Source organism: Capricornis sumatraensis, chromosome 16 (genome assembly GCF_032405125.1).
Source record: "Capricornis sumatraensis isolate serow.1 chromosome 16, serow.2, whole genome shotgun sequence".
Lineage (NCBI taxonomy): Eukaryota > Metazoa > Chordata > Mammalia > Artiodactyla > Bovidae > Capricornis > Capricornis sumatraensis.
The window spans coordinates 3052980-3125068 of NC_091084.1; the positions used below are offsets into that span (position 1 = coordinate 3052980).

General features: G+C 37.1%; 1 protein-coding gene across 1 annotated transcript; it reads left to right on the forward strand.

Moving 5' to 3' along the window:
- Nucleotides 1–27747: 27747 nt before the first annotated feature.
- On the forward strand, nucleotides 27748–28680 carry LOC138093074 (olfactory receptor 4C16-like). Its single transcript, XM_068989166.1, has one exon. The coding sequence runs from the start codon at nucleotides 27748–27750 to the stop codon at nucleotides 28678–28680; it is 933 nt and encodes a 310-aa protein (XP_068845267.1).
- The last annotated feature ends 43409 nt before the right edge of the window (nucleotides 28681–72089 follow it).

The following is a 72089-nucleotide window of genomic DNA, read 5'->3' on the forward strand; positions in this document are numbered from 1 at the left end:
CCAACTCCCGGAGTTTACCCAAACTCATGTCCATTGAGTCGGTGATGCCATCCAACCAACTCATCCTCTGTCGTCCCCTTCTCCTCCTGCCCTCAATCTTTCCCAGAATCAGGGTGTTTTCAAATGAGTCAGCTCTTCACATCTGGTGGCCAAAGTATTAGAGCTTCAGCTTCAGCATAAGTCCTTCCAGTGCACACCCAGGACTGATCTCCTTCAGGATGGATTTGTTGGATCTCCTTGCAGTCCAAGGGACTCTCAAGAGTCTTCTCCAACACCACAGTTCAAAAGCATCAATTCAGCACTCAGCTTACTTTATAGTCCAACTTTCACATCCAGTCTCTGCTTTTGAATATACCATCTAGGTTGGTCATAACTTTCCTTCCAAGGAGTAAGGGCCTTTTAATTTCATGGCCTCAATCACCATCTGCAGTGATTTTGGAGCCCCTCAAAATAAAGTCAGCCAATGTTTCCCCATCTATTTGCCATGAAGTGATGGGACCAGATGCCATGATCTTAGTTTTCTGAATGTTGAGTTTTAAGCCAACTTTTTCACTTTCCAGCAGGAAAAAAAAGATCACTTGAAATCCTTCTAGGTTTATGGTTAGGGAAAGCAGTAATAATTTCCCCATGCATGTTAGTCACTCAGTCGTGCCCCACTCTTTGAAGCACCATGACTATAGACAGCCAGTCTTCTCTGTCCATGGGATTCTACAGGCAAGAACAATAGAGAGTGTTGCCATTTTCTCATCTAGGGGATCCTCCTGACCCAGGGATTGAACCCAGGTCTTCTGTATTTTGGGCAGATCCTTTACCAGCTGAGCCACCAGGGAAGCCCTATTTGCCATGGTGAATGGCAATTTATCAAACATTTGCTCATCACCTAATAGGTTTCAGGCACTGAAGCCATAGTAGCAGATTCTATGGTAAGAACCCAAAGTGGTGCTAGTAATAAAGAACCCTCCTGCCAATTCAGGAGACATAAGAGATGCGAGTTTAGTCCCTGGATTGGGAAGATCTCCTGGAGAAGGTCATGTCAACCCACTCTAGTATTCTTGCCTTGAGAATTCCATGGACGGGGAGCCTGGTGAGCTATAGTCCATACAGTCACAAAGAGTTAGACACGACTGAAGTGACTTAGAAGAAGGCAATGGCACCCCACTCCAGTACTGTTGCCTGGAAAATCCCATGGACGGAGGAGCCTGGTAGGCTGCAGTCCATGGGATTGCTAAGAGTTGGGCACAATTGAGTGACTTCACTTTCGCTTTTTACTTTCATGCATTGGAGAAGGAAATGGCAACCCACTCCAGTGTTCTTTCCTGGAGAATCCCAGAGACAGTGGGCCCCCATCTATGGGGTCACACAGAGTCGGACACGACTGAAGAGACTTAGCAGAAGCAGCAGCAGAAGTGACTTAGCGTGCAGGTGCACATGGTAAGAGTAGAAACAGAGCTGAAAAGCTTCTGTGTTCTTAATGGTTCCAATCCATGGACAGAGGAGTCTGGCAAGCTATAGTCTATACAGTCACAAAGATTTAGACACGACTGAAGTGACTTAGCGTGCAGACGCACATGGTAAGAGTGGAAACAGAACTGAAAAGCTTCTGTGTTCTTAATGGTTCATCAGTGACATATGTATTTCCTTATATTCCCTTCTTGTGATAGATACTTGTTGATGGTATGTTTCTTTACACAGTTAGAGCTGACGGTTCAAATGTAAATTCACATGGAATAGAAAATAACTCTTATCTGTGTGTAACACTTCTTAACTTACAAGATACATCTGAGAATTATAATTTGTAAGCTGATGGACAGAGAAGAGGGCTCATGAAGCACTGAGATGACTTTGCAAAATCGCTTTGAGCTGAAATAATAGAAGAATCTAGATCTCACGTAGAAAGAACACTGATTCCTCAATAAATTACACACCAAACATTGCTATATGGGCGTTTAACAGGTGACAGGTGCTAGGTGTCTATAGTGATGGAAATCAACTTGGAAAAAAATTTAAAAGGCTTGAAACAAGAACTGAGAGAAAAGTGACAAGGACATGATCCACAGTAAAATAATAATTCTTTCTTTGTTGTAAGAAATTCAGATCAAATTTCTTTCATGGTTAATCGGTATTATGTTTTTTTACTTATTTGTAGATAATTCAGGACATAGGAAGGTGTCACTTGCTGAATAAATGTCCTCACACCTCCCAACAATGTGACTGAATTTGTTCTCTTGGGACTCACATAGAATCCACACTTGCAGAAAATGCTCTTCATTGTCTTTTTGCTCATTTTCCTGTTTTACTGTGTTGGTCAACCTGCTCATCGTCATCACCATCTCCTTCAGCCCCACACTTTCAGCTTTTTGTACTTCTTTCTCACCCACTTGTCCTTCACAGATGGCGTCTTCACCTCTGTCACCACCCCCAAACTGGTCACTGACCTGCTGCACCAGAGGCGAACCATCTCTGAGAGTGGCTACCTGATTCAGAATTTTCTGGAACACATAATGTGAAGTTCAGAGATCATCCTTCTCATTTCCATGTCCTATGACCACTACATGGCCACCTGCACTACACGACCATCGTGAGACAGGGGCTCTGCAAGCTCCTTGTGGTGGTGGCCTGGATTGGGGGCATCCTGCATGCCACTGTGCAGATTTTTTTTTAACTTGACCTCTGTGCTCCCGACATCACTGATCACTCCATGTGTGACTTCTTCTCACTGTTGGAACTCTCCTGCAGTGACATCTACAAGTTTGGCATCGTGGTGGCAGCTAACACTGCAAGAATGTGCTTAGTTGTTGTTGTTTGTTTGTTTGTTTGTTTGTTTGTTTGTTTTTATCATGCTCCTCATCTCCTACACAGGCATCCTGCGCTCTCTGAAATCCTGTGGCTCTGAATCACGACACAAAGCCCTCTCTACATTTGGCTCCCATTTCATGGTAGTGGTGCTTTTTTTTTTGGTCCCTGTATACTCACCTATATGCATCCTGTGGTCACCTACCCTGTGGACAAATTTGTGGCTATGTTCTTTGCAATCCTCACTCCCATGTTAAATCCTATCATTTACACAGTGAGAAACACAGAGGTGAAAAATGCCATGAGGAGTTTGTTGAAGAGGAGAGTGACTTAGGCTGCTCATGGAGCCAAAAAAGTGATTGTTTATTTACATTCAGAGGGCTATACCTGTTGTAAAGTGTGAAAGAAAATTGAGAATTTTTCTAGACTATTAAAAGAGAGAGAGAGAGAGAGATCTAGGAATTTACACTTATTAGTTTTTTAATATTGGCTAGGCATTATTTTAAGCATACTGATATTTTAATGTACACTGCCAAAGTTTCAGTGTTCATAGGTTCCGAATAGACAATGAAAAGAACATTAAATCCACAGTTTGATGATTGTAGAGTAAGAAATGTTTCTCCAGAGTCTTACTGCTGCTTTTTCAGATTTCTAATATATGTTACTTTGATGAAATTGGCTTGCCCATAGGACCTTAATCTCATTTTTTTTTTCAATTTTTACTTACCCTGTGGTAAAGCAAACATTGGATAGAAATATTGGATAAATCCATGGTGAAGAGGGAGTTGAATGAGGGAATAATAGCTAATTTTTCCTCTGCACTATGGATTTATCAAAAGCAAAATGAGTGTCGCTGACTAAAGAAGGAGATAATATTTTACAATCTATCTCTAATTATCTTTTTAATAGAGAAGATAAAGCAGAAATTTTGAAATTACTCTTAATTTGCTCTCTTTTTCTTAAATATTCCTAGGTCTTACATTTTTTATTGAATATAAATAAAACATTTTCATTTTTTATACCAAGACTTGAGGAACCTTTTAAAACAAGATTAATATCTCTTGCAAATCTCAATAGAAAAGTATATGGTCAATTTCCAAAGCTGTTGCTCTGTAGATCTAATTCATATAAGTGCATTATGTTAAACCCTTATTACCTACCAGGTACATTCACTTCAGTTTATTTATCCACAACCAAAACCAGTTGTTTCATTATCATAGTTCCCAATTTACAGAGAAGCAGGTTGAAGCCAAGACAGGTTTATTGACTTACTTGCTTCACATCACACATGCTTCTCCCGTAAAAGATATCCAGGACCTATAACTCTAGAATCAAGTTCCCTTTCAAACTTTCAGCCTAGAGCTTCTAACTCAGTTTCTTTCAAATGAGTTGTCTGTGGTATGTTTTTTCATGTAGATAAGAAAATTATCTGTGATCTTAATGATTTACCTCTTTTGTGAAGATGGTGTTAATGTGTTGTAGCTTTGTCTCATGTGTTATCATATACTTCAGCAGTACTTTAGTCATTTTTTGAAAGCTCAAGTTATACCACTTCACTTTTACATAGAAACATTAGCATGGTAATGGTAATCTAAAATGGAAAAGAAGCTCAAATAGACTATATATATATCACCTTGCTGTGAGCTTAAAACTAACCCAACATTGCAAATTAACTGTGCTTCAATAAAAGAAAAATATTTAAAACCTCACCAACATTTGTATGATTATGGAGTGTATTGGCTTTTGTAAAAACTAAAATTCCATTTTTTTTAATTAGTAAAATCAATCATTAATGTTGTTCTTCATAAAAATCAAGTGCTTAAAGTAAACTTCAGAAAACTGGGAATATCTGTAATGCTCCTCTATATATATAGCAAATACTAGGTCATCTTACATTATTAATAACTATAAATCTAAGCTTCTCTGACTACAGCACAGAACCTATGTTACTTATCACAGATGTCATTTTCTTAGACTCAGTGATGAACTGGAGCTATTTATTCCATAATTTGAACATACAGTAATGTTTGAACATGGTACTGGGGTAATGGTATTTAGTAAATTGTCCATAATTATCTCAAATTCATAGGAAACAGCACTTTTTCTCACAATGTCTAGGCCTGAAAGATGATAGAATCAGCATTTAACCTATTAAAATGATTGTTTGAAATTTCTGGTGAGAATTAAACCTTTCAACAAATCAAGACTAAGTGATATGTGGTTTATTATCATGAGGAGATAAGAGGAGATGAGATTAATCCAAGAGCAGTAAATAGAAAAGTCTTGAGTAAATGTTGTTTCTACTCTAAGACCGAAGGAAGATTTGAAAATGGAAAATAAGACCAATGATTGTGTTTTAAGGGGCTATATCAGAGGCTCAATGGGAGAATGAAAAAATTAATGCTTCATGAATTACAAATTTTCAACAGAAAACTTGGAAGGTGTCAGAACTGAAGAAGGATGTGTAGGTTGTATGGAATCTCAGTGGGTGAAGTTTTGTTGGTTGTAAATTTAAATCTCCTTTAGAAATTCCTTTTCATTCATTCCTGATAATTTCTCCTGAAAAGCAACTGCCATGTGACTACTTTTGATTCATATATATATATATATATGGCAGTTTTGTTTCTCCTAAAAAGTTAATGAGACAGAATATCTGGATCTAATGTATAAGGATACTTTGTTTTAATAAGGACTTTTTATTTGGTGAAAAATTTAGGAGGCATTAAGTGAATGAAGTGAGTTCACTATTGTTGAAAGCCAACTATGAGGCATACATTTTGACAGGTTCTTTACAAACTTTAACTCTCTTGTCATAGGGACAGGTATTAATTGATTGAGTTTCACTCCATTGTATGCAAGAGGGAAATGAAACTCAGTAAGTTAAGTAAGAATATGAAGTCTCTTAGAGTTGGATTCCTGTATTCACCCCACTTCACGTAACTCCTCCTGTCATGACGTGAAAATGTCAAAACACAGATCTGACCACTGGCCACATTGTGAAGACTGTCATTGAGGCATTATTCTTTTATTTATTTTTTGGGGGGGAGGTGTGGGTTCAGTTTCTCTTTCTTATTCTTTCTGCTGACCTCCATTTACCAGGCTACCTACACTCTCTTGACTCCTCTCTCTTGCTGGTGTTCATGCTCGGTCACTAAGGCATGGCCCCTCCAGTGTCAAGGAAAAGTCATCTGATAATCTCTTTTCTGCAGATATATTACCTTCATCAGCATCATGAAAAATGGACTCAAGAAATAGAATTCAAATATCTGAGTTTCAAAGGAAGTGCCACTTGGGTAAAAGAGATGCTTATTTGAAAACAAGCAACTCAGTCACTGAGGAGATTGATATTCTGTTTAAGCATGAGATTAGCACCTTGAATAGTTAAATAAGTACTATGTCCATAGGGCTTTTCACATTGCTATGCCATAGTGTTAACATGTATTACTGGGGAAAAAAAATGGCTTCATGAGAAATTCGCTTTTGGAAATTTTGAATTATTTAGTTTATCCCCACATAATTGTTCTGTTTATTCCATGAGACAGAGAGTTATGGGACCTGGGTATACATGTTGAAGATAAAGGATTATTTTTATGTGAAAATAAGATTCCAGGGGAATAGATGGATAATAATCATGTAAAAATAAATGAAAAATATAATATTGTTAGTAACGAGTAAGATGAAAAATATTTTTAAAGAGTGTGACAAGGTGAGACTAGCTGAATATAGATCTGTTTAGTTGTTTGCAGCACAGCAAGAGTTTCAGTTTGGTCTGAGTTTAAATAATCACATTATGCCCCTTTCTTTTCTTTTTTTCTAATGTGTATTTGAAATGTGGGCAATATCTCTTACCACAAGGTAAAAGTAACTTCCTTTGGGGTGAACATTTCTTACTTTTTTTATACATAATACACAGATACACATAAACACATACATAGGTAGTATATTTGTGGTATTGCTATTTTAAATGAGGAGGTGGTTAAGAAAATAGAATTTCTAAGAAAGGAAATTTAAGGGACAATAGCGAAAAAGAAAAATTGAGGAAAACAAACTCTTAACTTGTTTCTAAGCCTTTAGGTAAGACCGCGGATTAACTTTAGAATGGTAGCAAAGGTCATCCAAACACAGAGGTTGGGGCATCACCGGTGATGATCGTATTCAGTAAAACTGAACATCTGTCCTCAGACTTCCCAGTAGCATGTGTTCAGCTACATTAAGGAAACAGCTTTAATCCATGAAGTGTGTTGTAAATGCAAGATACTGATTTTTATTTATTTTATTTACTATTAAAGGTAGAAAAATAATGAAGACTATAACCCTGAACATTTCTAACCTGAAAACATGTCTTTGGTGGCTCAGAGGTTAAAGTGTCAGCCTGCAATGAGGGAGACCTGGGTTCAATCCCTGACTCAGAAAGATCCCCTGGAGAAGGAAATGGCAAACCCACTCCAGTATTCTGGCCTGGAGAATCCCATGGACGGAAGAGTCTGGTGGGCTACAGTCCACGGGGTCACAAAGAGTCGGACATGATTGAGCGAGGAATTTAACCTAACAATTGCTATGCAGTGAGAAAGAATTTAGTTCTTAGTTTTATTGTTGAGGAACATTTTAAAATCCTTTGCAACATCAACTCTCCTGAGGATAGATGTGACACAATGATATTAACTGTCTTGAGATATGTAAAGATCACCAGATTAGGAGACAGAAATATTTAACTCTGAAAAATTGGGAAGAAGGGATGCAGGCCTGGTGCTGGCCATCTGCTGGGTGGGTCCCAGATCTGCTATGGGCTCAAGATGTCCTAAGTTAGCCAGCCTGATGGCAGGTGGTTGGAGCTGTGTCCTTGCCCAGCTAGCTGCTTGGTCTGGAGTTTTTCAAGATTGATGCCACCTAGTTGATGAGTGGGACTGGGTTCCACCACTGAAATGCTAGGTGAGAGTTACAATATGGTGCTTGTCAGTACCATGTCCTTGTCATTGGATAGCAAGCTAAAATATTTGTTACTAGTATTTATGTTTCAAGGTGAATTGTAATTTTTTCCCACCTCTCTGGGAGGCTCTGCCCAATATCAGCAAGGTGTCTGATTCAGGTTCCTCTCAGAGTTCTACTTCTTCTTGAACTGTATATGATTTTGTGTGTGATATGTAAGAAATCTCTGTTTTCTACAGGCCTTTGGTTCTCTGTAAAAGAATCCTCATTGTCTTTCAAAGTCCTACAATTTAGGGGTTGTTTAGTCTTCCCCTGTGGCACAGATGGTAAATATGCCTTCAATGCAGGAGACCCAGGTTTGATCCCTGGGTCAGGAAGCTCCCCTGGAGAAGAAAATGGCCACCCACTCTCGTATTCTTGCCTGGAGAATCCCACGGACAGAGTAGCCTGATGGGATATGGTCTATATTGTCACAAAGAGTTGAACACAACTGAGCAACTAGCAGTTTCATTTTTTTCACTTTCCAAGTGTAGGAACCCTGGGCTGAGTAACACTATGTGGGGCTCAGACACATATGCTCCTTTGGGAGAAGCTCTACAACTGGATTTCCCCCCTTAGGTGTGTTGCCTGCCTGAAGTATGAGACTAGACTCTACCCTGTATACCTGAGTCCTATCAGTCTTTGTGTACTTCCTGCTTTATGCTTTTAGTAATAGAATGTCTGCTAGTCTTCAGGCTGTTCTCATCAACAGTGGCTTCAAAAATAGTTGCAATTTTCGTGTTTCTATGGTAGGACATGAACTGTGTGTCTTTCTATTCCACCGTCACAGCCACTTCAACTTCTCTGTCTGTCTTGATGCCAGTGTCACATGCTTCCAATTACCATAATTTTATAGTATGTTTTAGAATGAAGGCCTGTGATCATTTTTGTTATCTCGAGTTCCTTGACATTTCATATGAATTTTAAGATGATTTTTTCTTTTTTTTTTTTGCCAACAAAAATTGAGGGGGGGTGTTCATAGAGATTGCACTGAATCTGTAGATCTTTAGGTCATCTTGATATCTTAATAATATGAAATATTATATTTATTGAACATTTTTCCATTTGTGTGTACCTTCTCTAAGATCTTTTGGTGATGTTTTGGAATTAGTGTTCAAGGCTTTTGCTTCCCTAATTATGTTTACTCAATTATTTTGTTCTTATCAATTTTGTTATAAATGGAATTTTTTCTTAATTTTTTTTCTTTCCTTGTATTATTCCATGATAGTATAGAAATTCAACATTCTTTCATGGTAAAAATATGTTTTTTTCATCAAATTTGGAGGAGAAAGAAAGAACCTCAACATATCAATATAATAATTAAGATTGTGCAAGACAGACACACAGCTCACATCATACTTAACAATGAAAGTTTGACAAGCTTTCCATTAAAATCAGGAACAAGACAAGTACTCATACGCTGACTACAGCTTTGCAGCATAGTATTGGAATGAAAATTCTTTTTAAGTGTTTAGTATTTTTTTATATATAAACCAGTTCATCTCTGACATAAGATAATTTCACTTAATTAACTTTTACTTAATTTTACTGCCTGTAAGACTGTTTCTAATGCAAGCCACTTTCTGTCTTTTGGATCTCATCTGAAGCACAGCTTTTAGGTTTTGCCATGATTGATTACATTATTCATGGTAGAATGGATGCCTCTTATTTCTATCACAGTACTCCATGTCTAGCCTTAGAAACACTGAAAAAGACTTGCTGATTTAAAAAAAGCACAATGTGAGGGTTGCAAGTGTTATTTGGAGCATAATGAGGACTTCAGCCTGAGACAGCACCTCAGATAGCTCTGAGAAGCTGCTCCAAAGAGATGGGGAGGGGAGGTCATTTTACATGTGATTTAGATGAAGGGGTGTTCATGTAATCGAGCATGTATTTTTGCAGAAGGTTTCTGCAGCTGTTAGACTTCCCTGGTGGCTCAGATGGTAAAGCATCTGCCTGCAATGCTGGAGACCTGGGTTCAGTCCCTGGGTGGGGAAGATCTCCTAGAGAAGGCAATGGCAACCACCACCAGTATTCTTGCCTGGAAAATCCCACGGATGGAGGAGCCTGGTAGGCTACAGTCCATGGGGTCGCAGAGTCAGACACAACTGAGTGACTTCACTTTCACTTTATGCTAGTCAAAAGGACTAGATCTTACCATGAAGGAACTTAGTGCTTTTCTAGATATGAGGAAAATTTGACTCATAAAATCAGTTCCTGAAAGTACCCAACCATCTGAAAACCTATTCTCAGTTTTCTCCTGAGAACAGAGTGCCTCACTCTCCACCCTGAACTCCCTTTAAAGTGTGTTGAAGGCAGCAACATGTTATTTAATCCTTGTGGAGGTAAATGACAAGTGCCCACACAAGTACCAATTTGTAGTTGATAAGACTGCAACTACTTTATTAAGCTGTCTCCTTTTTTATCAAATCTATTGTAACAATATAAAATCCATGCAAGAGGAAACTTTTATATGATTTCACCCATTTTATTAATTGCCACGACCTCACACACAGCATGGTATATGTGAGATTTAGTCAGTAAGTCATGTCTGACAACTTGCGACCCCATGGAATGTAGCCTGCCAGGTTCCTCTGTCCATAGGATTTCTCAGGCTTCTTTTCCTGGGTATCGTCCCAACCCAGGGATGGAACCTGGGTCTCCTGCATGGCAGCCAAATTCTTTACCAACTGATATACCAGGGAAGCCCCACCCATAGTATAGATTATGTACTGAAATAGACCCAGTAAATTCATTTTAATAATTGGTTACATATTTATATATTAATCTGAACTGATGGCAAATATATATACTCAACCAAACACCAATGCAGAATGAATTGAGTACTAAAGAAAAAGAAAAAAAAAAAAAAGGCTTCTCTGGTGGTTCAGATGGTAAAGAATCTGCCTGCAACGAGGGAGACCTGAGTTTGATTCCTGGGTTGGGAAGATCCCCTGGAGGAGGGGATTGCAACCCACTCCAGTATTCTTGCCTGGAGAACCCCCATATACAGAGGAACCTGGCAAGCTGCAGTCCATGGGGTCACAAAGAGTCAGATACGACTGAGTGACTAAGCATGCAGGCAAAAAGAAACAAAACCTTGCTATGACAAGTGGGAAAATGCATGATAAATTATTCTCCAGTGGAATAAATTGTTTGCACTGCTATTTTGCTGTTCATGTCAGTAATCTGAAAATGTAACCTTTTTTTTTTACCCTTGTCACATTTTTTAACATCAATGTGTGATGTGGTTTATAGTATCTTTACATACAGATTTATTTTTAAATTTTAGTTAAAAATCTCAGTGATTTTAATTAAGAAAGAATCAGGCTTAAATATATTGCAGTTGGTTCTACAATTTAATGTTAAATATTGTAAGGGATGAATTTCCAGTGAACTTCAACTTTATTGGGAAAAAATGATATCCTTTTAAGAATTGATATAAAATTTTAAGTAGGTCTTTTGTGAGGCTTAAAGCAGACATGAAAGAAAGACAGCACAAGAATATCTCTCAAAATCTCAAGTCAACTTATGTGTCTACACCAACATGACAGGATGAGAGGGACTAAAAAATGAAGGGTATTTTCTATTTTAAAGTTAATAGGAGAAGAAATTACTTGAGATGAATTTCCCTTAGAAATGGCTGGTTTCTTAGTATGGAAACATAGGATTGGCTGGTCTTTCCAATAAATTATCTTAACATGGCAAGCATTCTTTTTTTCCCTGTGCACTGTGGAATTTCTTTTAAATTATCTATAGTGTAAATAAAAACAGTCTCTGAATAATCAGAAGACTCTTCGGAGAAAATGCACAAGTAGTTGAATGAAATAAAATACTTATTTAAGTAGTAATGCAGCTTTCAACTTCTAGATGAAAGAATTCCAACATTTATGAATAACTTGAAAAGTCTTTCTTCAGACTGTGAACAAGCGTCCACAAGGTAAGACTAACTAGTATGAATCAGGCTTCACAGTTGTATAACTTTCTTTATTAGTTAAGGAATTAAATTGTTCTGAAAGAAGACGGATTCAAATTCCAGTTTTATCACTTAAAAATTTGTGAACTTACTGAAATTAATGAGATGTTCTGAATCTTAGTTTCTTCAATTGGAAAATGGGGATTACCAGTCTTGTGAATGTTAAAAGTGATACATTAAACTGTGAGTATATGACTGGAATCCACTGTGGAAGTTTCGAGCAATGCAGGGATATAACGGACCAAGAATTAAAGACAACCATTAGACTGCTTTAGGATAACAAGTTGTCAGAAGCCAGAATTTTAATGGACATACTTGGAGTAGGCTGCCACAGTGACCAGGAAGAAAATGGGGTAGGGACGATCAAATCTATGATACATTTTGAAAGCAGAGACAACAAGATTTGATAAAGGTATGGATAAGTCATAGGAGACCAATAAATGAGTAAATAACATGGTGAGCTTTCTTGTCTGAGCAGTGACATTGAACAAATGCAGTACCATTTAATGAGATGGGGAACACGATTATACTGTGGAACATTTTAATCTATGTATCTAAATTGATGCCCAACTGCAGATGTCCAAAATTGGAGATGCTGCTGCTGCTGCTTCTAAATCACTTCAGTCGTGTCTGACTCTGTGCAATCCCATAGACAGCAGTCCACCAGGCTCCCCGGTCCCTGGGATTCTCCAGGTAAGAGTACTGGAGTGGGTTGCCATTTCCTTCTCTAATGCATGAAAATGAAAATTGAAAGTAAAGTCTCTCAGTTGTGTCTGACTTCTAGCAACCCCATGGACTGCAGCCTACCAGAGTCCTCCATGCATGGGATTTTCCAGGCAAAAGTACTGGAGTGGATTGTCATTGTCTTCTCTGAAAATTGGAGATATTGCATACAAAAATTTGAAAAATATTATAGAGGTGAGAACAATATTGGAGTGCATCAGTATTTATTGGTCAGGAAATGGGAACATCCAACTAAAGATTTTCAGAAAGAAGTCTCAGTGAGTTCTGAGATAACCCAGGGCAGTGATCTTCTAAATTCATAGTTTGATCTTTGCACATTGAATATATAATTTAGTTTAAGTGGGTCTCAGGTATTACTGGCTTTCCTCTTGGCTCAGATGATAAAGAATCCTGTTAGTGCAGGAATTCTGTTTTTTTTTTTTTTTTTCTTGGGTTGGGAAGATGCTCTGGAGCAGGAAATGACAACCCACTCCAGTATTCTTTCCTGGGAAATTCATTGAACAGAGAAGCTTTGAGGCCTATAGTTCATAAGGTTGCAAAGAGTTGGACTTGACTGAGCAGCTAACACACACACAAACACACACACACACACACACACACACACACACACCCCTATTACACCCTTTGTGACTTTATAGATGATGTACCTTTTCATGGAATTCCTTTGCCACCTTTTCTTGTTCTATCAATTTTACTTTAAAACTCAACTAAAGTGTTGCTTATTTTTGGAAGACTTCTCTGATTCTATCAACTTGCCTATCTGAAATTATGTGACAAATTATGGAACAAACTTTACCTGCATTTGAAATAAGCTTTAAATGACTTATTCTGAAAATTTTATTCATCATATTTTGATATCAGTTCAGATATCATCTTCAAAGACAAAGCTTAAACTTATAGATCTGCCATGCTTGAAGGTCATGATTTAAATAGGAAAATGTTTACATATTACATTTCTGCCCAGACTGGACTTTCCCCTTTTGTTGATATGACCCAAGTTGTTTCTTCAGATTTTCTCTCAGAGGACAGGGTTTGATAACGCCTGTTCTACACAGTGATTATTCTGGTGGTATCCCTGGAAATAAAGAGTCTACCACAAAATTATGACTAAGGTCCCAATTAATTTAATTAGACAAAAATCACCTTTGGAGATGCACCCATTGAACGACTCAATCATACATGATGTAGCTAAATGTAGACAAAGTGTTTATGGTCCTTTGTGCTTACTCATAGAGTGTTTGTAACAACAATCACATGACAGTTTCCTCCTGGATTGAAATAAAAATGTAATAAAGTTTGTATGTGAAATTATTCTTGCATCTTTGGGATAAAGGCCACTTGGTCATGGTGTATGATCTTTTTAATGTGTTGTTGGATTCTGATTGCTAGAATTTTGTTGAGGATTTTTGCATCTATGTTCATCAGTGATATTGGCCTGTAGTTTTCTTTTTTGTGTGGCATCTTTGTCAGGTTTTGGTATTAGGGTGATGATGGCCTCATAGAATGAGTTTGGAAGTTTACCTTCCTTTGCAATTTTCTGGAAAAAATTGAGTAGAATAGGTTTTAGCTCTTCCCTAAATTTTTGGTAGAATTCAGCTGTGAAGCTGTCTGGACCTGGGCTTTTGTTTGCTGGAAGATTTCTGATTACAGTTTCAATTTATGTGCTTGTGATGGGTTTGTTAAGATTTTCTATTGCTTCCTGGTTGAGTTTTGGAAAGTTGTACTTTTCTAAGAATTTGTCCATTTCTTCCAAATTGTAAAATTTATTGGCATATAATTGCTGACAGTAGTCTCATGATCCTTTTTTTTTTCTCTGTTGTCTGTTCTGATCTCTCCAATTTCATTTTAAATTTAATGATTTGATTTTTCTCCCTTTGTTTCTTGATGAGTCTGGCTAATGGTTTGTCAATTTTATTTATCCTTTCAAAGAACCCACTTTTGGCCAACTGGGCATTATCCCAGGGATGAAAGGACTCTTCAGTACCTGCAAATCAATCAATGTAATAAACCACATTAACAAATTGAAAAATAAAAGCCATATGATTATCTCAATAGATGTAGAGAAAGCCTTTGACAAAATTCAATTCCATTTATGATAAAAACTCTTCAAAAGCAAGAATAGAAGGAAGATACCTCAACATAATAAAAGCTATATATGACAAACCGACAGCAAACATTATCCTCAATGGTGAAAAATTGAAAGAATTTCCCCTAAAGTCAGGAACAAGAAAAGGGTGCCCACTTTCACACCTACTATTCAACATAGTTTTGAAAGTTTTGGTAAAAGCAATCAGAGCAGAAAAAGAAATAAAAGGAATCCAAACTGGGAAAGAAGAAGTAAAACTCTCACTGTTTGCAGATGATATGAACCTCTACATAGAAAATCCTAAAGACTCCATCAGAAAATTACTAGAGCTAATCAATGAATATAGCAAAGTTGCAGGATATAAAATCAACACACAAAAATACCTTGCATTCGTTTACATTAATAATGAGAAAATAGGAAGAGAAATTAAGGAAATAATCCCATTCACCATTGCAAGAAAAAGAATGAAATACTTAGGAATATATCTACCTAAAGAAACTAAAGACCTATATAAAGAAAACTATAAAACACTGGTTAAAGAAATCAAAGAAGACACTAATAGATGGAGAAATATACCATGTTCATGGATTGGAAGAATCAATATTGTAAAAGTGAGTATACTACCCAAAGTAATCTATAGATTCAATGAAGCCCCTATTAAGCTAACAGTGGTATTTTTCACAGAGCTAAAACAAATATTTTCACAATTTATATGGAAATACAAAAAACCTCGAATAGCCAAAGCAATTTTGAGAAAGAAGAATGGAACTAGAGGAATCAACCTGCCTGACTTCAGGCTCTACTATGAGGCCACAGTCATCAAGACCATATGGTACTGACACAAAGACAGAAATATAGATCAATGGAACAAAATAGAAAGCTCAGAGGTAAATCCACACACACCTATGGACACCTTATCTTTGACAAAGTAGGCAAGAATATACAATGCAGAAAAGACAATCTATTTAACAAGTGGTGCTGGGAAAATTGGTCAACCACTTGTAAAAGAATGAAACTAGAACACTTTCTAGCACCATACACAAAAATAAACTCAAAATGGATTAAAGATCTAAATGTAAGACCAGAAAATATAAAACTCCTAGAGGAGATCATAGGCAAAACACTCTCTGACATACATCACAGCAGGATCCTCTATTACCCACCTCCCAGAATATTGGAAATAAAAGAAAAATAAACAAATGGGACCTAATTAAAATTAAAAGCTTCTGCACAACAAAGGAAACTATAAACAAGGTGAAAAGACAGCCTTCAGAATGGGAGAAAATAATAGCAATGAAGCAACTGACAAAACAAAACTAATCCCCCAAAATAAAAGTAACACCTGCAGTTAAATTCCAAAAAAAAATAAATGACCCAATCAAAAAATGGGCCAAATACCAGCGGAGCTGAGACACTGCAAGCACAAGCCAGTGTTTCTCATTTGCAGCATCGCTCCCTCTCTGCAGCGTAACTGAACAAGTGAACCTAAAAAAAAAAAAAAAAAAAAAAAAAGGGTTCACCGCTGTCCCCCCGTGACAGGGCAGAAATCAGACACTGAAGAGATCAGCAAACAGAAGAAATTAAACAGAGGAAACCGCCCTGGAAGTGACCCCACACTGCCCACAACACCAGAGAAATGGCCAGATATATCTTTACTATTTTTACAATCATTCTTTTTGTTGTGGTTGTTGTTGATATTGTTGTGATTGTTTTTTTGTTTTATTTTTCCTCTTCTTTTTTTTAACCTTTTTAAATTTTTAAGTCCTCTATTTCTCCTTTAATTTTTATTTTTATAGCCTCCTATTACTTAAAAAAAGACCCTATTTTTAAAGCAAACGCCATATATACTCTTTTTGTGGTTGTTGTTGTTATTTTTTAATAATTCTTGTGGCTTAGTTTTTTTTTTTTCTTTCTTTCTTCTCCTTCTTCTTCTTTTCTTTAATACTGTATTTTTAAGATCCAACCTCTACTCTAGATATTTAATCTTTGCTTTTTGGTAGTTATTGTCAATTTTGTACATTTAAAAACCCAAACTTCAGTACCCAATTTTACCGGAGAGTGAGATTACTGGCTTGACCACTCTCTTCTCCTTTGGACTCTCCTTTTTCTCCACCAGGTGGCCTCTGTCTCTTCCCTCCCCTTTCTCTTCTCTATGCAACTCTATGAACCTCTGTGTGTTTCAGACAGTGGAGAACACTTAGGGAACTGGGTACTGGCTGCATCTGTCTCTCTCCTTTTCCTTTCCCTCTTTTATCCTCCTGGCCACCTCTATCTACTTCCTCCCTCTCTTTTTCCCTGTATAACTCCGTGACACCTCTGAGCGGTCTCGACTGAGGAGTACACATAAGGAAGTGACTACTGACTAGCTTGCTCTCTCCTCTTTTGATCCCACCTCATCTCATCCCACTCACTTCTAACTACTCCCTCCCTCTTATCTTCTCCATATAACTCAATGAACCTCTCTGGGTGTCCTTGAATGTGGAGAAACTTTTCATCTTTAACCTAGATGTTTTATCATCAGTGCTGTATGGAGAAGTCTTGAGGATATTGTAAAAATAAAACTGAAAACCAGAAGCAGGAGGCTTAAGTCCAAATCCTGAGAATATCAGAGAACTCCTGAATCCAGGGAACATTAATCGATAGGAGCTCATCAAACGCCTCCATACCTACACTGAAACCAAGCACCATCCAAGGGCCAACAAGTTCCAGAGCAAGACATACCACACAAATTACACCCCTGAGCATCAATATACAGGCAGCTCAAAGTTACTGCAAAAGCACTGACGTCTCATAACCCATTACTGGTCACTTCATTCCACTCCAGAGAGAAGAAATCCAGCTCTATCCAGCAGAATTCCTACACAAGCCTCCCTAACCAAGAAACCTTGACAAGCCACTGACACAACCCAACCCACAGTGAGGAAACGCCATAATAAAGAGAACTCCACAAATTCCCAGAATATAGAAAGGCCACACCAAACACAGCAATATAACCAAGATGAAGAGACAGAGGAATACCCAGCAGGTAACGGAATAGGAGAAATGCCTACCAAACCCAACAAAAGAAAAAGAGATAGGGAAACTTCCTGAGAAAGAATTCTGAACATTGATAGTGAAAATAATCCAAAATCTTGAAATCAAAATGGAATTACAGATAAATAGCCTGGAGACAAGGATTGAAAAGATGCAAGAAAGGATTAACAAGGACTTAGAAGAAATAAAAAAGAGTCAATATATAATGAATAATGCAACAAATGAGATCAGAAACACTCTCGAGGCAACAAATAGTAGAATAATGGAGGCAGAAGATGGGATTAGTGAAATAGAAGATAGAATGGTAGAATTAAATGAATCAGAGAGGAAAAAAGAAAAACGAATTAAAAGAAATGAGGACAATCTCAGAGACCTCCAGGACAATATGAAACACTCCAACATTCGAATTATACGAGTCCCAGAAGAAGAAGACAGAAAGAAAGACCATGAGAAAATCCTTGAGGAGGTAATAGTTGAAAACTTCCCTAAAATCAGGAAGGAAATAATCACCCAAGTCCAAGAAACCCAGAGAGTTCCAAACAGGATAAACCCAAGGTGAAACACCCCAAAACACATATTAATCAAATTCACAAAGATCAAACACAAAGGACAAATATTAAAAGCAGCAAGGGAAAAACAACAAATAACACAAGGGAATTCCCATAAGGATAACTGCAGATCTTTCAATAGAAACTCTTCAGACCAGGAGGAAATAGCAAGACATGCTTAAAGTGATGAAAGAAAATAACCTACAGCCCAGATTACTGTACCCAGCAAGGATCTCATTCAAATATGAAGGAGAAATCAAAAGCTTTACAGACAAGCAAAAGCTGAGAGAATTCAGCACCACCAAATTAGCTCTCCAACAAATGCTAAAGGGTATTCTCTAGAAAGGAAACACAAAAAGGGCACATAAACCCGAACCCAAAACAGTAAAGTAAATGGCAACAGGATCATACTTATTAATAATTACCTTAAATGTAAATGGGTAGAATGCCCTAACCAAAAGGCAAAGACTGGCTGAATGGATACAAAAACAAGATTCCTATATATGCTGCCTACAAGAGACCCACCTCAAAACAAGGGACACCTACAGACTGAAAGTGAAGGGCTGGAAAAAGATATTCCACGCAAATAGAGACCAAAAGAAAGCAGGAGTAGCAATACTCATATCCGATAAAATAGGCTTTAAAACAAAGGCTGTGAAAAGAGACAAAGAAGGCCACTATATAATGATCAAAGGATCAATCCAAGAAGAAGATATAACAACTATAAATATATATGCACTCAACATAGGAGCACTGCAATATGTAAGAAAAATGCTAACAAGTATGAAAGGGGAAATTAACAATAACACAATAATAGTGGGAGACTTTAGTACCCCACTCATACCTATGGACAGATCAACTAAACAGAAAATTAACAAAGAAACACAAACTTTAAATGATACAATAGACCAGTTAGACCTAATTGATATCTATAGGACATTTCACCCCAAAACAATGAATTTCACCTTTTTCTCAAGTGCTCATGGAATCTTCTCCAGGATAGATCACATCCTGGGCCATAAATCTAGCCTTGATAAATTCAGAAAAAATCGAAATCATTCCAAGCATCTTTTCTGACCATAATGTATTAAGATTAGATCTCAATTACAGGAGAAAAAATATTAACAATTCCAACATATGGAGGCTGAACAACACGCTTCTGAATAACCAACAAATCACAGAATAAATCAAAAAAGAAATCAAAATATGCATAGAAACAAATGAAAACACAGCAACCCAAAGCCTGTGGGACAATATAAAAGCAGTGCTAAGAGGAAAGTTCATAGCAATACAGGCATACCTCAAGAAACAAGAAAAAAGTCAAATAAAGAACCTAACTCTACACCTAAAGCAACTAGAAAAAGAAGAAATGGAGAACCCCAGAGTTAGTAGAAGGAAAGAAATCTTAAAAATTAGGGCAGATATAAATGCAAAAGAAACAAAAGAGACCATAGCAAAAATCAACAAAGCCAAAAGCTGTTTCTTTGAAAGGATAAATAAAATTGACAAACCATTAGCCGGACTCATCAAGAAACAAAGAGAGAAAACTCAAATCAATAAAATTAGAAATGAAAATGGAGAGATCACAACAGACAACACAGAAATACAAAGGATCATAAGAGACTACGACCAGCAATTATATGCCAAAAAAATGGACAACTTGGAAGAAATGGACAAAGTCTTAGAAAAGTACAACTTTCCAAAACTGAACCAGGAAGAAAAAGAAAATCTTAACAGACCCATCACAAGCATGGAAATTGAAACTGTAAGCAGAAATTTTCCAGTAAATGAAAGCCCAGGTCCAGATGGCTTCACAGCTGAATTCTACCAAAAATTTCGAGAAGAGCTAACATCTATCCTACTCAATCTCTTCCAGAAAATTGCAGAGGAAGGTAAACTTCCAAACTCATTCTATGAGGACACCATCACCCTAATACCAAAACCTGACAAAGATGCCACAAGGAAACAAAACAACACAGATGAACATAGATGCAAAAATCCTTAACAAAATTCTAGCAATCAGAATCCAACAGCACATTAAAAAGATCATAGACCATGACCAACTGGGCTTTATCCCAGGGATGCAAGGATTCTTCAATATCCACAAATCAATCAATGTAATTCACCACATTAGCAAATTGAAAAATAAAAGCCATATGATTATCTCAATAGATGCAGAGAAAGCTTTTGACAAAATTCAACATCCATTTACGATAAAAACTCTCCAGAAAGCAGGAATAGAAGGAGCATACCTCAACATAATAAAAGCTATATATGACAAACCCACAGAAAACATTATCTGCAATGGTGAAAAATTAAAAGCATTTCTCCTAAAATCAGGAACATGACAAGGATGCCCAGTTTCACCGTTACTGCTCAACATAGTTCTGGAAGTTTTTGCCACAGCAATCAGAGCAGAAAAAGAAATAAAAGGAATCCAAATTGGAAAAGAAGTAAAACTCTCACTATTTGCAGATGACATGATCCTCTACAAAGAAAGCCCTAAAGATTCCACCAGAAAATTACTAGAACTAATCAATGAACATAGTAAAGTTGCAGGACTTAAAATCAACACACAGAAATCCCTTGCATTCTTATGCACTAATAATGAGAAAGCAGAAAAAGATATTAAGGAAACAATTCCATTCACCATTGCAATGAAAAGAATAAAATACTTGGGAATATATCTACCTAAAGAAACTAAAGACCTACATATAGAAAACAATAAAACACTGGTGAAAGAAATCAAAGAGGACACTAATGGAGAAATATACCATGTTCATGGATTAGAAGAATCAATATTGTGAAAATGATTGTACTACCCAGAGCAATCTACAGATTCAATGCAATCCCTATCAAGTAACCAGCGGTATTTTTCACAGAACTAGAACAAATAATTTCACAATTTTATGGAAATTAAAAAAAAAAAATCTTGAATAGCCAAAGAAATCTTAAGAAAGAAGAGTGGAACTGGAGGAATCAACCTGCCTGACTTCAGGCTCTACTACAAAGCCACAGTCATCAAGACAGTATGGTACTAGCACAAAGACAGAAATATAGATCAATGGAACAAAATAGAAAGCCCAGAGATAAATGCACACACATATGGACACCTTATCTTCGAAAATGGAGACAAGAATATACAATGGATTAGAGACAATCTCTTTAACAAGTGGTGCTTGGAAAACTGGTCAACCACTTGTAAAAGAATGAAACTAGAACACTTTCTAAAACCATTCACAAAAATAAACTCAAAATGGATTAAAGATCTAAACGTAAGACCAGAAACTATAAAACTCCTAGAGGAGAACATAGGCAAAATACTCTCTGACATAAATCACAGCAGGATCCTCTATGATCCACCTCCCAGTATACTGGAAACAAAAGCAAAAATAAATAAATGGGATCTAATTAAAATTAAAAGCTTCAGCACAACAAAGGAAACTATAAGCAAGGTGAAAAGACAGCCTCTGAATGGGAGAAAATAATAGCAAATGAAGCAACTGACAAACAACTAATCTCAAAAATATGCAAGCAACTTATGCAGCTCAATTCCAGAAAAATAAACGACCCAATCAAAAAATGGGCCAAAGAACTAAATAGACATTTCTCCAAAGAAGACATACGGATGCCTAACAAACACATGAAAAGATGCTCAGTGTCACTCACTATCAGAGAAATGCAAATCAAGACCACGATGAGGTACCATTTCACACCAGTCAGAATGGCTGCGATCTAAAAATCCATAAGCAATAAATGCTGGAGAAGGTGTGGAGAAAAGGGAACGCTCTTACACTGTTGGTTGGAATACAAACTAGTACAGCCACTATGGAGAACTGTGTGGAGATTCCTTAAAAAACTACAAATAGAACTGCCTTATGACCCAGCAATGCCACTGCTGGGCATACACACCGAAGAAACCAGAATTGAAAGAGACACGTGTACCCCAGTGTTCATCGCCGCACTGTTTATAATTGCCAGGACATGGAAGCAACCTAGATGTCCATCAGCAGATGAATGGATAAGGAAACTGTGGTACATATACACTATGGAGTATTACTCAGCCATTAAAAAGAATACATTTGAATCAGTTCTAATGAAGTGGATGAAACTGGAGCCTATTACACAGAGTGAAATAAGCCAGAAAGAAAAACACCAATATAGTATACTAACACATATATATGGGATTTAGAAAGATGGTAATGATAACCCTATCTGTGAGACAGCAAAAGACACAGATGTATAGAACAGACTTTTGGGCTCTGAGGGAGAGGGAGCAGGTGGGATGATTTGGGAGAATGGCATTGAAACATGTATACTATCATGTAAGAAATGAATCGCTATTCTAGGTTTGATACAGGATACAGGATGCTTGGTGCTGGTGCACTGGGATGACCAAGAGAGATGATATGGGGAGCGTGGTGGGAGGGGGGTTCAGGGATGGGAACTCATGTATACCTGTGGTGGATTCATGTCAAATTATGGCAAAACCAATACAGTATTGTAAAGTAAAAAAATAAAATTTAAATTAAAAAAATAAATTAAAAGGGCTTCTTCTATTGGTTGGTTTTGCTTCCTTTCTGTTGACTTTATTTTTAATCAGACTGTCTCCATTATGATAAAATCATGCGGGAGTTCCCAGTCTACATATTTGGCAATTCTTTAAGGAAAAAAAGATACTGACTTTTCTCAATAGTGATAAAAATTATTTTAATAAGATATTTTCCTTAATAAGTGTCTCTATTAGTTAGCAAAACAAATGGAAATGAATTAGAAAAGAGAGAGAGAGAGAGAGAGAGGTTCCTACTCAATTCTCACATACATTTCCATCCTGAGACCACTTGCTACAAACCTGTGTTTTCCAGGTGAAGGAAGGCTCTAGGCACAAAATGCAACCTAGATTGTATTTAAACATAGTTTACAAGAGATAGAGAATAAGAACAAAGGGGCACCCTAGAGCACTGGGTGGAGCAGAGTAGCTTCTTGGTGATCCACTTTTTTTTCTTTTTTTTTTTTTTTACCAAATCAATGTATTTTTTCTTCTTCTTTTTCTTCCTCCTCCTCCTCTCCTCTGTCAACCTCTCTGCCATCTGTTTGAATTTTCCTCTTTTTCCCTGGTATCTTTGGTCAGCCTAAGGCACCTAATGCCTTCAAACTCTTTTCCATACTTGGTTCCTGACTACAAGGAGGGGCAATTTACTCTTCTACTGGCTAAGAGGACAAACCAAAACTTAAACTTATTACAACATTGGGGATGTTTCTGATGAGCAAAGAAAGGGAAACATTAGGGAATACTACTCTCTGTGACGCTAATATCTAACAGCATTATGTCTTAATATATTCCCTTTAGAAGGTACTGTTTTTTTCAGCATTCCATGAAAAGGTTGTTTTCAGAAAGGGATGGAAAGCCTTGATGCTAATTTAGAGGGTTCTAACAGGTAAGTGACAGACTACTCACATGATTGTAATGATAGAAGCATCATGCAGAATAATTTAGCAAATTTAAAAATGTATTTCCACATGTCTTTTTCCCCTTAAGAAGGAAGTAGAAACTAATACATATAGTGACTGTGGCATAAGCTTCTTGGAAAATGCCAACTTCTCCACATCCAAGAGACAGCTTTAAATAGAAAGCTGTATATCACAGATGAAAAGTATTACTCTTTGCATGTTTCTAAAATAATATTTTAAGAATGTAACTTGCAGTTGACATGCATCTGGAATTTATTTTGATACAGTGGATAACTACACCTAACGGAAGGTTCAGAAGAAACATAACAAAGTGGAGGTTAAGAACTGCATAATGAAGGTGACGGGTAATATGCCATATATGTGGGAGGGGAATTTCCATCTTTCTCTGTTTTAGGCTTTTGAGGGATAAAGAACCTTGGGTAGATCTGTTCACCTTCCCAAGAAAAGTACTTTTCATAGAAATTAAATGAATGTGGAGATTTTCCTAAAGATAAAAGTGAAACATAAACATATCAGGGAGGATGGTATAGTTTAAGAGAGTCCTTAAGGAAACCAAAGTTTTCACTGCGGCTTCCATCATAAAACATATTTGTCAAGTAGAAGGGCTTCCCTGGTGGCTCAGACCATAAAGAATTTGCCTGCAATGTGGGATACCTGGGTTCAATCCCTGGTTTGAGAAGATCCCCTGGAGGAGGGCATAGAAATTTATTCCAATATTCTTGTCTGGAGAATCATTGTGGATAAAGCAGGGTGACAGGCTACAGTCCATGGGGTCACAAAGAGTCAGACATGACTGAACGATTAAGCACACACACAGAACCCTGTCATTTTTTCATCACCTTTTCTGTGTGATTTTCTTTCAACTCATCTGTTTTAGATCCCAGATCAACATACCCTCTATTACTGTTTTGAGAAATTTAACCATTCTATAATTGGCTAAACTTGTTTGAAAATTTAAAGTAAGTGCAATAGTTCGTAGAAGGTAATGCTATTTTATCAGAGCAGTTTTGTCAATAGATTATTACAATTCATTTTTGTGTCAGATACCTTTGAGAATCCAGCTTCTGGGAAAAGTCAACATATGGTCATACAGAGAGACATATAGAAAAATACCCATCTATGTTAGAAGGATGGGAAGAATATCAAGGCTGTCCTTGTATTCTTGAAGGGCCAAGGATTCATGTAAAAAAGTGTAGAAAAATCGCAATGATCATCTTAGGCATGCCAAAGTCCTAAAACCTTACATGGCCAAGTGGTGCTGTTCTGAGTACATGTTCTACTCCAGGTTGTGGGGCTGATTAAATTATTTAAAATTTATCTCATTTTTTTTTTCAAACATATAAGTTGGGAGCACATTTACCTGTTCACCACACCATACATACTATACAGATGGCCACAGTAAATTGATAATGTGAATACCTCTTTAATCAGAATAGTACTAAAACAATCAGATGAATATTCCAAGAAGTAACTAAGAAGATTCAGCTTAAAAATACTTATTAAGCATGTACATTGTACAAGTCATTGGGCTTGAATCTGGGGAGAACGAAATCCTGAAGACTTCAAAAATTCTCCTTCTATGAAAGAAGCTCAAGGAAGCTCAAACAGTTTTGATTTTAAGCATAGTATATGATAGCATAAGAAAAGCTGTAAAAGAAGCTTTAAAGAACTGGAGAATTTCCTTCAAAGCAATCACTGATGGCTTTCACAAGAGATTAATTTTTTTAATTAGTTTTTTTTTTAATTTAAAGATTATTGTTTTACAGAATTCTGTGTTTTATGTCAAACCTCAGCCCAGATCAGCCATAGGTACTCTTAGCAGTGGGGTCCTGAGTTTCAAGACAGAGTAACTAGAAATAAAATTACAGGTAAGAAAGGAAGGAGATTACTGAATATACTTTTGATTGAATATTTGACAAAAATTCACAATTATTTGCAAGTTAATAATTAATCATGTGTATTTATGGGCTTGCCTGGTGGCCCGGATGGTAAATAATCTCCCTGAAAGGCAGGGGACCTGGATTTGATCATTAGGTTGGAAAGATCCTCCAGAGAAGGGTATGGCAACTCACTCCAGTATCCTTGACTGGAAAATTCCATGGACAGAGGCATCAGTCCGTGGACTTACAAAGAGTCAGACATGACTGAATGACTAACACACACACATGTACTTGTAATGTTAAAAAGCACATGTATTTAGGGTTCTTAATTTATCTTACAAGTATATATCCTAATGTATAAATAAGGTTGTTGTAGAAATGGACAATTTAAAGAGATTGATAACAAAACAAAAGTCATATACTCAAGAGTAGCCACAATCACAGACAATATTTTTAAGTACAGCTACTTCATAATTGATCACTCACTCAAACGCATATGGAAAGGATATGTTTATTGCACTGACTAAAATACCAAGATTTATTTCCCTGACCATTTAAGATCTTTCCCAACAATTACATGGTCTAAAGAGATTATTTTCTAAAAATAAGAAATATTAAATAACTTTGACACTTTCCCAGCAGGAGTTTTTGATTTGCAGGAAGATAATACATCATTCAATTACTTTGAGGGGAAGAAAATTTATTGAGGGGGAGAAAAATAACAAATAAGGATCATGATCTGTTTGGTTTATCGGTTTGTGCTTTGGTGGCTCACAGATTTCAAGATGATGCACTGAAGATATGGGTGGGACTGAGGATGGATACAGTGGGGTAAGTTTTCCAAATTATACTTAAATTTGTCACATTCAGTTTATATTTTTACTTGCAAATGGTGTTCTTTTCAACATCATATTGACAATAAAAACCTAGAGGAAAGATTTTGTTCTAAAAATACTAACTTCATTGAAGGAAATGGCGTTTCAAAGTTGAATAATGATTGATTTTGAAAAGACAGAAAACAATTTGAATATAGGCATTTACTGACTATCCACTGTTCCTCTTGACTAAAATTATATGTTCCCCTCTCTTCTGAATAATTTTTCTATTAGTGATGTGGAGATTCCGGGTGCCCAGATAAAACAAATCCTACTGGGGTCACAACCATGGTTAGGCCTGAAAAGAGCTATCTGCTGACACCTCTTTAAAGGCCTCGGTTCTAAAATGCTTAAGCAAAGTATCTGAAGTTTAAGCATATAAACTATTGAGTGAATACCCCTAATAATTTAGATGTAAACTCTGGAACTTTGCATTTTTTGAAGGGTGTTTTTAGAAATGGGAAAAAAGAAAACTGGAAATGGAAATATTTGCGATATTATCAACCACTGAAGAATGTTTACTTCTATCCACTGAAGTTCACTTCTCTCCATTAGTGTATGTCAAGTAGTAAATATCATAAAGTTGTTTCAAAGTAAGAACATTATATTTAAAGATTATAAGTGCTTTATCTTCCTCTTTTTAAGCCGTCATATATGGAATGGAATGCACAATGGAGTGGATCATATTATAGACTAATAAAAATAAATATTTATATAAGCAAATATAACAAACAGTGATATATATATGTATATATATATATATATGTGGATATATATATCCACATATATATATGTATATATACATATATATATATCCACATATATATATATATGTATATATATATATCCACATATATATATATATATATATATATATATGTAATTGTATATGGAGACATTTTTAGGGGATGAGACTGGGCTGTTATTTTTGCATTTATATTATGAACTTCCCAAGGCAGTAATATATATCCAAAATGCCAACTGATGCACTATCCAAACATGCTCCCTCCCCCCTGATTATATGAACATGACAAGTAATTAAGTTAATATAATGGAGCTGTATTTCTTAATATTTATTAGGCAAAGTTAATAAGAATCATGTAAAATACACAAATGGTTATATTTGAAGAGTGCTATAAAAAAGTTTATTTTTCACAGTCTTACAAGGGACTCATAATGACCCTATGAAGTTTTCATTACAAATTAAGTGTTGGGGTGCCTTGTTAAGAAGCCACAACTAAAATGTCCATGATGAAGGATATTTATCTCACTTAAAATATTCCAAAAGATCACACATCACACCATGAATTAATTCTTTTCTATATTTTGCAGATAAAGCATTTAACACTCACCCCTTCTCTGCATTGATAAGATCATGCAGCTGAATAATAATGTGACTGAGTTTATTCTGCTTGGGTTGACACAAGATCCTGTTAGGAAGAAAATAGTGTTTACTACTTTCTTGATTTTCTATTTGGGGACCTTGTTGGGGAACTTTCTGATTATTACCACGATCAAGACCAGCAAGGCACTTGGGAGTCCAATGTATTTCTTCCTTTTCCATTTATCTTTGTCTGATACCTGCTTCTCTACATGCATAGCCCCTAGGATGATTGCAGATTCCCTTTTGAAGAATGCCACTATCTCTTTCAGTGAGTGCATAGTCCAAGTTTTTTCATTCCATTTCTTTGGCTGCCTGGAGATCTTCATCCTTGTCCTCATGGCTGTTGACCGCTATGTGGCCATCTGTAAGCCCCTGTACTACACGACCATCATGAGTTATCAAGTCTGTGGTGTGTTGGTGGCTGTGGCCTGGGTGGGATCCTGTGTGCATTCTTCAGCTCAGATTTTTCTTGCCCTGAGTTTACCTTTCTGTGGTCCCAATGTGATTGATCATTATCTATGTGACTTGCAGCCTTTGTTACAACTTGCCTGTACAGACACCTATGTGACCAACCTACTCTTGGTGTCCAACAGCGGGGCCATCTGTACAGTGAGTTTTGTTATGCTGATGTTCTCCTATGCTGTCATCTTGCATTCTCTGAGAAACCACAGTGCTGAGGGGAGGAAAAAAGCCCTCTCCACCTGCATCTCCCACATCACTGTGGTCATCTTGTTCTTTGGTCCTTGCATATTTATATACACTCGCCCTGCAACCACCTTCTCCATGGATAAGATGATAGCTGTGTTTTACACACTTGGAACACCTTTGATCAACCCTCTGATTTATACACTGAGGAATGCAGAAGTGAAAAATGCCATGAGGATGTTATGGAGCAAGAAGTTGGTCTCAGATGGCCAAAGATGAATGGAAGTTTCAAAGTTTTCTTCATATTTTGGATTGATCTAAAAGAAGCTCATAGACAGTAATATCCTCTTATTGTGGAGTTAATATAATCCTAACTCAGAGAGTGCAGATTACTTCCTTTAGTAAAATGGGCAACGTGCCCACACAGGCTAATTAGTATTGAGTCAAATATTTGTAGAATCAACAGCATCAGGTACACACAGTCATGTAAGATCATGGTCTTAGTTATTCACTGCTGTCTCTGCCTCTCTTGTCTGTCTAATATCGCTGTGGTTTTGATCTACTGTTTTCCTCCCTTGCATTGACTTCTGAATTTCTCTGTTTAACATTACACTATATGCTTTTATCTACAGCCTGATATATTTTTGCCTCAAAGAGTGTATTTCTGAGATACTGTGATCAAATGTCTGATCATGGACCTTCAACTTGGTTGTCCTTACTGATTTCAGCATAAATCACCAGGTTCAAATAATAATAGCATATACATATTATAAAGACAAAATATTTAATCTAGGAAACCTCTCTTCTATTTCTTGGGTTATAGTTCAATTTTTTTTTTTGGTATATTTGCCTAATTATTCTAGAAAAGTGACAGAACATTATGAGAAAATTCACCCTTTTGTAGTATTTTTCCCTTAGGTAGGTTCTGACTGTTGGGGCTGACCTCATATTAACATTCTTTCTATTAAAAAAAATTGCTATTAAAATTATTCCTTCTATTTTGAGGGATCTATTAAGTTTTCTCTTGAATCACCAATTATAATAGTATGTTTAAATATTACTTTATTATGATTATAGCATAGAAGCTGTAAATTAAGGAAGATGTATTTAAGTGACCTTTAAAGAAATGTGTACATGTAGTCAATGGTAGGGAATTCATAAATAAGAGTTAATTGACCAAAAAACATTATAACCCAGAGGAGGGTATTTAGGCTTTGAAACAGTTATACCACATATATGAGTTGTTTTAGTGAGTTTTAAGACAATATAGAAAGTAGGGCAGGATACAGGATGCTTGGGGCTGGTGCACTGGGATGACCCAGAGGGATGGTATGGGGAGGGAGGTGGGAGGGCGATTCAGGATGGGGAACACATGTACACTCATGGCGGATTCATGTCGATGTATGGCAAAACCAATACAATATTGTAAAGTAAAAAATAAAATAAAGAAAGACTGAGATATTTGGATGAAAATCAAATGTATCCAGTGGAGATGGATACCATCTTTCACCATTCATTATCACTGGAGTCTCTAATTACATAGTCATTAAGAAATTTTCTGATTTGTCTGATTTCTTATTTGTATTTTTATCCATATAGAAAATTCAATGAGTATTTTTGTTTATTTGGAACTTCTATTTCTATTATAAATTAATAATTTTATTATGAGTACTAAATTTGTCTTACTTTCATTGTACCCAGAAGTTTATATTATTTCTTTATCTTGAGAAAAAGGTCAGTGTAGAAATGGAAACTTATGAATTCTGCAATGAACTCTAGCACCTTTCTATATACATCTTTTTTTTTTTTAGATTCTGAGAATTTCAAGGCTAATCCTTCACAGTTTTTATTAATCACATCTGCTACAGTAAATAAGTCATCTGTGCTATGACATTCTAGTCCCTTTGGATTTCTTGATATGTCATTATATAAAACAAAACTAATAAACATATATTTAAAAACTAGAAATTTATGTTAAACGTGCTGAGCTACCCTTAAAAATATATTCCCTTTCCTTATAAATTCCCATTAAAATAAAAAAAATCATAAAATTATGTGTCAAAGCACATGGCAAAAAGAACCAGACAGGAAATACCAGTTGGTAAAAGATTTTCACGTGTTTTTTGAAACATAGATTTAAGTGGTAGGTAACTAAGTAACTTAGCAGAGTAGAAGTTACAATCATCTGAGAAAAGAGATATGTAAAACCATCAGGTTCCACAAAAAGTAGGCATGAAACATACATTGAATTACATAAAGATTATTTCCCCAGGTTACTTTCTGCTAGTCAGGTGACACTTGATCTATTCCATCCCACCAAAGATTGGAGGTTTATTATTTTTTAAAAAATGAACAAAAGTGGTTGTGATGTCACTGTGGAGGGCAGTGTTAAAATGCACAACAGAATGTACAGAGAGATTAAGTGAAAATCTACATAGGGAAATTTGAAACCCTTTCTTCTCAGGGCTCCCAGGATGTCAACAGTCAGTATACATCAAGAGCTCACCATTTCCAGGACTAGGCACAAAGCCCAAGTAAAAGAATGGAACTGTTTGTTTTGTTTAGAGTTTTTTGGTGAGAGAAGAAAATATAAGATCTGTATTATATACTCTAATTATCTTAAAATATTTATACCTCCAAATATGTACTCATTATCTATAATATGTGTATATTCCAAATGATTTGTTGTTGTTGTTAACTTCCTCTGCCTTAAACATAAATAGTTTCTGTTTCAGGTAAGATGGCAAGACTGGTGAATGGGAAGATAGAGTGATAGAGACCTGTGTTAAGATGAAAGGAAGAGGGGGTGGTCACACATTGGGCCTAGCAACATCTCTATTTTCCTCAATAATTTAGCTCTGATCCTACATCTATAACACTCATGCTCTGTAGCTGACTAGACCATTTTCTTACAACTTTCTAAGATTAGTCATCATCTAATAATATCTAAGTATTGACCTAAAACTATATAAAGGTCCTCATCTTATTTTTCCTGCCAAGGAAACAAACATAGTATTTTTGCCTATCATTTCTGCTATTCAAAACAGATTTTCCAGTGAATGTTCATTTCCCACCTGCTGTTTAACACAAAAGAATGCTAAGCAGAGTTTAGTTGTTTTATATCTTGCATATTAAAATTGCATTTGTCACTTTAGAGAAAATGAATCAGGCACTGGGGTTCAACCAGGCTCACTTATTTATAGAAAATAAAGAATGTATCTTTTTGTTGTTTTTATAAAATCAAGTTAATAATAAAGATCCTTGTGCCTTAGGATAAACTAGAAAATTATTAACAGTTCAGGGTTCTGGGGGTCCAGACTCCTGCCATAACTGCCATTCTCTTGTCTGTGATTTTTTTTTTAATCTATTAATTTACATTTTAAAAAAATTATCTATTGCCTTCATGTTGTCTGTTCACTCAAAATGTCACATCAAGTGAGCTTCTCTATCCCATTGTTCCAGTCATGTTCCTCAGTCCTCTTCCATAATGCTCTCTGTCTCCCTTGCCTGTAGATTCAGTCTCATTTAGTCTGGAGGAAGGGAAATATGGCATCCAGTAATCCCCAGTGTCAGGGAATCAGGGAATCATACTCTGGTGTGTAGGTTAGTTTCTTTATTCATTTTTTATTTTGCATGAGCTGGAAGAATGTGTGAAAGCATTCAAGTCAACAGTGATAAAAAAGAGAGGAAAGGAAATACATATTAAAAAAAAAATTGCTATGTAACCTTCTAACCTCAGTTAATAAACAGAACCATTCTGGCATTCAAGAGTTCTAGTAGTCTCTGATTCACTCTTTCTATTCCATTAAATCCATCATTAATTTGCCATTCTGACAATGTCTTATCAAATAATGTTTTAACTTATTGACAAATATGACTGATTTTCTCATATTGTTAAATCATTAACTCACAGTTTTGTATTTATATTTTATTACCAACTAACTGTCTTTTACAAATATATGTTGCTTATTTAATGTCCATGCTGACCTTATCATATTTTTGTTGTTGTTCAGTCATTAAGTTGTGTGCAACTCTTTGTGACCCCATGGACTGAAGCACACCTGGCTTCCCTGCCCTTCACTATCTCCCCAAATTTGCCCCATACTCATGTTCAGTGAGTCAATGATGCCATCCAACCATCTCATCTGCTGTCATCCCCCTTCTGTCCTGCCCTCAATCTTTCCCAGCATCAGGGTATTTTCTAATGAGTTGGCTTTTTGCATTAGTTGGCCAAAGTATTTAAGCTGCAGCATCAGTCCTTCCAATGAATATTCAGGGTTGATTTCCTTTAGGATGGACTTGATCTCCTTGCAGTCCAATCAGCACATCACATTGATACAATTGGGTTGTGTGTGTGTGTGTGTGTGTGTGTGTGTGTGTGTGTGTAGATCATATAGGATTTTCTTTTATTTTTTTTTTTTCTAAAAGACTTCAACTGTTTTAACGAAAACTGCAATGAGAATCCTAACACCTTTAACTTAGTATTCTTTGCTACAGTTCAGGTATATTGATAACAAATCTAGATGCTAAATTTAATCTAAATTTAGCTAATAAATGAAACTCAACTTCTAGATAATGAATCTAGCAACAGAGTAGTTATTTTGATTATTTTATGTGTCTATTACTGTGTAACAGATTACCACGAAGTAATATCCTAAAATAGCACCCATTTACTATCTCACAGTGTTTCTTGTCAGGAGTTTGAGCAAGTTTCTGTCAACAGTTCAGTTCAGTCGCTCAGTCGTGTTCAACCCTTTGTGACCCCATGAATTGCAGCACGCCAGGCCTACCTGTCTATCACCAACTCCCTGAGTCCACCCAAACTCATGTCCATCAAGTCAGTGATGCCATCTCATCCTCTGGCATCCCCTTCTCCTCCTGCCCCTAATCCCTCCCAGCATCAGAGTCTTTTCCAATGAGTCAACTCTTTGCATTTGTTGGCCAAAGTTTCTGTCATCAGTGAGGTCAAAATCCAAGATATATCGAGCTTGGCTTTAATCTGCAGGTTCCAGGGAAAAATTGCTTTCTGGTTCATTCAGATTGTTGCCAAAATTCAATTCCTGTAATTCTAGGATTGAGGCCCTGATTTCCTCTCTGGCTTTCAGCTAGGGGTCATTCTCAGCAGGTTGAAATCCCTGAATGTAACCCTCCGTCTTCAAACACACCAATCATGCATGTAATTCTTCCTGATTACACTCTAAATTTCTATAATCCCTCTTCTCTTATCGGCCAGGGAAAATTCTCTGTTTTTAAAGAACTTATGGGATTAAATTAGAGTTCAAATATGGCTCAAAGTTAACTGATTAATAACCATAATTAAATTTTTGAAATCCCTTATAACATGTAATTTAATCTAGATGTGATATATTACCATATTTAAAGTCCCAAGGGTTCGGGCAGGAAATCTTGAAGGTCATTCTGGCATTATGCTTACTGCAGAGATAAAGGAGTCTTTTTAAAAATGATAGTTTTAGCAAGAGAATCAGAAAATGTAGCATTCCATATTTCAAAAAGATAGCTCTATTATTTCTATTAAGTATGCCATCTTTCTATTCTCTATCAAAATTTTATCCATGAGAAAAGATTCCTTTCGACATGGGAAAGAGCCTTGGAAGATATACGTGACATTTTCATATAAATTTAAATGAACATTTAGGTGGTGCTTCCCTTGGTGGCTTAGATGGTAAAGAATTTGCCTTCAATGAAGGGGACCTGGGTTCAATACCTGGGTCAGGAGAAGGTAATGGTTACCCACTCTAGGATTCTTGCCTGGAGAATTCTGTGAACAGAGGAACCTGGTAGGCTACAGCCCATGAGGTTGCAAAGAGTTGGACATGACTGAGCAACTGACAATTTCACTTCACTTTCACTGTTACATTTCAGTGGTAAAGAACTTGTCTGCCAATTCAGGAGACTTAAAAGATGCAGTTTCGATCCCTGGATTGGGAGCATCCCCTGGAGGAGGACATGGCAACCCACCCCAGTATTCTTGCCTGGAGAATCCCATGCACAGAGGAGCCTGGCAAGCTACAGTCCGTAGCATCGCAAAGAGTCAGACACAATAGTAATAATGCTATCACTAATAATAGAGAATACATATTAATTATGTATATTGAAATATATATTCTCACTGTGTTTTTAATAAAGAATCTGAATCCAAATTAATTTAAAATCTTTCTCAAAGTCACATAGCTTGTTAAAAGTACATTTGGTAGTCATATAGACTTTCTAGCTTTAGCATCTTAGGTGGTATACAACTAAGATAAGTTATCCTGGACGTTTGGTCTCTTACACAAAATTGCTATTTCTTCTTTTGAGTAGTTAGATGCATATCTAATTAGTTTTGACACTGTTGCTCTGTCCCCTCATTTGGCCATCTTCCTGTTATTATCATATTCATACACACCATGCACATACACACGTGAAAATAATCATTCTTCCTTGCCATGTTTTTGAAATCAAAAGCACAAAAATTAAATTACTTAGGCAGTGGAACACAATTATAAGTTAAGTTCAAGTAAAATGAGAAAGTAATTCACTTGAACTGTATGTTACTTTGATATTATTAAATAATCAAAACTATGGTGATGGTGGTTTAGTTGTTAAGTTGTGTCTGACTCTTGCAACACCATGGACTGTAGCTTGCTAGCTCTTCTGTCCATAGAATTTCCCAGGCAAGAATACTGGAGTGGGTTGTCATTTCTTTCTCCAGGCTATCTTCCCAAAAGAGTGACTGAACCCACATCTCCTGCCATGTGGGCAGATTCTTTACTGACTGAGCCACCGGTGAAGCCCAATCAGAATTATAAAGATTATCTTATTCATTTACTTTATCCCTACTATTGAAATTCTATTACAACAGACTGTATAACTTGCATACCAGTGCATAGCTGGAGTCTTAACTATACAGTTAAATTTTTAAACCTGGTTTCAAAATATTCAGCTCATTATTTTATTATGTTACTCTAAATTAAATATCCATAAATATTGATTAAGTACTTACTATGTGTCAAGTGTGGCAGTACTTTTTACAATTGTTGTAGCATTAGAGAAGCATTTTGGCCAGAGTCAGATTCTAATATGCAAGTTACTAATTGCCTATTGTCAAACTACCTATTTTGTGCCTCTGTGAAAACAGTGCTAGGACTCTTACCACAGTTAGCTCTTTGTCATGATGGTTTTCGATTACTGCTATCATGCTTGCCATCATTAAAATTTGAATTATTAAATACAAAATGAGAAACAGTTGACCCTGATGTCACTGAGTTCATAATCTATTGCAAAGTTAAGAGACTACCAATATTTAGCACATGCACATAAAGCCCAAATCAAAACAAACAAGCAAAAGCCTCAGACTGTCTATGAAAGATAAATCAAATGATCTGGTGAAATTACATACTGGGGTTGGAATGTGTTGGTTTGGAGTATGGATTTATTGCTGAAAAAATAATATAATTAGGATAAACTTTGTGGAAATGTAGATGTTTAATTTTGCTCTAATTACATTTTAAAAATTTGAGTATAGTTCTTTAACATTCTATTGAAAAACTCAAACAAACTTTTTGGCCAACACAAGATTATAATGAATGCCTTAGGTTTTATTCCCTGTGCAGAAAATTAAAAAAAAAATAATAAAACTTTTTGGTCACTGATTATAAAACCTACATTTGATATTTAACATCATATATTTGAAGCAAACTAAAAGAACATATTTTATAAAGCATACTTGAAAAGCCAGAGCAGAAGCAGAAGCAGATTAAAATCACCAGGGTTTATTTTTATCTACCTTGTCGAAGAATTACTATAGGTATTGTCATTGGGACTGCATCTGGGTTCCTCCAGTAGCTATAAATAGCCCTCCTGAGTTCTTCACTCCAGATTTACCAGGAGCTCCCAAAGGCCGTGAATATAGGGAGCTGGACTTGCTGATTGAAGGGAAAAAGACAAGAGAGAAAGGTCTAAAGGTATTTGACTTTTTTTTGTTGTTGTTTTGGCAATTTTGTGACATAAGTCTCATTCCTATTCTGAGTATACATAAAATAGATGTTAAAATATTTATTTTAAATACAATTTGTGCAAACCATGAGATTTTCCCTTGCTTTTATCCCTTAAGAGATTTATTATTATTTACATTTAGGAGACAGGCGCACAAGCACATGTGTGTGTGTGTGTGTGTGTGTGTGTGTGTGTGTGTGTGTATTTAGAAGGTTGCATGAGTTCAAGAAGTCAAGGATATTCCTTCATATTGATTGGAATTGGTGATATTAATATGTGAGTTCTCTTTTGTTTCCTTTTAATATATTTTCTTTCTTACTTATTTCTTTATACTTGCATGCATAACTTATGTAGTCATCTCTATAAATTGCTATGGCATCACCAATCCTTATCTACTTTTTAGTCCAAGGAAATTATTTTTCCAGAAATGTGTATTTTTAAAAATTTTATCTGCTCAGTAACTATGCCTTTTATAGCTTTAACAGCTTTTTAAGCTTATAAGTTTTGTTATGTCACAATCTGTGATTTTAATAGGTCACATAAGAACTTGAATTCTATTTTAACAAAAATGGCCAATAGAAACGTTATCTGGAAATTCTGATGTCAAACTTGGGACAGTTATATGCTAGGACGGGAGGCTAAGATAATTCTGGAATGTTTTACAATATATTTTTGATAGAAAAACAGTGAGAAAAAAAGTTGAAAGAATGTTAACCTCATTCTATGAGGCCACTATCACCCTAATACCAAAACCTGAAAAAGACGTCACAAAAAAAGAAAACTACAGGCCAATATCACTGATGAACATAGATGCAAAAATCCTTAACAAAATTCTAGCAATCAGAATCTAACAACACATTAAAAAGATCATACATCATGACCAAGTGGGCTTTATCCCAGGGATGCAAGGATTCTTCAATATCCACAAATCAATCAATGTAATTCACCACATTAACAAATTGAAAAATAAAAGCCATATGATTATCTCAATAGATGCAGACAAAGCCTTTGACAAAATTCAACATCAATTTATGATAAAAACTCTCCAGAAAGCAGGAATAGAAGGAACCTATCTCAACATAATAAAAGCTATGTTTGACAAGCCCACAGCAAACATTATCCTCAATGGTGAAAACCTGAAAGCATTTCCCCTAAAGTCAGGAAAAAGACAAGGGTGCCCAAATTCACTGCTACTATTCAACATAGTTCTGGAAGCTTTGGCCACAGCAGTCAGAGCAGAAAAAGAAATAAAAGGAATCCAAATTGAAAAAGAAGTAAAATTCTCACTGTTTGCAGATGACACGATCCTCTACATAGAAAACCCTAAAGACTCCACCAGAAAATTACTAGAGCTAATCAATGAATATAGTAAAGTTGCAGGATATAAAATCAACACTCAGAAATACCTTGCATTCCTATACACTAATAATGAGAAAGTACAAAAAGAAATTAAGGAAACAATTCCATTCACCATTGCAACAAAAGAATAAAATACTTAGGAATATATCTACCTAAAAAACTAAAGACATATATATATATAGAAAACTATAAAACAGTGATGAAAGAAATCAAAGAGGACACTAATAGATGGAGAAATATACCATGTTCATGGATCGAAAGAATCAATATAGTGAAAATGAATATACTACCCAAAGCAATCTACAGATTCAATGCAATCCCTATCAAGCTACCAGTGGTATTTTTCACAGAGCTAGAACAAATAATTTCAAGATTTGTATGGAAATACAAAACACCCTGAATAGCCAAAGCAATCTTGAGAAAGAAGAACGGAACTGGAGGAATCAACTTGCCTGACTTCAGGCTCTACTACAAAGCCACAGTCATCAAGACAGTATGGTACTAGCACAAGACAGACATATAGATCAACGGAACAAAATAGAAAGCCCAGAGATAAATCTACACACCTGTGGGCACTTTATCTTCGACAAAAGGAGGCAAGAATATACAATGGATTAAAAACAATCTCTTTAACAAGTGGTGCTGGGAAAACTGGTCAACCACTTGTAAAAGAAAGAAAGTAGAATACTTTCTAACACCATTGACAAAAATAAACTCAAAATGGATTAAAGATCTAAATGTAAGACCAGAAACTATAAAACTTGTAGAGGAAAACATAGGCAAAACACTCTTTGACATAAATCACAGCAGGATCCTCTATGATCCACCTCCCAGAATACTGGAAATAAAAGCAAAAATAAACAAATGGAATCTAATTAAAATTAAAAGCTTCTACACAACAAAGGAAAGTATAAGCAAGGTGAAAAGACAACCTTCTGAATGGGAGAAAATAATAGCAATTGAAGCAACTGACAAACAACTAATCTCAAAAATATGCAAGCAACTTATGCAGCTCAAGTCCAGAAAAAATAAATGACCTAATCAGAAAATGGGCCAAAGAACTAAATGGGCATTTCTCCAAAGACATACAGATGGCTAACAAATACATGAAAAGATGCTCAACATCACTCATTATCAGAAAATGCAAATCAAGACCACGATGAGGTATCATTTCACACCAGTCAGAATGGCTGCGATCCAAAAGTCTTCAAGCAATAAATGTTGGAGAGGGTGTGGAGAAAAGAGAACTCTCTTACACTGTGGGTTGGAATGCAAACTAGTAGAGCCACTATGGATAACATTGTGGAGATTCCTTAAAACACTGGAAATTAAACTGCCTTATGACCCAGCAATGCCACTGCTGGGCATACACACCAAGGAAACCAGAAGTGAAAGAGACACGTGTACCCTAATGTTCATCGCAGCACTGTTTATAATAACCAGGACATGGAAGCAACCTAGATGTCCATCAACAGATGAATGGATAAGAAAGCTGTGGTACATATACACAATGTAGTATTACTCAGCCATTAAAAAGAATACATTTGAATCCATTCTAATGAGGTAGATGAAACTGGAACCGATTATACAGAGTGAAGTAAGCCAGAAAGAAAAACACCAATACAGTATACTAACACATTTAGAGTTTAGAATGATAGTAATGATAATCCTGTATGCGAGACACAAAAGAGACACAGATGTATGGAACAGACTTTTGGACTCTGAGGGAGAGGGAGAGGGTGGGATGATTTGGGAGAATGGCATTGAAATATGTATACTATCATGTAAGAAATGAATCGCCAGTCTATGTTTGATACAGGATACAGGATGCTTGGGTCTGGTGCACTGGGATGACCCAGAGAGATGATATGGTGAGGGAGGTGGGAGGGGGATTCAGGATTGAGAATTCATGTACACCCTTGGCGGATTCATGTCAATGTATGGCAAAACCAATACAGTATTGTAAAGTAAAATAAAAATAAATAAATAAAATAAAATAAATAATGTTAAATCATTAAACAAGACAAGAAACCGAAATAAAGATAAAAATGATAAAAAATAATTTACAAATGATTTAGTAATTCACTTGATTTTTGAAAGGAATAATTTTTGGAGCTGGAAAAAGTACAGCTTGAGAACTACAGTTTTTCATTTTCTTAAGAGGAAAGAGATACTCATCAAGTGTGAGGATTTTTTTTTTTTTTTTTCCTAAGTCGTGTGATCAGGGAGTGGCAGATCAGGAGCTGAGCCTGCATTTTCTGCCTTCCTGTGTAATACTTTGCAATAATGCCTGGTGTTTAAAATGAATAGTGACAGCATAGGAAGACATTTAAGTGACCATAGCCAGAGAAATTCACATTATGTGACCAATAGCTATTTCTTTAAAAAATGTAGATTAGGCATACATATACATATATATATATATATATATATATATATACATATATATATATAAATTTTTGCATATATTTTCAAAATAGGTTCGATGCTTGGGGCTGGTGCACTGGGATGACCCAGAGAGATGATATGGGGAGGGGGGTTCAGAGTTGGGAACTCATGTACACTTATGGTGGATTCATGTCAATGTATGGCAAAACCAATACAGTATTGTACTGTAAAAAATAAATAAATAAATAAATATACTGCTGAAAACTAGAAAACAACAAGTAAAATATGTGGATGAAATAATTATTCTCTTGAAGGGTTCATTTCAATTATTTCTAATTGTAAAAGAGATTATCTTTCATAAGGTACTGGAATTATCCATAAATAAAGTTTTAAACTTTATTTCTATTCTTCCACTTGTAAAGTGGGTAATCTGATTACCTATTTTATATCTGGGTAGTTAATTTGGAATTTTCAGTAGTGATTAATTTTCAAAACACTATATGACTTTTATATAAATCTGTACTCAGTGGCATGTTAAACTCATTGAAGAAAAAGTATTCCTTGAGCTCCCCTTGTCTTATAAATGGTGAAGCATTTATAGAATATTAGTCCTTTTTGAATTAATAATGAAAGAATTTCTATTTAGCTAATTATTGCAATGCATTAGATGTCCATATCTGTATCTAAACGTTTTTTATGGATCTTTCAACTGGATTCTCACAAGAATCCTATGTAATAGGTACTATTATCATCACTGTTTTCAGAAGAAAAAAAAAATGCAAGGCTAAGAGAATATGTAATTCACCTAAGATTATTTAACAGTTAAGTAGAAGGCCATCTACTGGAACCCATTTAGTTGAACTCAAGCACTCTCCTTAACCATTGATAAGCTATTTTGGGGGGATATTATTGCCAATTTTAGTTTAGGAATTTAAGATTACTCAGTTCTCTTTTCTAAGAAACACTTTTTTGAGACTGAAGAAACCAAGATGATCCTGAATATCAGGGGTTTAGTTTTTTGTTTGTTTGTTTTTTTAATCTTTTTTTTTTCTTTTTTATTCCTTTTTTGAAGATTGTGGTAAGGCAGAATAAGGCTTGGATTCTTAACCATCTCTATCAGGATATTCTCCATATAGATTTCCCTGGTGGCTCTGCCTCCAATGCGGGAGACCCAGGTTCGATCCCTGGGTTGGGAAAATCCCCTGGAGAAGGAAATGGCAACCCACTCCAGTACTCTTGACTGGAAAATCCCATGGACTGAGAAGCCTGGTAGGCTACTATCCATGGGGTTGCAAAGACTCGGACACGACTGAGCAACTTCACTTTATATAACAGAGCTGGTGTTTTCAGTTAATTAGGAGTTTATATGATGACCTTTCTAGTGAGTCCCTTGCATATCAAATACCTTTCATGTAGCACACCCTAATTATTTAGCACCCTCTGTTGCTAAATAATTCACTATTTCCTGCTATTAAAGCTGTAGTAAGAGTCAGTGTTGGTTCAGCAAAACAAGGAGGAATGAATAAAGAGAAAATTAAAAATTTGATCCTTCAATAATAACAGCTATTAGATTTAATGAATGATCTTGGAATTTAATTAAATCCTATCAGAACTACAAATGTATAACTAGACTTTTTAATGTTGCTACAAAACCCATGCCATGTAAAAGGAGAAACAGATATTATTATAAATGTAGATGTATATATAGATATGTTTCCTGTTTCCATATCTCAGATAGCTCTTTATGGAGAAGAGTGGTGGGGGGGGGGGCTGAAATGCAGCAGTTTGTTATGTTTACATATTTAGTTACAGCTGATGGCATCAGTGTCTACATTTATTGCATTCATTAAGAAAATGATGTAACCAATGAGAAATAAGTTAAATGTTTTTACTGAATTAATCTCATTCATTATGTATTGTATACTTCTTAAACTATATTACAAAATAAGACATTTTAAATGAATTTTAATTATGGAAGCAATACTGACATTACACCTTCTTTAGCAAAGAAATCAAAATGCTGTTAACCACCGAAATCCCCTCTGGCCATCTCTCTCTTTGTTGCTGACAAGTAAATCTTTCCTCCACACTTTTCCATGTTAATTTATAAGTACAGAGGTTCTGATAACAACTGCAAAATATTCAGTGTACATTTTTTTTTAACATACAGGTATACCTTGATTATGTTTTATTCAAAATATGTCTTAGTGATTTATATCACGGTAGATGTGCTCTTGCCTGGACAGAGGAGCCTGGTAGGCTGCAGTCCATGGGGTCGCGAAGAATCAGACATGACTGAATGACTTCACTTTCACTTTTCACTTTCATGCACTGGAGAAGGAAATGGCAACCCACTCCAGTGTTTTTGCCTGGAGAATCCCAGGGACAGCAGAGTCTGGTGGGCTCCCGTCTATGGAGTGGCACAGAGTCGGACTCGACTGAAGTGACTTAGCAGCAGCAGCAGCAGATGTGCCACATGGATTCAACATTAAAATTTCTTCCTAGTTTTCCTAATAAAAACATAACACATCTTATTCTATTCTATTTTCAAATATTTAAGTCATTTCAAAGAAAAAAAAAATTAATGGAGACAAGTCTGCAATGAATGTCTTTGTGTTGTTTCAGGGAAAGTTGCTCTGGGTTGCACATAAACATTTTATATGCACAAACTTTTATTTTTATAAAGTTGATGAGTGGAGATAGCATTTCATTATTTATTCTGCATTACTCTGATTTTAAGGAGATTATGTATTTTCATATACATCTGATTGGCTACTAGTAGCTTCCTTTCTATGCATTGCCCAGTAAAATGCATTGTTCTTTTAGAAAACTGGACTATATATTTTGAATTTATTGACTTATAGGATTTAGGTTTATCTATTTTTTCACTTTTTTGCTTCTAATTTTTTTTTACTTTATTTTAATTTACAATACTGTATTGGTTTTGCCATACATTGACATGAATCCACCACGGGTGTACATGCGTTCCCAAACATGAACCCCCCTTAATTTATTTGTTTTTAATTGGAAGATATTTTCGTTACAATATTGCATTGGTTTTTGCCATATGTTACCATGAATCAGCTATAGAGACAGGGGTCATTTTGCCATTTCTTAAAATATTTTTATCTATGTGGGATTTTATCATGCAGAAAATTTAAATGTACGATATGATTCTTTATAAATTTGCTTTAGTACTTTGCTTTATAAATTTCCTATACTATGATAGGAATTGTTTCTGATTATTTTTCAAACTTTTTTCTAATTTTACTTGATATGTTTATAGCTTTCAATTATCTGGAATATGATCTTTTTATGTGCCCTATGAGGTGTGCCCTTTTGTATGCCCTTTTCGCCCTCCAGAGAGTAATTCAAAGTCCTCACACCCAGTTACTGAAAAGTCCATCATTTTACATAAACTTGAAATTTCAATAAAGCATAGACTAAATTTTAACATACTTATATGTTTACTTATTGACTATGTTCAAGTGAAGCAATTTGTCTTTAGCAGTTACTCTTTAAATGCCATAATTTTATAATATGCTTCAATTCTGAAAGGTATGTCTTTTCTTTGTGTGCTTTCTTTTATTTTTTGTTTTTTTTTTAATTGTTTCTTTCTTTATTTATTTTAATTTTTATTTTTACTTTATATTGCTTTGGAATACTGTATTGGTTTTGCCATACATTGACATGAATCCACCACGGATGTACATGAGTTCCCAATCCTGAACCCCCCTCCCACCTCCCACCCCATATCATCTCTCTGGATCACCCCAGTGCACCAGCCCCAAGCATCCTGTATCCTGTATCCTGTATCGAACCTAGACTGGCGATTCATTTCTTACATGATAGCATACATGTTACAATGCCATTCTCCCAAATCATCCCACCCTCTCCCTCTCCCACAGAGTCCAAAAGTCCGTTCTATACATCTGTGTCTCTTTTGCTGTCTCGCATGGAGGGTTATCATTACCATCTTTCTAAATTCCATATATATGTGTCATTATACTGCATTGGTGTTTTTCTTTCTGGCTTACTTCACTCTGTATAACAAGCTCCAGTTTCATCCACCTCATTAGAACTGATTCAAATGCATTATTTTTAATGGCTGATTAATACTCCATTGTGTATATGTACCACTGCTTTCTTATCCATTCATCTGCTGATGGACATCTAGGTTGTTTCCATGTCCTGGCTATTATAAACAGTGCTGTGATGAACATTGGGGTACACGTGTCTCTTTCACTTTTGGTTTACTCAGTGTGTATGCCCAGCAGTGGCATTGCTGGGTCATAAGGCAGTTCTATTTGCAATTTTCAAGGAATCTCCACACAGTTCTCCATAGTGGCTCTTCTAGTTTGCATTCCCACCAACAGTATAAGAGGGTTCCCTTTTGTTTTAAAAAAGTTGTTAACTGTTTCTGAAGTTTGAAATCAAATTCTCAAATTCAGGAAAAGTTGTCAGAACTTCTGTTTTAATTGCTGAATGTATTGATTAATTTAGAAATACAGCATTCCTTTAATGTCAGATGGAGTAAAGTGCAGTATTAAATTGCTCTTATAACATTTCAGAAACACATGTATCAATGCATAAGCTTTATCTTTTTATGAAATGGAACTTTGAGTGTAACAGTTTTGTGAACATTTTATAGTGGGTTGCAAATAGGAAGAGACCTGGTGTTATATTCTGTACCAAAGAGAAATTTCATTTTAATTAAAATATTCTATGACTTGGTCCTGTGAGTATGTAATGAGCCTGTTTTTTTTTTAAAGAATTTAAATGCAAAGAGGCACAAGATGATGGAAGACATTGAGTGAAAATGAATCTTTGAATGCAGTCTCCCCCTCCCTTCATGACGCTGTTGTAAAAGGAAGTGCTAGAAAGTGTGACTAAAGGACAAAAATGATGAAATTTCCTATGTTAGGCTGGAAAGTGAACTGGGAAATAGGTTGATTACTGGAAGGCAAAATGTACTGCTCAGCTGCTCAGTCGTGTTTGACTTTTAGCAACCCCACTGAGTATAGCCCCTCCAAGCTCCTCTTTGTGTGAAATTTTCTAGGCAAGAAAACTGAAGCAAGTTGCCATTTCCTACTCCAGGGGATCTTCCTGACCCAGGGATCAAACCTGCATCTCTTGCATCTCCTGCATTGGCAGGTTTCTTTATCACTATGCCAGTGAAGAAGCCAAATGTACCAGAAGCCCATACAATGGAGCAAACTTTCCCCAAAGATGTGTTCTTTGCTCTTTCTTACCCTCCATTTTGAAACTGTTCATGAGAAAGTTCAAGATACTTTCTGAAATTGTCACCCAGATGTTGAATATTTAAAATTATGACCTCATTGAAATCTAATGATGTTATTAAACTGTCAGAATTTAGCATGCATTTAGTTACTGAGGAGGACTAAGAATTATAGTGATCCTCCTTCCCTTGAAGAACAAATAACCTCCATGCTATTTCATATGCACCAGAGAGTGAAAAATCACTCTTAAGGTAGAATATTGAAATTTCATCTAAACTTGACTGCCCACCCCCGCAGTGTTTCATCTTTTATTTGTTCTGCCATTCACAGTAGATGTGAGACTGAGGAATTTACCATAATTGCATAAGTTAATTTTTCTTGGAATATAATTGCTTTACAATGTTGTGTTATTTTCTGCCTCACAGTGAAGTGAATCAGCTACATGTATACATATATTTCCTCTCTCTTGAGTCTCCCTTCCACCTACCCATCCCACTCATTTAGGTCATCACAGAGCATCAAGCTGAGTTTCCTGTCTTTTATAGTTTCTTCCCACTAGCTAGCTAGCTATTTTACACATGGTGGTGCATATATGTCAATCCTAATCCCCAAAATTGTTTCACCTTCACTTTCCTCCACTGTGTCCACATGTCCATTCTCTATGTCTATGTCTCTATTTCTGCCTTGGAAGTATGTTCATCATCTGTACCATTTTTCTAGATTTCTCATATATAATTACTAGTATGCAATATTTCCTTTTCTCTTTTCTGACACTTCATTCTGTTTGACAGACCCTGGGTCTATCCACATCTCTACAAATGACCCTATTCTGTCATTTTTATGGTTGAGTAATATTCCATTATGTATATGTACCACATCTTCTTTATCCACTCACCTGTCATTGGGCATTTAGGCTCTTTCCATGCCCTGGCTATTGTAAATAATGCTGCAGTAAATACTGGGGTACGTGTGTCTTTTTGAATTCTGGTTCTCTCGGGGTATATGCCCAGGAGTCAGTTTGTTTGTTCATATTGTAGTTCTATGTTTAATTTCTATAAGGAATATTCATACTGTTCTGTACAGTGGCTGTATCAACTTACATTCATTCCAACCATGAAAGAAGGTATTCTTTTTTCCATACTCCCTCCAGCATTTATTTTTTGTAATTTTTTTTTATAATGGCCATTCTGACCGTTGTGAAGGGAAACCTCATTTTAGTTTTGATTTTCATTTCTCTAATAATTAGTGATATTGAACATCTTTTCATGTGTTTCTTGACCATCTGTATGTTTTCTTTAGAGAGATGTCTCTTTAGGTTTTGTGCCCATTTTTTGATGATTATTTGCATTTTGACATTGAGCTCCATGAGTTGTTCGTATATTTTGGAGATTAGTCCTTTGTCTGTTGCTCCATTTGCAAATGCTTTCTCCCATTCTGAATGTTATCTTCCCATCTTGCTTATTGTTTCTTTTGCTATACAAATGTTTTTGAGTTTAATTAGGACCTATTTGCTTTTTTTAAAAAAATTAAGCTAGGAAGTGAGTCAAAAATCTTGCTTATGCCAAATAGTATTTCTCCTATGTATTCTTCTAACAACTGTATAGTGTCCAGTCTTACATATAGATCTTTTGTCCATTTTAATTTTTTATATGATATAGTAGGTCAGCTTTCCCAACACCATTACTGAAGAGACTGTGTTTTCTCATTGTATATTCATTCCTCATTTGTCATACATTAGATGCTCATAGGTATGTGGACTTATTTCTGAGCTTCTATCCTGTATCATTTGTCTATATTTTTACTTTTGTGCCCGTAAAATTCTGTCTTGATTACTTTAGCTTTGCAGTATAGCTTGAAGTCACAGAGTCTGATACCTCAGCTCTGTATTTCTTTCACAAGATTACTTTGAATATTTGAGGTATTTTTTGTTTCCATCAGTCAGTTCAGTTCAGTTCAGTCGCTCAGTCATGTCTGACTCTTTAAGACCCCACAGACTGTGTTTCCATACAAATTATAAAAATTTTGTTCTAATTCTATTAGAATTAGAATGCTATTGGTAATTTTATAGGGATTGCATTAAATCTATAGATTTATTTGAATAGTATATTCAATTTCACAATATTTATTCTTCCAATCCAAGAACGTAGTATATTTCTCCATCTATTTGTATCATCTTCAGCTTCTTTCATTTCAGTGTTTTATAGTTTTCTGAGTATAGGTCCTTTGTTTCATTAGTTAGTTTTATTCCTAGGCATTTTATTGCTTATGTTGCAGTGGTAAATGGGGTTGTCTCCTTAATTTTTCTTTCTGCTTTTCCATTGTTAGTGTATAGGAATGCAGGGGATTTCTGTGCATTAGTTTTATATCTTTCAACTTTACCAAATTTGTTGATTAGCTCCAGTAGTTTTCTGGTGACATCTTTAGGATTTTCTATGGGTAATACTATGTAATCTGCAAACAGATAGTTTTACTTCTTCTTGTCCAATTTATATTCTTTTATCTTCCCAGACTGCCAAGACCAGGACTTCACAAACTGTGTTGAATAATAGCGGTGAGAGTGGACATCCTTGTCTTGTTCATGATTTTAGGGGAATGATTTCACCACTGAGAATGGTATTTGCTCCATATTTGTCATAGATTGCCTTTATTATCTTGAGGTAGGTTCCTTCTATGCCCACTTTCAGAAGAGTTTTTACCATAAGTAGGTGTTGAATTTTTTCAATTTTTTTTCTACTTCTATTGAGATGATTCAGTCAATTCAGTCATTCAGTTGTGTCCAACTCTTTGTGACCTCATGGACTGCAGCACACCAGGCTTCCCTGTCCATCACCAACTTCTGGAGCTTACTCAAATTCATATCCACTGAGTCAGTGATGCCAGCCAACCACCTCATCCTTTGTCATCCCTTTCTTCTCTTGCCTTTGATCTTTCCCAGGATAAGGATCTTTTCTAATTAGTCAGTCCTTCACATCAGGAGGCCAAAGTATTGGAGCTTCAACTTCAGCATCAGTCCTTTCAATGAATATTCAGGACTGATATCCTTTAGGATTGACTGGTTGGATCTCCTTGCAGTCCAGGGGACTCTCAAGACTGTTCTCCAACACCACAGTTAAAAAGCATCAATTCTTCAGTGCTCAGCTTTCTTTATGGTCCAACTCTCACATACATACATACTGGAAAAACTGTAGCTTTGACTAGATGGACCTTTGTCATGAGGGTAATGTCTCTGCTTTCAAATATGCTAAGTTTTTATTCTTTAATTTATTAATATGGGGTATCATCTGAATAGAGAAGTTCCTTTAGCATTTGTTGTAAACCTAGGTTGGTGTTGCAGAATTCTCTTAGCTTTTGCTTTTTAGTAAAGCTTTTGATTTCAATGTCAAATCTAAGATCCTTGCAGGGCAAAGTAATGTTGATTTTAGAATTTTCTCTTTCATCACTTTGAATAGATCCGATTACTGCCTTCTGACCTCCAGAGTTTCTGCTGAAAAATCAGCTGATAGCCTTATGGGAATTTCTTGTACACTGTTTTTCACTTTTCCCTTTCAGTTTTAATATTTTCCTTTGCATTTGTTTTTTTTTTTTTATTACTTTGATTAATATTGTTTTGGTGTGTTTCTCCTACAGTTTATCCTGGGTGGGAGGAACTGTCAGAGCTTGCTAGACTTGAGTGGTCATTTCCTTTCCCATGTTAAAGAAGTTATCAAGTATAATATTTTCAAATATCTTGTCAGGCTCTTTCTTTTTTTCTTCTTCTTCCTGAGACCCCTAAAATTTGAATGTTAGTGTGTTTAGTGTTGTCTCAGATTTATCTGAGATTATCTTCTTTTTTCCTTTCGTGTTTGGTCTGCTCCTCAGTAATAATTTCCATCATTCTATCTTCCAGCTCAGTTACTCATTTTTTAAGCCTCAGTTATTCTAATGTACTTTTCATCTCAGTTATTGTGCCATTCATTTCCACATGTTTTCCTTTGTCCTTATATGTTTTTATTGAACATTTCTTGTATTTTCTCAATCTCTTTTTGCACTCCATTTTTTTTGTGATTTTGAATCATCTTTACTGTCATTACTCTAAGTTCTTTTCTTATGTAGTTTTTAAAAATATAAGAATATATTTTCTCTTCATATGTTTGGTTTTGTAGATTTTTACCTTGCTTCTTTGTCTGTAACACATTTTGTTCTTTCCTTTTTTTTTTTTTTTCTTTTTTTGAATGGGACTGTGCTCCTGTATTACTGATTATTTGCCCAAGGTTTCCAGCACTGTGGTTTACAGAAAGTTGGGTAGAGCCAGGTCTTGGTGTTGAAATGTGGACCTCTGGAAGATCTCACCAGAGTTAATATTCTCCAGTCACTCAGAGGTTCCTCTCATCTTCTTGGGTGTCGACATCCCCACCTCTGTTAGCTAGGTTCCCTAAGGTGGGGAGATGTAGACTCTGCATTCTCCTTGGCTCCACCTCAATAAATCAATTATTTTTGCTATTATTATCACTGTATGTCTTCTCTAATAAACTTTATGGTATGGATGAGATGTGTGTATTTTGTATACTGCTGTACCCTTAGCAACAGTTATGTTTGTATCATTTGGAAACATCAATATATATTTATTGACTACATCAATACTTTTGAAATACATAAATAATTTGAAAAAGTTGCGTGTTTCAGATATACTAACTTGCACCTCTAAATGATCAAACCCGCAGAAGCAATGGGACATGAAAATGTCACAGAATTTATCCTCCTGGGGCTTTTTACTGATAAGAATGCAAAAGTTGCCTTCTTTGTGCTGTTTTTACCTTGCTATATTGCGATTCTCTCAGGGATTCTGCTCATTCTTCTCACCATCAGGGGCAGCTGCCTCAGTAAACAGCCCATGTATTTTTCCCTCAGCTATTTTTCCCTGATGGATATCTGCTTCACCTCCACGGTGGCACCCAAATTGATCACTGACTTGCTGGCCCAACAGAAGACCATCTCCTACAACAGCTGCATGGCCCAGATGTTTTCTGCCCACTTCTTTGTAGCCAGTGAGATCTTCATCTTGATGGCCATACCCTATGACCACTATGCTGCCACCTGCAGACTATTTCTGTGATGTATTCCCTTTGCCTGCACGGACAGTAGACTGGGTAATTGAAATTACTACCACCACAGGGGTGTTGTCCATTTTGATCTTTGTTGCCTTAGTGATTTCTTACATCATTATCCTGTCCACCCTAAGGATTTGCTCATCTGAGGGCCGCTGCAAAGCCCTCTCCACCTGTGGTTCACACATCACTGTGGTCTTCATGTTCTTCTTGCTCTCCATCTTCATCTATGTCCCCACGGCTGATTCTGTCAGAAATAACAAAGTATTTGTCCTGTTTTACACCATGATTGCCCCCATGTTCAACCCTCTCATCTACACCCTGAGAAACACAGACATGAAGAATGCCATGAGGAAAGAGTGGGGCCAAGATAAACTCTGCAGGGAAAAGAAACCTCTGGCTGTCCTGCCCTTTGTCGGATCTAGTTTTATCCACACAATCATTAATGTTGACAAGTACAACAGATATAGAAGGATTGTGTGCTGTCATTCAAAGCTGCAACCCTGGAGAGTGAAGCCCCCTTCAGCCACTCTCCCTCTGTCACTTGACTGAGACTACCTACAAGGGGTGTGGATCAGATGCCCTTCGGGTCCTTTCCAGCTCTGACATTCTGGAACATTCTGTCCTTTGTATTCCCTGACATAACGAGTGCATTTCAGCACTTTGTTTTCAGGGAAAGTTGTGAAAACTGCATGGTTTTCTTTTCTGACCTCTTTGAGTTCAGTTCAGTTCAGTCGCTCAGTTGTGTCCGACTCTTTGTGACCCCATGAATCGCAGCACACCAGGCCGATATCTTTCAGGAAACAGATAATCTGGAGTGACACATCTCTCATGGAGCTTTCTTAAAATACTTCCTTTTTTTTTTTTTTTTTTCCTCTGAGGTTTCCACTACAATAATTTCAAAAATGCAATGCCAAAAGTTTTACAAGTGTTGTATACTTTATTTTTATTTTATTTTTTTAACTTTTATTTATACTTTATTTTACTTTACAATACTGTATTGGTTTTGCCATACTTTGACGTGAATCTGCCAAGCTTGCATCTAAAAATTCTACTTACACTACACTGATAGTAATTCTAATTAAAAGTTAGTACCTTATTGTAGGTAATTAAAAGTCTTGAAAAATGAACAATTCTTTTCATTTTTATAAGTGCAATTCTATACCATATTTATCACTTTATTTAAACAATCTTCATGAGTATATAAAGCTGATGTTCTTTGTAAATGTGCAATATGGACTATCTCCCATTCTGTGAAATGTCATGAACTTAAGAAGGCATATAGCTAAAGAAATGGATGCTCCTGGGATACATTTTGTTAATCCTCTCTCTCATCATGCTAATAATGTATTTTGATGGTGTCTTCTATTAGTCAAACTAGGTAAATCTGTCTCATTTTCCCTCAGACAAGTTTTCATTCTACGGAGAAATAAAGGTGATTAGACTAAGAAACAGGCATAGCCAGACTGGGGCATAAACTAAAATATTTTTTGGCACATTCAGGTATTCCTTAATTTAGACAAGAATCTTCAATCTTAATGAATTTTGAAGAGAATTCTGAGGTTAGGATTCTGATCTCAGACATCTCTTAAGTGTCTAGGGTCATCTAAGACTTGGAGGGTGTGTTCACCAAGTTCTCAACTATGAGAGACACAGATTTCTTATCTTCTGGTGCTCCATCTTCTTAACCATTGACCTCACCAAGAAATTGTATTGTGTACTCTTAAAGAATTACTGTCCCTTGTTCAACAGGAATCTGAACTCTAAAATGAAGTACACACATGCAGAAATTAGGTATATGTTGAAGATTTCAGCAACAGTGTTTCTCTTCCAAGAAGTCCCTGACAAGTGTTCTGCTTGAAATTTTAGGATGTGATATAGTAGAAAGGAAAACAAAATTATACATATCTAATTCTGAGATATTGAATCTGTACCTCTAGATAAATTGTTAAACTTCATAGGGCTTCTGTTATCCCACTTGCAAAATGAGAAAGTTCTAATTTCACTATCATCTATAACATAAAGCCCTATTTCTACTATGAAATTAAAAAAAAAAAAACTTTCAGCTTGGAATAGCCATAAAAACCTGAAAAGGAGGCAGAAACTAAAGAAAACAATGGAAGAAACTGATGGATTAGAGTTGCTTTACAGTGTTGTGTCCATTTCTGCTGTACAGCAAAGTGAATCAGACACACATATACACATATCTCCTCTTTTGTGGATTTCCTTCCCATTTAGGCCACCACAGAGCACTGACTAGAGATCCTCGTGCTATACACGAGGATTATCATTAGTTATCAATTTTATTCATAGCAATATACGTATGCCAAGCCCAATCTCCCAATTCAACCCACTCTACATCCACCGTTGGTATTCATACTTTGTTCTCTACATCCGCCACTCTATTTCTGCTTTGCAAATAAGTTCATCTATACCATTAAAAGAGTAGGATGGGTAGATACATTATGATAAAGTCACACAATAGAATACTATTTTCCAGTCATAATGAGTGAACTAGAGCTACTCAACATAACAAATTTTCACAAAAACACATTGTAGATTAAAAGAAGCCACCTACACAAAAAGTTGCTCTGTATGAATTTGTTATATCAGACTTAGAGGGATCAAATTTAGAAGAAACTGTTGGAAGTACATCAAGATGTGTTTGATTTAAATAGAGGGGAGGGAAATCTTACCTTCCCCAGAAATTACATTGCTTTGGTATTTTATATATTTGTCTGTTAATGTCAATAAATAGATATGGCTCATTCCTTAATCTCACTAGTCCTTCATATTTACTTATAATGGATGACTCTCCAGTGGTGAAATGTCAGACACTCTAGTGATGTCACTGCATATGTACAAATAAGGGGCATGGGGAATAAATTTGATTAAAGTGTCTCTAAAGCTATTCTTCAAGACAATTTACAGATGTATTAATAAATGATTCTGTAAGTTCTGGTTTAGGATAGGATTACACAGTGTCTTAGGTAATTATCAGGAATTTTATTGACCTGAGGACACATCCCCCAAAGATCTGTTAATTCAAACTGAACTCTGTGTTCTATGTTTTTGCTGGGGTCCAGCCCTGGTGGATCCAGGGTAATTTGAAGCAGAGATGGAGTCAGCAATTAGGAAAGAATTATTTAATTAGAGATATAAAGAGAGATTAGGGAAGAATAGTGTAGCAAGAAAATTAGTGGAGAAAAGATGCTGAATAACTTGGTTTATGCAGAAAGCCAATAAAACCCCGAGACAAGGGGCTTGCACTGCCTATGTAGGCCACAGGTGTCTTTCCGGTCTCCCTGAGGAGTGGAGACACAAAGTGCCTCCCCGTTCAGATCTTAGAAGACCAGGCAAAATTAGTAGGCCAGCCGAGCCTCCACACTCCAGATGGGAATTCAGCCAGAAAAGGAGAGCGAGGAAGAATGACATGGGGAAACCAGTCTTTCCAGTAACTGGTCCAACTCTTTATTTTTCAGGAGAGCTTTTATACTTTAAGTTGTACATAGAGATCAATGGATAATACAAAGTCATGTAGGGTCAGCAGTCCTGACCCTTACTGAGACCACGCTTTCTTTCTGCATTCCTTCTGATATACAAAGTTCTCAGGTGATTTACATCATCTTCTGGCCAAGAGACCTGCTAACATTTTATGACCCTCTCTGATGATGATTAGTTAACCAGAAAACTTATTTTCTCCAAAGGTGATTTTTCTTAAGTCAAGCACCACCCTCCGAAGGCATCAGATAAAGTTGCATTCCTACAGGGCAAAGGTGCAGTGGGTTATAGTTAAGAAAAGAATTTACTTAGCCTAAGGTCTAACGTGATTAATATCAAGGTCAATACTTATTTCTTCCATATGCTAGTTATATAAATTAGTGTGTATAAGGGGCAAGGGATATGGAGGCTTAGCAGCAAATATTGGTTAAACAATGAAACTCTCCACCAGTATATTTCTAACAACCCACTAATACTACACTAATAATTTCTAACTTCTCAAAAGATTCTGCATTTGGAAATTTCAAAACATCTCATCCCTCTCGTGGCTAGGAGATTGTGAACAATCACATGTGGCCAGATAAACCTGTCAGGCAGGCTAGAGAGCCATCAGAGGAATTTTTGGATTAAAACATTCTTGTTATGCCCAGGCGATTTATTAACCAGAGCTCTAAGTTAGCTCCTTTTCAGAGAGAGGTGGTGGCAGATAGCCCCCTGTAATGTAAGAAGTGTAGGTGAAAGCATAATTAGCTTATTATTAAAAGCAGATTATGGTTTTCAGGGTAGATGCTCAAAAATGTCCAGGGGGACCCCTGAGGCCTGATCCCACCTCTGTGTATGTCAGGCCTTCTTCCTCATGACCTTTGCCACGGGCGGGATTCCTCACTCTGGCTCATGGCATGTTTTGTAGCAATGTTGTTCCTGACCCATACATTAGACTTTATAGCATAATCATTCCAGGTGTGTCTTCTCTTTTACAGCAGAAATAATGATAAAAACTGGAATAAAATGACAACAAAATTCGGACTCGAACACAACCCTTAAAATTTTCTCATTTTGCAGGAGGGATAGCAGAAGCCCCATGAAGCTTTGCAATTTACCTAGAGGTACAGCACCACTATGTTAAAATCAGATTTGCATAATTTTGATTTTCATTCTTCTAACAGCATCTCTCGATATGAGAGTTTGATATCAAATAGGGGGTCCAAAAACTCATGTACACTCTCACTCTTCTTTTGTTTTTTCTCCTGAATTAAAAAAAAATAAAACATTTTACTCTCCACTCAGAGAGTAGTTCAGTTTTAGTCCAGTTCAGTTCAGTCATTCAGTCGTGTCCGACTCTTTGCGAACCCATGAATCGCAGCACGCCAGGCCTCCCTGTCCATCATCAACTCCCGGAGTTCACTCAGTCCATCAAGTCCGTGATGCCATCCAGCCACCTCATCCTCGGTTGTCCCCTTCTCCTCCTGCCCCCAAATCCCTCCCAGCATCAGAATCTTTTCCAATGAGTCAACTCTTCACATGAGGTGGCCAAAGTACTGGAGTTTCACCTTTAGCATCATTCCTTCCAAAGAAATCCCAGAGCTAATCTCCCTCAGAATGGACTGGTTGGATCTCAAGAGTCTTCTCCAACACCACAGTTCAAAAGCATCAATTCTTTGGCGCTCATCCTTCTTCACAGTCCAACTCTCACATCCATAAATGACCACTGGAAAAACCATAGCCTTGACTAGATGGACCTTGGCAAAGTAATGTCTCTGCTTTTGAATATGCAATCTAAGTTGGTCATATCTTTTTTCCAAGGAGTAAGCATCTTTTAATTTCATGGCTGCAGTCACCATCTGCAGTGATTTTGGAACCCAAAAAAATAAAGTCTGACACTGTTTCCTCTGTTTTCCCATCTATTTCCCATGAAGTGATGGGACCGGATGCCATGATCTTCATTTTCTGAATGTTGAGCTTTAAGGCAACTGTTTCACTCTCCTCTTTCACTTTCATCAAGAGGCTTTTTAGTTCCTCTTCACTTTCTGCCATAAGAGTGGTGTCATCTGCATATCTGAGGTTATTGATATTTCTTCCGGCAATCTTGATTCCAGCTTGTGTTTCTTCCAGTCCAGCGTTTCTCATGATGTACTCTGCATATAAGTTAAATAAGCAGGGTGACAATATACAGCCTTGACGTATTCCTTTTCTATTTGGAATCAGTCTGTTGTTCCATGTCCAGTTCTAACTGTTGCTTCCTGACCTGCATACAGACTTCTCAAGAGGCAGATATTGTGGTCTGGTATTCCCATCTCTTTCAGAATTTTACACAGTTTATTGTGATCCACATAGTCAAAGGCTTTGGCATAGTCAATAAAGCAGAAATAGATGTTTTCCTGAAATTCTCTTGCTTTTTCCATGATCCAGTGGCTGTTGGCAATTTGATCTCTGGTTCCTCTGCCTTTTCTAAGACCAGCTTGAACATCAGGAAGTTCATAGTTCACGTATTGCTGAAGCCTGGCTTGGATTATTTTGAGCATTGCTTTACTAGCATGTGAGATGAGTGGAATTGTGTGGTAGTTTGAGCATTCTTTGGCATTGCCTTTCTTTGGGATTGGAATGAAAACTGACCTTTTCCAGTCCTGTGGCCACTGCTGAGTTTTCCCAATTTGCTGGCATATTGAGTGCAGCACTCAGACAGCATCATGTTTCAGGATTTGAAACAGCTCAACAGAAATTCCATCCCCTCCACTAGCTTTGTTCATAATGGTGCTTTCTAAGGACCACTTGACTTCACATTCCAGGATGTCTGGATCTAGATGAGTGATCACACCATCATGATTACCTTGGTCGTGAAGATCCTTTTTGTACAGTTCTTCTGTGTATTCTTGCCACCTCTTCTTAATATCTTTTGCTTCTGTTAGGTCCATACCATTTCTGTCCTTTATAGAGCCCATCTTTGCATGAAATGTTCCTTGGTGTCTCTAATTTTCTTGAAGAGATCTCTAGTCTTTCCCATTCTGTTATTTTCCTCTATTTCTTTGCACTGATCGCTGAAGCAGGCTTTCTTATCTCTTCTTGCTATTCTTTGGAACTCTGCATTAAGATGCTTATATCTTTCCTTTTCTCCTTTGCTTTCCACTTCTCTTCTTTGCACAGCTGTTTGTAAGGCTTCCCCAGACAGCCATTGTGCTTTTTTGATTTCTATTTCATGAGGATGGTCTTGATCCCTGTCTCCTGTACAGTATTGTGAACCTCATTCCATAGTTCATCAGGCACTCTATCTATCATATCTAGGCCCTTAAATCTATTTCTCACCTCCACTGTATAACCATAAGGGATTTGATTTAGGTCATACCTGAATGGTCTAGTGGTTTTCCCTACTTTCTTCAATTTGAGTCTGAATTTGGTAATAAGGAGTTCATGATCTGAGCCACAGTCAGCTCCTCTTCTTTTTCTGTTGACTGCATAGAGCTTCTCCATCTGTGGCTGGAAAGAATATAATCAATCTGATTTTGGTGTTGACCATTCAGTGTTGTCCTTCAGTTTAAGAGACCTCAAATCATAGCAGTTTTTGACAACTGTGAATAATACGACTTGGTTATCATCTAAAAGAAACTGGTCATTTAATATCAAGCCTGGGGATTGTGTCTCCATTGTCCATCCTGTAAGGTCCAGGAGGAAATCTTCTTTCTCCCAGAATCAAGATTCACCTCAAAGAATTTCTTCCTCCACATTCTGAACATTTCAAACACACTAACACCTCATTTTCTTTAGAAAGTCAAGCATTTTCCTACTCATACGTCATTAGTATCCATCTCATAGTCTCCATCTCATAGTCTGGTTTGCATGCACTTCATCATTTTATTATCATCTTCAAAATTTTATTCTCCTCCTATTTCTAAGAATATAATCTTACAATTATATTACAAGTATTAAAAATATAGAAATTTGATAAAATTCCCTCTTTTTCACAAACCTTTAATATTAGTTTTAGAATTGAAAAATCTCACCAATATTGTCCAGAGCTTGGATTTTGCTTTGTTTTTCTATCACTCCTGAGATAATTTGGATGCAACTATTCAAAACAAATTTAAGAGAGATGCCTTAAGAATTGTTCTGTGAATAATTGGTTTCAGAGAATGCCTGAGTCCAGAAACTCAAAAATTGCTAGAATTTTGTTGCTCCTGTCTGTCTCCCACCAACTGAAATCTGCCATTTTGCAGTACTGTTGGCAACAAATGCTGTTTTCCCTACTTCTTATATGGTTATTTTAAAAGGAATGATACAAAATATTAATGATCCTGGGGAAAACTTTTCTCCCAAGGTACCCTCTATAATCAGAAACACTTCAGAGAACAGTGAGCTTTAATTCGCTGATGTCTTCTCAGTTTGCTAAAAATAAAAAAATTAAAAAAAAAAGAGAAAGAGAAAGAGAGAGAGAGAAACGTTAAAAAGCTTTTAACTTATTAAAGTGAAAAACCAACACAACATTGTAAAGCAACCATACTCCAATTTTAAAAAAAATTAAAAAACAATTAATTTGTGCATTTAGAACAATAACACTATTCCAGAACATTTCAGTAAATATAGATATAAGATTATTTTATGGAGGTTTATCTTGTTCAGTGGAATAATGTGTATGTATGCATATATACATATCTGTAATATAATTTACTTGATATTTTATATAAATATGTTTATTTAAAAGATATCTTTCTGAGGTATTTGTTGAATTTTAATTGTCCTGCTTTTAAAAGTTCCATTTGATTGGAAAATAGTACATTCAATAGTATTAGTACCTTTTTTTTCTTTTTTAATATAGTTTCTGGTGATTTCTGGAGAAACTGGTGGGAACAAATTCACTTCTAACCTATACTTGGAATAATCATAGTGCAGGCTTTCATTCTTTATGTTTTGATTGCAAACTGTTATGGTTGACTCTTGACCACTGATATTCTTTCTCATTCCTCTTGTATTTCTACTCTTTCCTTTCCCCTTATTATTTCTTTACCTTCTTTCTCCTTCCTACTTTCATCTCACCTCCTTCTTCATTTATAATAAAATGTGAAAAAGCAACTAGTTCATACTTTTAGGGAGAACTTATGAGCTGCCCACTGCAGCTGATTTCTTTGTCTCACTGAAGCTTTTAATACACACTATGGTTTCGTTTTCCAAGCAATTTGCTAACAGGACAGGGAAAGATGTACATATTCATCAAGTTTTCTTTCCCATGAGCCAAAGTTCACCACACAGTGGGCCATTTTCTCTGCAATCTCTGGCCCTGTACTCTTCCTTTAGTTGTAGGAGAAAACAGTGTCCTGAGAGAACGAGGGACATTCATAGTAGCAAGAAGGAGTTTGATGGGAAACTTCTTAGCATATTTAAGATCCACTCATGTCACGCAGGGGAGGAGGCAATGGCAACCCACTCCAGTTCTCTTGCCTGGCAAATCCCAGGAACGGCGGAGCCTGGTGGGCTGCCGTCTATGGGGACGCACAGAGTTGGACCGACTGAAGCGACTTAGCATCAGCAGGAGCAGCAGCATGTCACGCAGTATATACCCTCTCATCAGCAACAAGGAATCTCTGGGGAAGAATTTCAGGAAATTTTCACTGTTTTTCTTTCACTTTCTGCCTTGTGTGTGTGTGAGCTATCTATTGCTATACGTTGGCAAACAGAGCTAAGTCAAAAATCACTGGCTTACCACCACACAATTTAATCCCCAAATTAGTAGTTTAAAAATCATAAATAAATAAATAAAAATAATAAAAAAATAAAAAAATAATAATCGTAACACTACAACTTAAAGGCTTAAAATAAAAACACTATATTTGGTTAGAATTCTGCAATTTTCCTTGGATTCACCTGGGTGGTTCTTCCACTGATGCTTCCTGGCAGCACACTGATAGCCTTAATGGAGTAGATGCTCTAAGATGGCCTCGCTCATGTGCCTTTCAGTCAGTTCTCTCTCATTCTCCAGTAGCACCTACAGGGCTCTCTCACACCATGGCTGTTTCAGGGCAGTAGTTGTTTCACAAAAGCTAAATCTTCAAGGTCTATCAACCTAAGCTTCAGGAATCATTACAATATCACTTTTTCCACATTCTGCTCATGTATTTCAAAATTTTCATATAATACTGTTACTGAGGGATTCCCAGATGGCTCAATAGTAAAATAATTCATCTGCAATGTTGCAGACAGAGATGAAGGTCTGATCCTGGGTCTGGAAGATCCTCTGGAGGAGGAAATGGCAACCAACTCCAATGTTCTTGCCTATTAAATCCCATGGACAGAGGAGCCTGAGGGGGCTAGTCTAGGAGTCACAAAGAGTTGGACATTATTACTGACCCTTTGAGTCCAAAAAGGGTCTTCTTGTCCTTGTTGTTCAAGCCAAAGGAATGAAAGGAGCTCAGTTCAGAAGCAAAGGAAGGGGAACTGTGTTCTTTGAGCAAAGAATGAGAGGAATGAGCTGGCTCCAGAGCAGCGGTCCCCAGCCTCTTGAATCTAATGCCTAATGATTTGAGATGGAGTTGACGTGATAATAATAGAAATAATGTGCAAATAAGTGCAATGTGCTTGAATTATTTGGAAACCATCCCAATCCCATCATTTATGGAAAAACTGGCTTCCATGAAGGTGGTCCCTGGTGCCAAAAATTTTAGGAACCACTGCTAGAGCACAGTATCTCCTTGACAGACAGGCTGTGGGCAGGGTTGCTGAGGCTGCCAGTGTAGAGGAGGTGGAGTTCTCACGGGAACACCCAGATGTGTTGCTCCCCTTGCATTCAACTGGCCACCACCATCTTGAATCTCTGGGCTGTGTTTGGTCTTTCTCCCTACATCCTTGAGCAGAACCAGCACAGCCCTTCAGCAGAGGAACTCTTGTCTGAAGCATCAGCAGGAGGCTTCTGCACGTGGCAGCCTGTGAGCAAGTGAAACCAAATGAAACACAAAGGAAAAGAGAAAGATTAGTTAGTTAGTTTGTTTGTTTTTTAACTCTGCTTCTAATGTTATTGCAGGAACTTCCTAATGGGCTTTGCTGGTGAAAAATCCCTTCTCTGTCTGGTTTCTTACTCTCAAGGGATGTGGAGGGGTGATGATCTGTTTCTGTAATTGTTTCCTGCTGATTTTAGGCATCATCATAGCCCTGTGCAAAGAAGCAGACTTTCCCCTCAGCCGTCATTACGTATGTTTGGTTGTTACCAAGCTTCAGTTCTAAACGTTCATTTTCATGAAATGAAACCCAGTTTTCTAAACTTTTGGAGGAAAAGGACACTGGACACTTTCAGAAACATGAAAGAGTAAAATATCTAGGTTTGCCTGTGGGCAAATATGCCTTGATGTCCAGCTTCACTGGCCAGGTCTGAATGTCTCTGGTCAGGCTTTGGTTGTTTTTTGGAAAAGAAGCTTCAGGTCAGAAAGCTTCACAAGGGTAGTCAAGGAGGCCATCATCATAGGTCATTTCTCTGGAGGTTGAGGCTTGGGATCCCCTTTCACTTGAGTACGATGACCCCATGCAGTGATCACAGCAACTTCAGCATGGAATGTGCGGTTAGGATCACCAAGTGGGGTTGTTCTACCTAGGAGTGAGCTGATCCTGCAGGTTGCTGGTTTTCCCGATTTTTAGATGTCCCCAGGTTTCTGGCCAGAAGAGATAGTGTGCCAGGTCAGGGAAGTACCTAGTTACCATGTTTTGTGAGAACTTTCACAGATTCTCCTACCTGGAGGACAAACTTGAACTGTTCCATTTCAAGGTATTTAAGGTGTCCATTCACTCAGGCTAGAGGACTGAGTCTACAATATAAGAGATCAAATGCATCTAATTTTAACTTATCCACTGGGGCTAAGCACTTGCAAAGAAGGTCAGTGAGAAGCAAATTAATCCAGTTTTCATCCTTTCTTTTTTGTTTTAGATTTATTGATGTATAGGTGATTTACAATATTGGGTTAATTTCTGCTGTATAGCAGAGTGATTCAGTTATACATATATATTCAGTTGTTTTATAATACACTATATGGGTATAAGATGGCATGCATAAACCAGTTTATTGTGTTTATCGAGACCTCATGGACTGTAGACTGCCAGGCTCCTCTGTCCATGGGATTTTCCAGGCAAGAATACTGAAGTGGGTTTCCATTTCCTTCTTAGGGGTAGTCCAAGACCCAGAGATCGAACCTGCATTGCCTGCATTGTTGGCAGATTCTTTACTACTGAGCCACCAAGGAAACCCACATATATACCAAGAATATGAATAAATATTTAAGATGTTCCCTGTCCCAGGCTCTAAAGTTCCTTTAAGGGTATCAGTTCCACCTTTTTCACAGAAGTCCTTGTGGGTAGCCTTTTTGCTTCTCTGACTTGGGTCTGGAAGGTTGCTGCATATCCCACCAGCCTTTTTCCTTCTTTTGTAAACCTGTGCCTATCTGGGAACCATCCCTCTTTGGAGATTGGAGGAGGCTCATTTCCTAGGTCAGAACAACTAGAAAAGATCATGCCTTTGGTCTCTCTACAATGATGCTCCAGCTGGCCTATTTCTGTGGGTAGCAGGATGGCAAGATTTAGCTTGTGACAATTTTTTTGTGTGTAACATTGTTTGTTTGTTAGTTTGTTTTTTCCCTTGGTAGCCACTAGGGTGTCTGAAAGGGTAGTCTGAATGTGAGTCAGCGTTCTGGAGGATATAGCCCTCCTGTTCCCTTAAAATTGACTAAAGCCTGAACCTGATGTGGAGCCCATTTAGTGACTGGTTAATCAAGTGTTAACTTTTAAACCTCCCCTAGCAGAGTTATGGGAGCAGCTACTCTTAAGCAAGGAGGCCACCCCACTAAGGGACCCTATGGACCATAACCTGCCTGGCTCCTCTGTCCATGGGGTTCTCCAGGCAAAAGTACTGGAGTGGGTTGCCATGCCCTCCTCCAGGGGATCTTCCTGAACCAGGGATTGAACACACATCTCTTAAATCTCCTACACTGGCAGGTGAGTTTTTAACCACTAGAACCACCTGGGAAGCCCGTTTATCTATATTTTTGGCTCTACCAGGTCTTAGCTTCAGCATGTGACATCTAGTCCCCTGATGAGGGGTCAAGCCCACACCTCCTGCATTGAGAGTGTAAAATATTAGTCACTGGACTAGGGAAAGCCTTGCTGGGGCCATCATTTTTCATCTATTTGAACCTCAACTTTTGAGGATAGTGGCTAGGACCTGCCATTTCTGAGCCTTTGAGTACATTCTCTCTCCTAGTATCCCTCTTGGTGGCATGATGCAATGTTGGGTCCTGGTTTGCTCTCCCTCAGAAGGAGCAGAGGTCAGGAACCTTTACCAGAGCTGAGAATCTCTGTGAGCATTAGTGTAGATTCCTGTGCTGACCAGTTGACACTAGAGGGCAACAGTCAGTGGGCAGACTTGAGTGTGGGCTTTTTTCTTTCTCTGACATTTCTTTCTCTATATGTTGGTTATTAAACACCAGGTAGTCACTGTATTCCTTTCCAATGTCTCAGGGTTAGTGGCAGTATAAATTCATATGCCTTCCCTGTGGTGCTCTAGGAATGCTGAAGGATTTTCTATTGGCTCCTGGTTTTCTTCATCTTATTCCAAATGACAGTTTTATTTCCTGCAGCCTGCATTCTCTTTAAGATTATGCTTTTATAATGGGTCAGCCTCCTCTCCATTGTCTCGGTAGTCCCGGTTGAGTTTGTTATCTGGACCACTTGATTCCAAGGTCTGAAAATAGTGTGACTTGCATTTTGTTCTCTTTACCTGCTTCTTCTTGGACTCAAGCCAACAACAGCAACAACAAGAGCACCATTTGATGTCAGTCCAGGTGGTGTCATGGGTCTGAAAGACTCACTTAAAAAAATTCTCATCTGACATGCTAGCAAACTAATGCTCAAAATTCCCCAAGTGAGGCTTCAACAATACATGAACCAAGAACTTCCAGAAGTTCAAACTGGATTTAGAAAAGGCAGAGGAACCAGAGATCAAATTGCCAACATCTGTTGGATCATCGAGAAAGCAAGAGGGTTCTAGAAAAACATCTACTGCTTTGTTGACTAGGCTAAAGCCTTTGATTGTGTAGATCACACACACACACACACACACACACACACACACACAAAGAAAAAAAAAAAAAAACCGGAAAATTCTTAAAAGAGATAGATACCAGGCCACCTGACCTGCCTCCTGAGAAATCTGTATGCAGGTCAAGAAGCAATGGTTAGAAATGGACATGGAAAAATGGACTGGTTCCAAATTGGGAAAGGAGTATATCAAGCTTGTATATTGTTAGCCTGTTTACTTAATTTATATTAGAGTTCATCATATGAAATGCCGAGTTGAATGAGGAAAAGCTGGAATCAAGATTACAAGGGAAAATAGGAATAACCTCAGATATGCAGATGACACCACCCTTATGGCAGAAAACAAAGAGGAACTAAAGAACCTCTTGATGAAGGTAAAAGAGGAGAGTGAAAAAAACTGGCTTAAAACTCAACATTCAAAAAACAAAGATCATGGTATCCAGTTCTATCACTTCGTGGCAAATAGATGGGGAAACAATCGGACCAAAGAGAGACTATTTTCTTGGGCTCCAAAATCACTGCAGATGGTGACTGCAGCCATGAAATCAAAAGGTGCTTGCTTCTTGGAAGAAAAGTTTTGACCAACCTAGATAGCATATTAAAAGCAGAGACATTACTTTGCCACAAAATTCTGTCTAGTCAAAGCTATGGTTTTTCCAGTAGTCATGTACAAACGTGAGAATTGGACTACAAAGAAAACTGAACACTGAAGAATTGATGCTTTTCAACTGTGGTGTTGGAGAAGACTTTTGAGAGTCCCTTGGACTGAAAGGAGATCAAACCAATCAGCCTACAGAAAATAAGTCCCGAATATTCATTGGAAGGACTTATGATGAAACTGAAGCTCCAATACTTTGGCCAACTGATGCGAAGAACTGACTCTTTGGAAGAGGCCCTGATGCTCAGAAAGATTGAAGGCAGATGGAAAATAGGATTGCAGAGGATGAGGTGGTTTGATGGCATCATTAACTCGATGGCCATGAGTTTGAGAAAGCTCTGGGAGTTGGGGATGAAAAGGGAAGCCTGGAGTGCTGCAGTCCATGGGGCTGCAAGCAATCAGATATGACGAAGTGACTGAATGGAACTGAGGGGCCAACTTTCCCCATCTCCCAACTAGTATCGGTCCAAGCAATATTGCATAGGAAGATGAAGGTGAAATGCTTTAAAATGCTGCAGTTTACTTTTGATGTGATTGTTAAAATTTTTGAATTTTACTTGATTTATTGCAGTTTACTTTTTCTTTGTTCCCTTTATTACTTTCTTTCCTGTATTCTTTTTTTTTTAATTTTTATTTTTACTTTATTTTATTTTACAATACTGTATTGGTTTTGCCATACATTGACATGAATCCACCATGGGTGTACCTGCGCTACCAAACATGAACCCCCCCTCCCACCTCCCTCCCCATAACATCTCTCTGGTTCCTGTATTCTTTTAAGTTTAGTAGGTATTTTTCTCAACCCTTAAATTCTATCTTCCTAATTTACATATTTTAAAACAGATTTTATTTTTTTAGATTAGCTTTAGGTTTGTAGCAGAATTGAGGAAAATATATAGAGATCGTCCATGTACCTCCCTGCCCCACTCATGCATTGCCTGCTCCATTGTTTTTAATATTTATTTTTATGTATTTATTTATTCAGCTGCACTGGGTCTTATCTGAGGCATGTGGGATCTTTAGCTGTGGTATGAAAATTCTTTGCTTAGTTGCAGAATCTGTAATCCAATTCCCTGACTACGGATTAAACCCAGGGCCCCTGCATAGGAAATGTTGAGGCTTAACCACTGGACCATAAGGGAAGTCCTCCCCTTCTATTGTTCAGTTCAGTTCAGTCACTCAATCGTGTCTGACTCTTTGTGACCCCATGAATTGCAGCAAGCCAGGCCTACCTGTCCATCACCAACTCCTAGAATTTACTCAAACTCATGTCCATCGAGTCAGTGATGCCATCCAGCTATCTCATCCTCTGTCATCGCCTTCTTCTCCTGTTCCCAATCCATCCTAGCATGAGGGTCTTTTCCAATGAGTCAATTCTTTGCATCAGGTATTCGAGTTTCAGCTTTAACATCAGTACTTCCAAAGAACACCCAGGACTGATCTCCTTTAGAATGGACTGGTTGGAACTCCTTGAAGTCCAAGGGACTCCCAAGACTCATCTCCAACCCTACAGTTCAAAAGCATCAATTCTTCGGCTCTCAGCATTCTTCACAGTCCAACTCTCACATCCATACATGACCACAGGAAAAACCATAGCCTTGACTAGCTGGGCCATTGTTGGCAAAGTAATGTCTCTGTTTTTTAATATATTATCTAGGTTGGTCATAACTTTCCTTCCAAGGAGTAAGCGTCTTTTAACTTCATGGCTGCAATCACCATCTGAAGTGATTTTGGAGTCCAAAAAAATAAAGTCTGACACTGTTTCTACTGTTTCACCATCTATCTGCCATGAAGTGATGGGAACGGATGCAATGATCTTGCTTTCTGAATGTTGAGGTTTAAACCAACTTTTTCACTCTCCTCTTTCACTTTCATCAAGAGGCATTATCGTTCCTCTGCATTTTCTGCCATAAGGGTGGTGTCATCTGCATATCTGAGGTTATCGACATTTCTCCTGGCAATCTTGATTCCAGCTTGTGTTTCTTCCAGTCCAGCGTTTTTCATGATGTCCTCTGCATATATGTTAAATAAGCAGAGTGACAATATACAGCTTTGATATCCTTCTTTTCCTATTTGGAACCAGTCTGTGGTTCCATGTCCAGTTCTAACTGTTGCTTCCTGACCTGCATACAAATTTCTCAAGAGGCAGGTCAGGTGGTCTGGTATTCCCATCTCTTTCAGAATTTTACACAGTTTACTGTAATCCACACAGTCAAAGGTTTTGGCATAGTCAATAAAGCAGACACAGGTGTTTTTTCTGGAACTCTCTTGCTTTTTTGATAATCCAGCGGATGTTGTCAATTTGATCTCTGGTTCCTCTACCTTTTCTAAAACCAGCTTGAACATCTGGAAGTTCATGGTTCACATATTGCTGAAGCCTGGCTTGGATAATTTTGAGCATTACTTTATTAGCCTGTGAGATGACTGCAATTGTGTGGTAGTTTGAGCATTCTTTGGCATTGCCTTTCTTTGGGATTGGAATGAAAACTGACCTTTTCCTGTCCTGTGGCCACTGCTGAGTTTTCCCAATTTGCTGGCATATTGAGTGCAGCACTTTTACAGCATCATCTTTCAGGATTTGAATTAGCTCAACTGGAATTCCGTCATGTCCACTAGCTTTGTTCGTAGTGATGCTTTCTAAGACCATTTAACTTCACATTCCAGGATGTCTGGCTCTAGGTGAGTGATCACACCGCCGTGATTATCTGGGTCATGAAGCTTTTCTTTGTACAGTTCTTCTGTGTATTCTTGCCACCTCTTCTTAATATCTTCTGCTTCTGTTGGGTCCATAATATTTCTTTCCTTTATCGAGCCCATATTTGCATGAAATGTTCCCTTGGTATCTCTAATTTTCTCGAAGAGATTTCTAGTCTTTCCCATTTTTTCCCCTCCATTTCTTTGCATTGATTGCTGATGAAGGCTTTCTTATCTCTCCTTGCTATTCTTTGGAAGTCTGCATTCAGATACTTATATCTTTCCTTTTCTCCATTGCTTTTACCTTCTCTTATTTTCACAGCTATTTGTAAGGCCTCCTCATACAGCCATTTTGCATTTTTTGTATTTCTCTTCCATGGGGATGGTCTTGATCCCTGTCTACTGTACAATGCCATGAACCTGCGTCCATAGTTCATCAGGCACTCTATCTATCATATCTAGCCCCTTAAATCTATTTCTCACTTCCACTGTATAATCATAAGGGATTTGATTTAGGTCATACATGAATGGTCTAGTGATTTTCCCTCCTTTCTTCAATTTAAGTCTGAATTTGGCACTAAGGTTTTCATGATCTTAGCCACAGTCAGCTCCCAGTCTTGTTTTTGCTGACTGTATAGAGCTTCTCCATCTTTGGCTGCAAAAAATAAAACTAATATGATTTCAGTGTTGACCTACTAGTGATGTCCATGTGTAAAGTCTTCTCTTGTGTTGTTGGGAAACGGTGTTTGCAATGACCAGTGTGTTCTATTGGCAAACTCTTTTAGCCTTTGCCCTCCTTTATTCTGTACTCCAAGGCCAAATTTGCCTATGACTCCAGGTGTTTCTTGACTTCCTACTTTTGCATTCCAGTCTCCTATAATGAAAAGGACATCTGTTTTGTTGGTGTTAGTTCTAAAAGGTCTTGTAAGTCTTCATAGAACCATTCAACTTCAGCTTCTTCAGCATTACTGGTTGCACCATAGGCTTGGATTACTGTGATATTGAATGGTTTGCCTTGGAAATGAACAGAGATCATTTTGTCATTTTTGAGATTTCATCCAAGTACTGCATTTTGGACTCTTTGGTTAACCATGATGGCTACTCCATTTCTTCTAGGGATTCCTACCCACAGTAGTAGATATAATGGTCATCTGAGTTAAATTCACCCATTCCAGTCCATTTTAGCTCGCTGATTCCTAGAATGTTGACGTTCACTCTTGCCATCTCCTGTTTGACTACTTCCAATTTGCCTTGACTCATTGCCTTGACCTAACATTCCACGTTCTTATGTAATATTGCTCTTTACAGCATCAGACCTTGCTTCTATCACCAGTGACATCCACAACTGGGTATTGTTTTTGCTTTGGCTCCATCCCTTTATTCTTTCTGGAGTTATTTCTCCACTGATCTCTAGTAACATATTGGGCACCTATATACCTGGGGAATTCCTCTTCCAGTATCCTATCATTTTGCCTTTTCATACTGTTCATGGGGTTCTCAAGGCAAGAATACTGAAGTGGTTTGGCATTCCCTTCTCCAGTGGACCACATTCTGTCAGATCTCTCCATCATGAGAGATGGCTTGGCTTCGTTTCATTGAGTTAGACAAGGCTGTGCTCCTTGTGATCCAATTGGCTAGATTTCTGTGATTATGTTTCAGTGGGTCTGCACTCTGAGCCCTCTTGCAACACTTACCATCTTACTTGGGTTTCTCTTAACTTGGACGTGGGGTATTTCTTCACAGCTGCTCCAACAAAGCACAGCCACCACTCCTTACCTTGGACGAGGGGTATCTCCTCACAGCCACCCCTCATCATCTTGAACTTGGAGTAGCTCCTCTCGGCCCTTCCACATTGTTAACCTCCTACAAAAGTGATGTATTTGTTCAATTGGTGAACTGAGGTTGACATATCATTATCACCCAAAGTCCAGAGTTTACATTAGACTTCACTCTTGTTGATGTACAACATATGGGTCGACAAATGTACAATGACATGTATCTATCATTGTAGTACCACCCAGATAATTTCACTGTTCTAAATGTCCTCTGTGCTCCACCTATTTATCTCTCCCAACACTTGAATCCTTGGCAACTACTGAACATTTTACTGTCTCCAGAGTTTTTGTTTTTTTTTTGTTTTGTTTTTTTTCCCCAAAATATCTATAATGGGCATTGTACAGTACATAACCTTTTAACATCGGTTTCTTTTTTAAAGAATATTCATGTAAGATTTATTCTTGTTATTTTATGCCTTGGCAGCTTATTACTTTTAGTGCGGAATAATATTCATTTGTCTGGATATACCATATTAACAATTTACTGAGCATTGCCCCCCCAACCAGAACCAGACCCAGTTTCCCCCTCAGTCAGTCTCTCCCACTAGATGGTTCCATAAGCCTCTTATTATTCTCCATCAGAGGGCAGACAGACTTAAAACCACAATCACAGAAAGCTAGCCAATCTAATCACATGGACCACAGCCTTGTCTAACTCAATGAAACTATGAGCCATGCCATGTAGGGCCATCCAAGACAGATGGGTCATGGTGGAGAGTTTGGACAAAATGTGGCCCACTAGAGAAGGGAATGGCAAACCACTTCAGTGTTCTTGCCTTGAGAACCCCATGAGCAGTATGAAAAGGCAAAAAGATAGAAAGATGAACTCCTCAGGTCAGTAGGTGCCCAATATGCTGTTGTAGATCAATGGAGAAATAACTCCAGAAAGACAAAAGAGATGAAGCCAAACCAAAAACAATGCCCACTTGTGGATGTGACTCCTGATGGAAGCAAGGTCCGATGCTGCAAAGAGCAATATTGCATAGGAACCTGGAATATTAGGTCCATGAATCAAGGCAAATTGAAAGTGATCAAACAGGAGATGGCAAGTGTGAACATTGACATTTTAGAAATCAGTGAACTAAAATGGACTGGAATGGGTGAATTTAATTCAGATGACCATTATATCTACTACTGTGGGCAAGAACCCCTTAGAAGAAATGGAGTAGAAATCATAGTCAACAAAAGAGTCCAGAATACAGTACTTGGATGCAATCTCAAAAATAACAGAATGATCTCTTATTCATTTCCAAGACAAACCATTCAATATCATGGTAATCCAAGTCTATGCCCTGATCAGTAACACTGAAGAAACTGAGCTGAATGGTTCTACGAAGACCTACAAAACCTTCTAGAACTATCACCCCAAAAAGATGTCTTTTTCATTACAGAGGACTGGAATGCAAAAGTAGGAAGTCAAGAAACATCTGGAGTAACAGGCAAATTTGGCCTTGGAACACAGATTGAAGCAGGGCAAAGACTAATATAGTTTTGCCAAGAGAACACACTGGTCATAGCAAACACCCTCTTTCAAAAACACAAGAGACGAATCTACACATGGAAATTACCTGATGGCCAACAGCAAAATCATATTGATTATATTCTTTGCAGCCAAAGATAGAGAGCTCTATATAGTCAGAAAGAAAAGAACAGGAGCTGAATGTGGCTCAGACCATGAACTCCTTATTTCCAAATTCAGACTTAAATTGAAGAAAAGAGGGAAAACCACTTGACCATTCAGGTGTGACTTAAATCAGGTCCCTAACAATTATACAGTAGATGTGAGAAATAAATTTAAGGACTAGATCTGATAGACAGAGTGCTTGATGAACTATGGATGGAGGTTCACGACATTGTACAGGAGACAGGGAGCAAGACCATCCCCAAGCAAAAGAAATGCAAAAAAGCAAAATGTCTGTCTGAAGAGGCTTTACAAATAGCTGTGAAAATAATGGAAGTCAAAAGCAAAGGAGAAAAGGAAATGCATGCCCATTTCAACGCAGAGTTCCAAAGAATAGCAAGGAGAGATAAGAAAGCCTTCCTCAACAATCAATAGAGGAAAGAAATAGAGGAAAACAATAGAGTGGGAAAAACAAGCACTCTCTTGAAGAAAATTAGAGATACCAAACATTTCATGCAACGATGGGCTCAATGAAGGACATAAATACTATGGACCTAACAGAATCAGAAGACATTAAGAAGTGGCAAAAATACACAAAAGAACTGTATAAGAAAGACCTTCACGACCCAGATAATCACGATGGTGTGATCACCCACACACACCTATAGTCAGACATCCTGGAATATGATGTCAAGTGGGCCTAAGGAAACATCACTCTGAACAAAGCTAGTGGAAGTGACGGAATTCCAGTTGAGCTATTTCAAATCCTGAAAGATGATACTGTGAAAGTGCTGTACTCAATATGCCAGCAAATTTAGAAAACTCAGCAGTGACCACAGGACTGGAAAAATCAGTTTTCATTCCAATCCCAAAGATAGTCAGGGCCAAACAATGCTCAAACTATTGAACAGTTGCACTCATCTCACACACTAGAAAAATAATGCTCAAAATTCTCCAAGCCAAGCTTCAGCAATATGGGAATTGTGAACTTCTAGAATATCAAGCTGATTTTAGAATAGGCAGAGGAACAAGAAATCAAATTCCCAACATCCTCTGGATCACCAAAAAAGGAAAGAGTTCCAGAAGAACATCTATTTCTGCTTTATTGACTATACAAAAACCTTAGAATTTAGGTCACAGTAAACTGTGGAAAATTATTCAAGAGATAGGAATACCAGACCGCCTGACGTGCCTCTTGAGAAATCTGTATTAAGATTAGGAAAAAACAGTTAGAACTGGCATGGAATAACAGAC

Excerpts from the sequence above, each read along its gene's own strand:
- LOC138093074 (XM_068989166.1), top strand. The coding sequence starts at position 27,748 with ATGCAGCTGAATAATAATGTGACTGAGTTTATTCTGCTTGGGTTGACA.